This window comes from Chiloscyllium punctatum, chromosome 8 (assembly GCF_047496795.1).
Source record: "Chiloscyllium punctatum isolate Juve2018m chromosome 8, sChiPun1.3, whole genome shotgun sequence".
NCBI lineage: Eukaryota > Metazoa > Chordata > Chondrichthyes > Orectolobiformes > Hemiscylliidae > Chiloscyllium > Chiloscyllium punctatum.
The window spans coordinates 131,710,408-131,782,286 of NC_092746.1; the positions used below are offsets into that span (position 1 = coordinate 131,710,408).

The 71,879-nt window shown below is 50.4% G+C and overlaps 2 protein-coding genes across 2 annotated transcripts; both read left to right on the forward strand.

The window, feature by feature from the left end:
- Window positions 1–7,236: 7,236 nt before the first annotated feature.
- LOC140480304 (pentraxin fusion protein-like) lies at window positions 7,237–10,687 on the forward strand. Its single transcript, XM_072575008.1, has 3 exons — window positions 7,237–7,266; window positions 10,229–10,437; window positions 10,519–10,687. Exons 1-3 carry the CDS (start codon window positions 7,237–7,239, stop codon window positions 10,685–10,687), a joined length of 408 nt encoding a protein of 135 aa, XP_072431109.1.
- Window positions 10,688–19,425: 8,738 nt separating this feature from the next.
- On the forward strand, window positions 19,426–49,651 carry LOC140480278 (fucolectin-1-like). Its single transcript, XM_072574986.1, has 5 exons — window positions 19,426–19,504; window positions 22,700–22,772; window positions 28,911–29,194; window positions 41,863–42,062; window positions 49,615–49,651. The coding sequence occupies exons 2-4, from the start codon at window positions 22,701–22,703 to the stop codon at window positions 42,026–42,028; spliced, it is 522 nt and encodes a 173-aa protein (XP_072431087.1). The 5' UTR covers window positions 19,426–19,504; window position 22,700; the 3' UTR covers window positions 42,029–42,062; window positions 49,615–49,651.
- Window positions 49,652–71,879: the final 22,228 nt, after the last annotated feature.

Sequence of the window (71,879 nt, forward strand, 5' to 3'; positions counted from 1 at the left end):
TCTTTCCTGAAATCAGGACACCAAAGCTGCCTTTTGAAACAAGGTTGGACAGGCTGGGTTTATATCTGCCGGCGTTTTGAACAGTATGAGGTGATGTGGTTGAACTATGAACAATCCTGAGAGATTTTGACTGGGTGGATGTGGAGTGGACATCTGTATTCCAGGGAGAATCAGATTTACAGTTTAACAATCAGGCACCCAGTTAAACAAAGATGAGGCAAAATCCTTGCTCTCAGAGAGTTGTGAGGTTTTGGAACTCTTGCTGAAAAGATAATGGAAACAGATTCTATAAATATGTTTAAGGCAGATGTGGAGAGATAGTTCCTTTGAGGAATTTGTTTTCACATCATCATCTTCAGTCACTTCATAGTAGGGTCTGTGAGACACATGATGTTGCAGAAAACACCAATGACTAAGAGATTCTCCATCTTCACTTGACGCCCTCCGATTGTAGTCACCATTCTAACAGTCCGAAACCTTTTATAACTTATTCACCTATGGCATCAACTTGTTGTCTGATGTAGAGTGAATTTTCAGGATCATAGAACATAGATCTGAACAGCACAGGAACAGATCTCTCAGCTCACGATGTTGTGCCGAACATGATGTCAAATTAAGCTGATCCCTTCTGCCTGGAAACACCACTGTAATAAACCCGAGACTGAGAACTAAAGCCAAAATGCCCAAAGAGAAACACCCCACCCTAGTCTGTGAGAAAAAGTGTGAAAAGTGAGGTAACCAGCTCTACAGCAACTTCTTGTGGTTCAATCAAAATCAACAAGTAACAATTTATTTAACTAACTCAAACAGTAAATAAATTAACTCAACTATGAACTAACCAGATAAATCCCTTCCAACTACAAACTATTCTGAAAAAAAAACAAGATTCTAAAAGGAGGCTGTTCCAATAATACAAGTTCCACCCATGTACAAAGAAAAAGTTGAGTTCAGTCTCTTGAAATTACATCCCAGTTATGTGCCTTCCGGAATATTCTGTGCCTTCTGTCAGGAATGTCTTCTCCTCTGATTCTTTTGTCAGAAATGCCTTTTTCCTTCATTGGTACCATTATTAAGATGATGTTTTCTATAATCTATACATGACTATCAGAGCCAATTTCTCTCTGGAGAGCTGAGAGCTGTTAGGATGGGAGGTAGGCAGGTGGCTCTGCTGAGTTTTCAACTGCCTCTTTAGTTCATACCCTTGATGACTTATCAATATTTATATTTTTATAATCGGATTGGTTACCAAGACCATTAGATTTGCGTGTGGAGTCTGAGCAGATGGGGGAAGCCCGAAATGAGGTTTTTGCTTTGGGTTTTCACTCAGGAAAGGGACCTTGTTGTGAATGAAAACTTTGAGGAGCTGGGATACAGACTTGACCAGATCAAGATTGATGAAGGTGATGTGCTGGAAATTTTGGAAAACATTAAGATTGATAAGTCCCCAGGGCCAGACCAGATTTATCCCAGGCTGCTCCGGGAAGTGAGAAAGGAGGCTGTTAAGCTGCTGGCGAAGATCTTTGCCTCCTCACTCTCCACGGGAGTCGTACCGGAGGATTGGAAGGAGGAAAATGTTGTTCCTCTTTTCAAGAAGGGGAATAGGGAAATCCCTGACAATTACAGACCAGTCAGTCTTACGTCTGAGTTCAGCAAGGTTTTGGAAAGAATTCTGAGGGACAGGATTTATGACTATTTGGAAAAGCACAGCGTGATTAAAGGCAGTCAGCATGGCTTTGTGAGGGGCAGGTCATGCCTCACAAATCTTATTGAGTTCTTTGAGAAGGTGACAAGGCAGGTCGACGATGGTAGAGCAGTGGATGTGGTGTATATGGACTTCAGCAAGGCATTTGATAGGGTTCCCCATGGTAGGCTCATTCATAAAGTCAGGAAGTATGGGATACAGGGCGACTCTGCTATCTGGATTCAGAATTGGCTGGCCGACAGAAGGCAGAGAGTGGTTGTAGATGGAAAGTATTCTGCCTGGAGGTCAGTGTTGAGTGGGGTCCCGCAGGGCTCTGTTCTTGGGCCTCTGCTCTTTGTAGTTTTTATAAATGACTTGGATGAGGAGGTTGAGGGGTGGGTTAGTAAATTTGCAGATGACACAAAGGTTGGAGGTGCCGTAGATAGGATCAAGGGCTACTGCAGGCTGCAGCGGGACATTGACAGGATGCAGAGCTGGGCTGAGAAATGGCAGATGGAGTTCAACCTGGATAAATGTGAAGTGATGCATTTTGGAAGGTCGAACTCGAACGCTGAATATAGGATTAAAGACAGGATTCTTGGCAGTGTGGAGGAACAGAGGGATCTGGGTGTTCAAGTACATAGATCCCTCAAAGTTGCCACCCAAGTGGATAGGGTTGTTAAGAAAGCATATAGTGTTTTGGCTTTCATTAACAAGGGGATCAAGTTTAAGAGCAGCGAGGTTTTGCTACAGCTCTACAAGTCCCTTGTCAGACCACACTTGGAATATTGTGTCCAGTTCTGGTTGCCCTACTATAGGAAAGATACAGAGGCTTTGGAGAGGGTACAAAGAAGGTTTACCAGGATGCTGCCTGGACTGGAGGGCTTGCCTTAGGAAGAAAGGTTGAATAAGCTCAGACTTTTCTCTCTGGAGAGAAGGAGGAAGAGAGGAGACCTGATCAAGGTATACAAGGTAATGACAGGAATAGATAGAGTCAATAGCCAGAGACCTTTCCCCAGGGCAGGATTGACTGGCAGGAGGGGACATAGTTTGAAGATATTAAGAGGAAGGTATAAAGGAGACGTCAGAGGTAGGCTCTTTATGCAGAGAGTTGTGAATGTATAGAATGCGTTGCCAGCGGTGGTGGTGGAAGCAGAGTCATTGGGGACATTTAAGCGACTGCTGGACATGTACATGGATAGCAGGGAGTTGAGGGGTGTGTAGGTTAGGTTATTATATTTTAGATTAGGAAAAATCCTCAGCACAACATCATGGGCTGAAGGGCTTGTTCTGTGTTGGACTTCTCTATGTCCTATGTTCTATTTAAATTTGTTAGATTTTTTGATACCTAAGGGTCTGATCAAATTGATTTTTTTAAATCAGAACTTGTCTAAGTAAAACTGCTGCTTGACCTGCTAATTGTATGGCCTTTTAACGGAAATGTTCCAGTTCAGGTGCTGTCAGTGCACCTATGAGCTGCCAAGCTGTTGCCCACAAACATCCATTTGACATCTCAAAGCACTGAAAAAACACCATCTTTTAAAGAGATCAGGCAATACTTTCTCCATTTCACACTTTGACAATTTCACAAACATTAACTACACAAACACTACAGTAATGGAATGTTAGGGACTTACCATTCGTTGGAACCAGATTCTTTCTCACTCTGCTGATTGGTCATGTTGAGTGTTCTGGCTTCTCCCAGAATGCCCCTCAGTGGTTTCTCAGAATAGTCAACATTTCAAACGTAAGGTCTTCATCAGGAAGCTCATTCCTGATGAAGAGCTTATGCTGAAAATGTCAACCCTCCTGCTGCTCAGATACTGTCTGACCCCAAAACATTAACTCTGATTTCTTTTCACAGACCTTGATCAGATGGGCCAATGGGCTGAGGGGTGGCAGATGGAGTTTAATTTACAGAGTCATAGAGTCATTGAGATGTACAGCACACAAACAGACCCTTCGGTCCAATCCGTCCATGCTGACCAGGTTTCCCAACCCAATCTCGTCCCACCTGCCAGCACCCGGCCCATATCCCTCCAAACCCTTCCTATTCATATACCCATCCAAATGCCTCTTAAATATTACAATTGTACCAGCCTCCACCACTTACTCTGGCAGCTCATTCCATACACGTACCACCCTCTGCATGAAAACATTGCCCTTAGATCTCTTTTATATCTTTACCCTCTCACCCTAAACCTATGCCCTCTAGTTCTGGACTCCCCCAGCCCAGAGAAAAGACTTTGTGTATTTATCCTATCCATGCCCCTCATGATTTTATAAACCTCTATAAGGTCACCCCTCAGCCTCCGACACTCCAGGGAAAACAGTCCCAGCCTGTTCAACCTCTCCCTATCTGCTTGTAAACAAAGCTTTCTTTGGTACACATGACAATAAATCAATCAAATCAATCAAAAGTGATGGAGGCTGGTACAATTGCAATATTTACAAGTCACTTGGATGGGTACATGAATATGAAGAGTTCAGAGGGATATAGACCAAATGCAGGAAAAGGAGACTGGATTAATGTAGGATATCTGGTCAGTATAGACCAGTTGGACTGAACAATTTGTTTCCATGGGCGAAGGTCAGGACTGTAGATGCTGCAGATCAGAGTCGAGAGTGTGTTGCTGGAAAAACACAGCAGGTCAGGCAGTATCCGAGGATCAGGAGAATCGACTTTTCAGGCTAAAGCCCTTCATCAGGATTTGTTTCCATACTGAGTCTATGACTTTCAGTCTATGATTCTAGATCCTGCCAGACCTGCTGAGATTTTCGAGCAATTTCTGTTTTTGTGATTAAGAAAGTTACAAGTCCGACAGACTGAATAAGCAGTACACATGAATTCTGGAAACCTGGGAGCATGTATAATCCAGGGGCTCTCAATACAACGTTGAATAAATCTCATTACCGGCGGCAACTATTGAAGACATTTACCCACAATTTGTCAAGGTAAAAGTCATTATTGTTCTTGGTGTCAAGGATGGTTACTGGCAGGTGGAACTGGCTGAAAGCAATAGGTTTCTAACTGCATTCTGCAAAGCTCCTCAGGAAATAATTTGATGGAACACGCCATTTCACTTCTCTCTACTCCAGTGGTATATCAGAGCAGACAGCATTCAGTGGAGTGGAAGCTTTTGTGGAATACCTGCTCATCTGTGGAGGTGGAGGCATCATGGAAGAAATCATTGTAGGCCACAATTAGAATCTAGTCCAACCTGGAAACTATAGACTGTGGTGGGTAAGTTACTTGAGAGGATGCTGAGGGATAAGACATACAAGCATTTGGAAAGACAGGGTTTAGTTAGAAGGAGTCAGTATGGTTTTACGTGTGGGAGGTCATGCTTCACAAATTTGTTAGAGTTCTTTGATGAAGTGACCAGGAAGGTTGATGAGGGCAGGGAGATACATAGTCTTTTATGGATTTCAGTAAGGCCTTTTGATAAGGTTCCACGTGGTAGCCTGCTCTGGAAGGTTAGATCGCATGGAGCCCAGAGGGAACTGGCAAACTGGACACACAATTGGCTTGATGGTAGGAAGCTGAGGGTAATAGTGGAAGGATGCTTGTCAGAATGGAGGCCTGTGACTAGATTAGATTAGATTCCCTACAGTACGGTAACAGGCCCTTCAGCCCAACAAGTCCACACTGACCCTCCAAACAGTAACCCACCCAGATCCATTCCTCTACCCTATATTTACCCCTGACACTTGCACCTAACACTATGGGCAATTTATCATGGCTGATCCGCCTAACCTGCACATCTTTAGGTTGTGGGAGGAAACCGGAGCACCCGGAGGAAACCCACGCAGACACGGGGAGAATGTGAAAACTCCACACAGAGAGTCACCCGAGGCTGGAATTGAACCTGGGTCCCTGGCGCTGTGAGGCAGCAGTGCTAACCACTGAGCCACCGTGGCGCCCCTTGTGGAGTGCCTCAGAGGTCAGTGTAGGGCTCATTGCTCTTTATTATCTGTGTCAATGATCTGGATGAGAATGTACAAGGCATGATGAGTAAGTTTACTGATGACACTAAAATAGATGGTATCGTGGACAGTGAGGAAGGTTGTCAGAAATTGCAGCAGGACCTTGATCAGCTGGGGAATTGGGCTGAGAAATGGCAAATGGAGCTTAATATAGATAAGTGTGAGGTCTTGTGTTTTGGAAAGTCAAATCAAGGTAGGAGTTTCATGTTGAATGTTTGGGCCTTAAGGAGTGTAATGGAACAGAGGGACCTTGGAGTTCAGGTGCACGGTTCACTGAAAGTGGAGTCCCAGGTAGACAGGGCAGTGAAGAAGGCTTTTGGCACACTGGCCTTCATCAGTCAGGGCACAGAGTATAGAAGTTGGGAAGTTATGTTGCAGTTGTACAGGACGTTGGTGAGGCCGCACTTGGAGTATTGTGTTCAGTTTTGGTCACCTTGCTATAGGAAGGATGTTATTAAACTGGAAAGAGTCCAGAAGATATGTACAAGGACATTTCCAGGACTCAATGGTTAGAGCTATAGGGCGAGGTTGGACAAGCCAGGACTTTTCTCTTTAGAGCGTAGGAGACTGAGGGTTGGGGGTTGGGAAACTTATAGAGGTGTATAAGATCATGAGAGGCATGGATAGGGTGAATGTACTCAGTCTTTTTCTCAGCTTTGGGGAATTGAGGACTAGAGGGCATCAGTTTAAGGTTAGAGGGGAAAGAATAAAAGGGAACCTGAGGGGCAACTTTTTTTACACAGAGGGTGGTACACATGTGGAATGAGCTGCCAGTGGAAGTGGTTGAGGCGGGTCCATTAACAACATTTAAAAGGCATTTGAACAAATACATGGATAGGAAAGGATTAGAAGGATGTGGGCCAAGTGTTGGGAAATGGGGTTAGTGTGGGTGGTCATTTTGGTCGGTATGGAGCAGTTTGGGCTGAAGGGCCTGTCTCTGTGCTGTAGGACTCTATGACTCTGTGACTGCTTAAGACAGTTCATCAGATAAACCTGAAGCTGAACTAGTAAAAGGTGTGATTGATCGTAGACTGAAATGCAAATTGAAACAGGAGTTTAAATCAGACAAAGACTCAGGCATTTGTAGACAATCATCGAGAGAGACTGTAGGCAGATAGAGACAGACAAAGGAAGAGACTGCAGACTGCAGTTAGGCACACAGTCAGAGTTGCAATTAGTGACAGACTTCAGAAGATACAGAGAAAAGGGCTGCAGACAGACAGACAGAGATTGTAGACAAACACAGACACAGAAACTGCAGAGAATCACAGAAAAGAGCTGAAGATATACACAGAGACAGAGACTTCAGAAAGAGACAGCACAATACATAGAAACAGGCAGCCATTGTGAACCACCAGAGATTGCAGGTTAGAACTGAGATAGGCAGACTGGGACAGATAGAGAGTGCAGACAGATAAAGATAGAGGCAGACAGAGAGTGCAGACAGAGACAGATAGAGAGTGCACTTCGAGATTGTGAGTACAGACAGATGCAGCAAGTGGAAACTGGAGATAGATTGTAGAGGCTGAAGAAATAGAGAAAAGAGCTGAAAGACAGACACAAGGAACATGGGTGTTCCTTCCCGAAATATGTTTAAGGTAAGTTTGAAACGAGTTTGTTGTCAGAGGGATCAAGGATATAGGGAGGATGTGGGAATTGGAGCTGAAGCCCAAAGTCAGCCCTGATTGGATAGTATGGAGGAGCTGAGTCGACGGGCTGAATGGCCTACTCCTTTCCCCATGAGTTTATGTGCACAGGTTGGCTGCGAAGGAAGAGTTCGGTTTGCTTGACTGACTATTCCATCTTAGATTCATTCCAGGGAGTGAACCCAAACAATTGTCAGAATTGTGTCCCAGTGACAAAGCTGCTGGACATGCCCAATGTCGTAAGCAAGTGAACCCTGGACTACACCAACCAAAGGAATGTTCAATCAAAAGTTGAACTGTGGCTGTTGGAGATCTCAAACACACAGAGAGCACTGGAGTGACTCAGCAGGTCTGGCAGCATCTGTGGAGAGAGAAACTGAGTCAACATTCCCGATCCAGTTCTGAAAAAGAGTCACTTGACCCGAAATGTCAACGAAAGTGGAGGTGTTGTCACTGAATGTGTTCACAGACTACAATGTGTTATAAAAACAGCAGTAGCGTGCAGTCAGGTCTCACCCAGGACCCAAAGAGAGAGAGAGAGAGAGAGAGAGCAGTGGAACGTGATAATTCTCACACCCACTAACTGGGGAGGGAGAACCATTCAGAGGCTTCCAGTTGCTGAGTTGACGCCTAACTGCAGCACCCTGGGATAAACTCACTGCTGAAAAAACAAGTAGGTACAGGGATCTCTCGCTCAGATTGAGCCTTCAACCATTTCAAAACTCCTTTCACACATTGTCTCTTTCACATGGAGCAACTTCAGGTCTGCACACTCGCCTGTCTCTGGGTGATCGTTCATGGGGGATCGGCTCTGGGTGAGCACCGTAATTCAACTCCATTTCTGTGTGTGTCTGTGTGTGTGTACGTGTATGTGCGTGTCTGTGTGTGTGTACATGTATATGTGTGTGTCTGTGTGTGTGTCTGTCTGTGTGTGTATGTGTGTATGTGTATATGTGTGTATGTGTGTGTATGTGTATATGTGTGTGTCTGTGTGTGTGTCTGTGTGTGTGTCTGTATGTGTATGTCTCTGTGTGTGTGCCTGTGGGTGTGTGTGTGTCTGTGTGTGTGTGTCTGTGTGTGTGTGTACGTGTATATGCGTGTGTGTGTATGTGTGCGTGTATATGTGTGTGTGTCTGTGTGTGTATGTGGATATGTGTGTGTCTGTGTGTGTGTACGTGTATATGTGCTGTCTGTGTGTGTGTGTCTGTGTGTGTGTACCTGTATATGTGTGTGTCTATGTGTGTATACGTGTGTGTATGTGTATATGTGTGTGTCTGTGTGTGTATGTGTATATGTGTTTCTGTGTGTGTGTCTGTCTGTGTGTGTGTACATGTATATGTGTGTGTCTGTGTGTGTGTATGTCTGTGTGTGTACGTGTGTGTATGTGTATATGTGTGTGTCTGTGTGTATGCATGCGTGTGTGTGTCTGTGTATGTATACGTGTGTGTCTGTGTGTATATGTATGTGTGTGTTTGTTTATGTGTGTGTGTCTGTGTGTGTCTGTGTCTTTGTGTGTCTGTATGTGTGTCTGTATGTGTGTGTCTGTGCATGTGTCTGTGCATGTGTCTGTGTGTGTATGTTTGTGTGTGTGTATGCGTGTGTGTCTGTGTGTGTGTATGTGTGTGTCTGTGTCTTTGTGTGTCTGTGTGTGTCTGTGTCTGTGTGTGTCTGTGTGTCTGTGTGTGTGTCTGTGTGTGTATGTTTGTGTGTGTGTATGCGTGTGTGTCTGTGTGTGTATGTGTGTGTGTCTGCGTGTGTGTGTTTGTATGTGTATGTGTGTCTGTGTGTGTGTGTCTGTGTGTCTGTGTGTCTGTTTGTGTGTGTGTGTGCGTGTACCTCTGACTATTCCTTTCCCTAGCACAGACCTGAAGGGCCAAAGGGTCTGTTTCTGGGCTGTAAATTTTCTTTGTTCTTTGTTCAAATCATCAGAAGCTGAACCTGAGCATTTGTAAATTTGGTGTCCTAATGAGCTCTGAGTTGAGATGGTGATTTACTTGTCCTCCATTCCTCGACCTATCACTGACTCGCCTCTGCCATTCAATTCTTCACTTTCTCTCCAGACTCCACCATTCCAACCCACTCCCTGCCAAACTATACCCCTCTTTCTGCCCACTGTTGAATCGAGGCCTACTAAAACTGTCACTCTGTCAGTTAGCTCAGTTGACTGGACAGCTGGATGACAATGCAGAGTGATGCTAACAGTGTGGGTTCAATTCCTGCACTAGCTGAGGTGACCATGAGAGGATTCTGATTCTCATCCTCTGCCCTTGCCTGAGGCGTACTGACCCTCAGGTTAAACCTCCCCCCCTCTCAGACTAAGGTGACTTTAATTCTCCCTAAGTCCTGTTCACTGCAAACCCCTGTGCTCACTGACCAACAGGTTCTGTATCGGTCAGTACCTCCCTATCTCTGTAGCCATTTCTGGGCTAAATGAGAGATCTGCTCTCCTCACCTCTTATCATCAGTATTACCTTAAACTTCGCAGCTTTGAAATCCCTGGCAACCTGTGTCTCTGTTTCTGTAACATCCTCCTGAAAAACCAGCTTTCTGCTCTAAGCTGTTCATCAACTCTCTGCCAATCTGCTCCTTTGAAAATGGTCAGAATTCCCACAACACCAGGTTGATGTCCAACAGTTTTATTTGAAATCACAAGCTTTCAGAGCGCTGCCCCTTGGTCATGTGAAGTGATAGAGAAGCACACAGACACAGAATGTATGGGCCTAGAGATCAGAAATTGGAGAGGTGGTGTGAGTGGAGTGCAGACAAGCTGAATCTTGGGTCTGTGCGGGGGATCAGGAATGTTAAGGCTTTACACCTTGGGGTGTGCAGAAAGTATTGACGTTACTGAATATCATTGACAGCCTCCAATATAGCAGTGTATGGTAATGCTACTCAATCGAGCACTCACCAACAGGCAAACAAAGCTATCGATGGGAAGACTGGTGATTCCTGCTCCATTACGAAGCAGGAGGATGATCCTTGGTGGAGACTGGACCTCCACCAAAAGTACCAGATATGGTCCATCAAAATAACCAACCACATGAAGGAGAGAGAGGCAGCGATCGCAGGAGCAGAAATCCGGATTGGTGACTCGGGCCGGAAAGGTGGCATCAATAGCCCAAAGTGAGTGGGTGAATATGTCCTCATACCGTGACTGGTGGGTGTGCTCTCTGCTCACTCACACCATTCTGTCTGTTATTTCAGGTGTGCCACAGTGGAATCCATGGCTCTCGGAGCCACAGACATCTTTAACTGTACAGGAATGCAAGGTCGATATGTGAACATTATTCGCCCTGGATACAAAAAGCTGACTCTGTGTGAGGTGCAGGTCTTTGGTCAACCTCTCTTCATAATAAAGCCCTGCCAATGGTAACTGTGCAGTCATTAATAGGTCCAGCAATCTCTTCCAGCTTTCCCTAACCCATGTCTTTGTCTCGTCCTGCTTCCTTCTATATTCATTGATGGGATGTGAGCATCGCTGAGCAGATCAGAATTCATTACTCACCCCCCAAACCATCCTTCCTTGGCAATTCCAGAGGGAAGGACAGAGTCACCCACATTGCTGTGGGTCTGGAGTCACGTGTAGGCCAGACCAGGTAAGGATGGCTGTTTCCTTCCTTAAAGGACATTGGTGACCCAGATGGGGTTTTATGACAATTGATGATAGTTTGCTAGTCACTGTTAACTCCGACAGTTTCTACATCCTCAACTGACCAGCTGAATTTAAATTTAACTCCAGTGAGCTGTGAACCTGCACCCACAGGATGTTCAGTTGAATGCCTGGATTTCTGGTTCCACCTCCGTGCCAACACCCCTGGAGTCAGCAAAGTCAGTCTGTTCACAATCTGTTTGTCAGCTGTCTTCATCAATGGCCTTTTTGTCTCCGAGATTATCATGTCACAGAATGATACACCATGGAAAGGAGCCATTCAGGCCATCCAACTTGAGATGCTAGCTCATTGAGAAAATGGTTGAATTAGTCCCATGGCCCTGTCTGATCAAGAGAATAAAATAGATTCCCTACAGTGTGGAAACAGGCCATTCAGCCCAACAGGTCCACACTGACCCTCCAAAGAGTAGCCCACCCATTCCTGATGAAGGGCTTTTATCTGAAACATTGACTCTCCTGCTCCTCGGATGTTGCCTGACCTGCTGTGCTTTTCCAGCACCACACTCTCGATTCTGAGTTCCAGAATCTGCAGTCCTCACTTTCGCCCTGACTAATGCACCAAAGCTACTCATCCCTGAACACAATGGACAATTTAGCATGACCAATTCACCCAAACATCTTCAGACTGTGGGAGAAACTCCAAACAGAATCTGCAGACTCCACACAGACAGTCGCCCGAGGCTGGGATCCACCCCAGGTCCCCGGTGCTGTGAGGCTGCTGAGCTAACCACTCAGGCACCGTGCCGCCATCTCTTCAAGAGCTCTCCAAGGGAAAGTCTAGAAGCTGCATCTCCATAGTAACGGCTCCACTTGCAGGAATTCCAATCATTCTGGAAAAATTCAGTTGGAGGACGTGGAAACAACTCCCCAGATCATCTTTCAACAGGACATTCACTTCACTGAGCAGCGGCAACTTAGCTTCAAGTTTCATCGAAAGACAGTTCTGGAAGTGCAGCACTCCCTCAGCACTGACCCTCCGACAGTGCAGCACTCCCTCAGCACTGACCCTCCGGCAGTGCAGCACTCCCTCAGCACTGACCCTCCGAGAGTGCGGCACTCCCTCAACACTGACCCTCCGGCAGTGCGGCATTCCCTCAACACTGACCCTGTGACAGTGCGGCACTCCCTCAGCACTGACCCTCCGACAATGCGGCACTCCCTCAACACCGACCCTCCGACAGTGTGGCGCTCCCTCAGCACTGACCCTCCAACAGTGCGGCACTCCCTCAGCACTGACCCTCCGACAGTGCGGCACTCCCTCAGCACTGACCCTCCGACAGTGCGGCACTCCCTCAGCACTGACCCTCCGACAGTGCCTACTCCCTCAGCACTGACCCTCCGACAGTGCGGCATTCCCTCAGCACTGACCCTCCGACAGTGCGGCATTCCCTCAGCACTGACCCTCCGACAGTGCGGCGCTCCCTTAGCACTGACCCCCCGACAGTGCCCACTCCCTCAGCACTGACCCTCCGACAGTGCGGCACTCACTCAGCACTGAACCTCTGACAGTGCGGCGCTCCCTTAGCACTGACCCCCCGACTGTGCGGCACTCCCTCAGCACTGACCCTCCGACAGTGTGGCACTCCCTCAGCACTGAACCTCTGACAGTGCGGCGCTCCCTTAGCACTGACCCCCCGACAGTGCCCACTCCCTCAGCACTGACCCTCCGACAGTGCGGCACTCCCTCAGCACTGACCCTCCGACAGTGCGACATTCCCTCAGCACTGACCCTCCGACAGTGCGGCACTCCCTCAGCACTGACCCTCCAACTGTGCGGCACTCCCTCAGCACTGACCCTCCGTCTGCCACTCGTGTCTTTGTGTTCCTTGGGTGTACCTTAGAGCTTACTGAGCAGCACTTTATTTGGATGTTGGACTCTGTGACATCCTGAGATTGTGAATGTTGCTGTAGAAATACCAATCATTTTTTTCATGTTTGCTTGTTGGTTTCTTCCTTTGAATGAATAAATGGATTACATTCTCACTGAATGATAACTTGTGTGTCGTCTGTTTAATCAAGACATTCACTGGACAGAATCCAAATCAGTTCAGACTGAAGGTGAAGTTGAGAGCTTTCAGATTGAGTGAGAGTTCCCTTTCTGTCTTTGGTTACAAAACAAATACAACTGTTTGAAAATACAGACTCAGTCGTCAGTATTTAAGGGGATATTTTGCAATCCACAAAACAGATGAATTCCAAGAAAATAAATATTCTAAGGACAGGACACCCTGTCCATCACGGATCAAAATAGTTCAAGTCAATTACTAATTGAATTTAAAAAACATAATTCTGTGACCAGGACTGAGGGACCTGAAGGCTGTGTTGCCTGGCTGGTGCCTGGGTTTGGGATATTCCATCTGGGCTGCAGAGGAACCTGGAGTGGGAGAAGAAAGAGCCAGTGATCATGATCCATGTAGGTACCAATGGCATTGATAAAACTAGGGCAGAGGTTCTGCTCAGGGAGTGTGAACAGCTCAGAGCTAAATTAAAAAGCAGAGCCAAAAAGGTAATAACCTCTGGATTTCTACCTGAGCCACGAGCTGATTGGCACAGGGTCAATAAGATTAAGCAGGTAAATGTGTGGCTCAAAGATGGGTTTGGGAGAAATGGGTTCGAATTCATGGGATATTGGCACCAGGACTGGGGAAGGAGGGAGCTGCTCCAATGGGCGCTGGGATCAGAGTCCGAACGAATCAGATAACTAGGGCTGTAGACAGGGTTTTATACTGAATGGGGGAGGGGGGGAGAGTGTGGGGGTGGGGTCACTTATAGGAGAGATTAGAAAACCTGCATTAAAGGAGGAGGTAAGAGTGCAGAGCTCAGGAGAGGTTATTAAAGTCTCCAGCACAGACACAAAAAGGACAGAGTGTATGGGATGGGTTAGAGATCAAACTTCAAACACATTGGACAAACGAGTGACAGGACTGAAGGTGTTATATCGGAATGTACACAGTGTCAGGAATAAGGTAAATCAGCGTGTGGTGCAGATTGAAATTGGCAGGTATGACTTGGTGGGCATCACAGAGATGCAAGGGGCTGCAAGGGGATGAGGATTGGGAACTGGATATTCACAGATATCCCATTCCATCGAAAAGACAGGCAAATGGGCAGAGGGGGAGGGATTGCCTTATTAGTGCAACATGAAATTAAATCAATAGTAAGAAATGCAGTAGGGTCAGGTGATGTCGAATCTGTGTGGGTAGGATTGAGGAACTGCAAAGGTGAAAAAACCCATAGTTGGAGTTATCTACCTCCAAACAGCAGTCAGGAGCTGGGGCGCAAGATACTCCAGGAGATCGAAAAGATGGGGAGGAAAGGCAAACTTACAGCGATCATGGGGGATTTCAGTGTGCAGGTGGACTGAGAAATCAGGTTGGCAGTGGATTGCAAGAAAAGGAATTTGTGGAGTTTCTACAGGATGGCTTTTTGGAGCAGCTTGTGGTGGAGCTCACTAGGAAACAGGCAATACTGGATTTAGTGTTGTGCAATGAGGCAGGCTTGGTAGGGGAGCTTAAGGTAAAGGAACCCGTAGGAGGCAGTGAGAGTAATATGATAGAATTTACTCTGCAATTGCAGAGGGAGAAGGTAGAATCAGTGGTAATGGTACGCTATCTGAATAAATACAACTCCAGAGGCATGAGGGAGGAGCTGGGTAGAATTGACTGGGAGAGGAGCCCAGCAGGAAAGACCCGTGGAACAGCAATGGCAGGAGTTTCTGGGAGTAATTCAGGAGACACAGCAGGGATTCATCCCAAGGAAAAGGAATCAAGGTACAGGGAGGATGAGGCAACCTGAACCCACTGTGTGATGTTGTACATCCTGAACCCACTGTGCGATGTTGTACAATTACTCAATTTCCTGCTGCATTATTTCACATCATTCTCCTCCAGCAGCCATACAGGAGTCAAACCCATGTCCCATAGCTTTGCCTGGGTCCCAGCACATGACGCTCCTGCACTGCTAACGTCTTGCAATCACTGACTGTACTCAGCGTAAGTGGGATCCGTTTTGTCAGACAGAAAGTGAGGACTGGAGATCAGAGATTAGAGTGTGGTGCTGGAAAAGCACAGCAGGTCAGGCAGCAGCTGATGAAGGGCATATGCCTGAAACTTCGATTCTTCTGCTCCTCGGATGCTGCCTGACCTGCTGTGCTTTTCCAGCACCACATTCTTGGGTCTGTTTAGACTGTCTGTGCTGAGTCCTGATTCGGAGATGCCGGTGTTGGACTGGGGTGTACAAAGTTAAAAATCACACAACACCAGGTTATAGTCCAACAGGTTTAATTGGAAGCACTAGCTTTCCACCCGATGAAGGAGCGTCGCTCCGAAAGCCAGTGCTTCCAATTAAACCTGTTGGACTATAACCTGGTGTTGTGTGATTTTTAACTTTGCACTGAGTCCAGTATTGTCTCAGTTCAGGAAACTGGTCGTTAATGTTCATCGCTCAGTTGTTAACCTTTGAATTCCTTCAGAAGAAAAACATTGTCACAGTTTCCCAATAATTGACCTTTTCCAAACATTATACATTTCCTGATGATAGTCACTCCTATGATTTAACTCTGGTGTCTGCATTGACACAGAGGGATCCACCATGGGTTGATGCTATGAAGATGTGGGTGTACTGTACCTTTAAGAGAGCAAAAGCAGGCACTGACAGCACCAAGTGTTCTCAATAAAGCACAATGTCACAGGTGCTCTAGCTAGTTGCCTAGAAGCAACAAAATAGATTTGAGTTAGGCCAATCGGTTTAAATTATACTAAAAAAAAACCAAACTCCAATCAAGTTTGAGTTTAGTATATTGACCATCTTAAAAGCCAATGACACAATCAAATGCTTTGGGGTAAAAGACTGGGAAAAATTGAACAGTTGGGAGGAGAACTGACAGAAACCTCAACACTGACTTGGAGAGCAACTCTACAGAGGAAGGTAAAGAGAAGATTCAACCACACAGAGAAAACCTGAACACTGTCCTGGGGGGAGCCAAGGTACCGACAGAGAGAAAGAAAAGATTTGGCTGCTGGTTGTTTTTAAAATTTGAATTTTCCTGTAAATCTTAATTGGGAGTTTTATCAGACTAGTATTAATGAAGGGAAGGTAACAGATAGGTTAGAGGAAGGAGTTGTAAATAGTTGTGAGTTCATTATTCTCCGTTATACTTTAAGAAATAAAGTTGTTAATTTTTACTTTAAGTAGTTCTTGGCCTCTTGAATTTTCACAGATTATTTCATGGGATAAATCTGTGTTGCTGGTTTAAATTAAGCAGGAGGGTTTGCCCTATATCATAACAGTGAGCAATATAAAACCACCAGTAACTCACCCAGGCAGGGATTTACCAGAAACCATTTCCCCCAGAGAGTGCTGAGAATGGAGACCTCTGCCACAGGGAGTGATTGAGGTGGATAATCCTGGGATATTTCCTGGGAGGCTGGAGAAGCAGATGATCGAGTAATAGATGGAAATAGTGAGCAAGTTGAAACGTGGTGCTGGACAAGCAGAGCCGGTCAGGCAGCTTCCGATGAGCAGGAGAGTCAATGTTTCCAACATCAGCTCTTCAGAAATGAGAGGTTGGCCCAAGGGGACTGAGAGGTAAATGGGAGGGGGGGGGGGGGGGGATGTGGAGCTGGGGGAAGGTAGCTGGGAATGCGATAGGTAGATGAAGGTGGGGGTTGACGGTGATAAGTCAGAAAGGAGGGTGGAGTGGATAGGTGGGAAGGAAGATGGACAAGTCAAGGGGGTGATGCTGAGTTGGAAGGTTGGAACTGGGATAAGGTGGGGGGAGGGGAGATAAGGAAACTGGTGCAATCTACATTGATGCCGTGTGGTTGGGGAATCGCAAGGTGGAAGATTAGGTTAGGGAGTGGTGATGGAGGAGGCCCAGGACCTGCATGTCCTTGGTAGAGTGGGAGGGGGAGTTACAATGTTCAGCCACGGGGTGGTGAGATTGGTCGGTGCGGGTGTCCCAGAGATATTGTCTGAACCATTTCACAAATTGGTGTCCTGCCTCCCTGATGTAGAGGAGACCACATCAAGAGCAACGGACACAGTCGATGAGGTGTGTGGAACTGCAGGTAAATCTCTGGGGCCTTAGACAGAGGTGAGGGAGGAGATGTGGGCACAGAGTTTGCACTTCCTTCGGTGGCCAAGGGAAGATGCTGGAAATGGAGACTGATTTGGTGGGGGCTTGGATCTGACGAGAGAGTTGCTGAGGGAATGGTCTCTCCAGAATGCTGGTAGGAGTGGGGAGGGAAATATATCCCTGGCGGTGGGGTCTGCTGGTTGGTGGTGGAAATGGAGGAGAATGATGCAATGTTTATGTGAAGGTTGGTGGGGTGGAAGGTGAGGACAGAGGCGTGGGTGCGGTTCTGTCCTTATTACGGTTGGGGGGGAGGTGGGTTTGAGGACAGAGGTGCAGGACGTGGATGAGATACATTGGAGGGCATCTTCAACCATGTGGGAGGGGACATTTCGGTCTTTAAAGGAGGAGGCCATCAGGTGTGTTCTGTCATGGAACTGGTCCTCCTGGGAGCAGATATGGCAGAAGAATTCGGAATAAGGGATGGCATTTTAGCAGGAGGTAGGGTGGGAGGAGGTGTAATCCAGGTAGCTGCGGGAGTTTGTAAAAAATGTCGGTAAAAACACAGACTGCAGATGTTGGAAACCAGATTCTGGATTAGAGTGGTGCTGGAAGAGCACAGCAGGTCAGGCAGCATCTGATGAAGGGCTTTTGCCCGAAACGTCCTTTTACTGCTCCTTGGATGCTGCCTGAACTGCTGTGCTCTTCCAACACCACTAATCCAGAATAAAATGTCAGTGTCAAGTTGGTCGTCACTAATGGAGATGGAGAGGACCAGGAAGGGGAGAGAGGTGTCAGAGATGGTCCAGGTAAATTTAAGGTCAGGGTGGAATGTGTTGGTGAAGTTGGTGAATTGCTCAACCTCCTCGCGGGAGCACGAGGTGGCGCCAATGCAGTCATCAATGTAGCGGAGGAAGAGGTGGGGAGTGGTGCCAGTGTAATTACAGAAGATCGACTGCTCTACGTAGCCAACAAAGAGGAAATAGTGAATGGACAAGATGAACAGGGGACTCTCCACTCACTGGAGCAGAAATTCCTCCATGGGCCAGATGGGCTGACTGGCCTGTTCCTGTGCAGGAACTCTGTGCCTGACATTGTGAGTGAGTTTGTACATGGCCTGAGGGAGACCTCCTGCACTCTTTAATTGTTAATGTATCAGAGGGAACTGAGTATATTAGTTCACCCATGAACTCATAGAAACATAGAAGATAGGAGGAGGCCATTCGGCCCTTTGAGCCTGCTCTGCCATTCATCACGATCATGGCTGATCATCCAACTCAATAGTCTAATCCTGCTTTCTCCCCATAATCTGTGATCCCATTCGCCCAAGTGCTATATTTAACTGCTTCTTGAATACATTCAATGCTTTGGCATCAACTACTTCCTGTGGTAATCAGTCCCACCGTCCCCTGTCATCAGCCTGGCAAACCTTCACTGCTCTCCCTTGAGAGCAAGAGCATTCTTGGTGGATGTTCTTGTGTGGCCTCACCAAGGCCCCGTGTAACTGCAACCACACATCCCCCCTCCTGTCCTTGAAACCTCTCACATGAAGGCCAACATCCCATTTGCCTTCTTTACCACCTGCTGCACCTGCACGCTGACCTTCAGCAAGTGGTGCACAAGGACACCCAGGTCCCACTGCACACTCCCCTCTCCCAATGTATACCCATTCAGGTTGGAATCTGCCTTCTTGTTTTTACTTCCAAAGTGAATAACCTCACACTTATCCAAATTATACTGTCATTGATTTGTGCACTTACCCAACCTGTCCAGATCATGCTGAAGGATCTCTACATCCTCATCACAGTTCACCCTCCCACCCAACTTGGTATCATATACAAACTCAGGCAGTAACTAATCTTCAGGATGTGGGCTCTGGGAAATGCAGCTGCTATCTGGAGTAAGAAGGCCATAGGATCAGGACAAGCTGTTCAGCCCCAGTGGGGTCTGCTCCACCTTTCCACAAGGTTCTCACTGACCTGATCAGCCTCAAAAAAACCCAAAAGAACTGCAGCTGCTGGAAATCAGAAAGAAAGACAGAAGTAGCTAGAGAAACTCAGCAGGATGGGCAGCATCTGTGGAGAGGGAAACTGAGTTAACCTTTCAGGTCAGTTCAGAATTCCAGAAAGAATTCCACAAATTCTCTCCCCTGTGAGAGAAGAAATCCCTCCTCACCTCTCCTCATGCTGAAATTATAGCAGCTGGCCCGAGACCCTCCCACAAGAGGAAACAACCTCGTGATGTCTCCCCTGGCTGTGCAGTGGTTTTTCAACCTTTGACGAAATGAGTATTTACTCAGTGAGTAATGAAATAAGGAAGAGGGCAGTATGTTTAATAGCCCTTTGCTCTGCACATCGACAGCAGAACTGGCTTACAATCTCCAAGCCCAGCGAGTTAAAAACCAATCGTGATTGAATTTCGGAACACCTGTGTGAGGCTGGTGAAAGGTAAGACATTTTCTGACCATTTATTCCCTTTGGTGTCCATGGAACAGTTGCAAGATTTTGCAAATAGCTTCAATAATGGGATAATTCAACAAATAATTGCTGCAAGGTTTGTGACTAGGGGACAGGGTCTGAGACCAGGAGAGACAGGAACAGAAGTTGGAAATGACTGTCCACAAATAGTCAGTGAGGAGTTAAATGGTGAAGTACAGACATTTCAAATAAAGTATTTAAAATCAGGGAGGTTTCTGATAAAGAAGGAGAAATGTTCTACTGGCAGGAGGGTTGGTAATCAAAGGGGCACAGGGTGAAGGGATTATCTTCCAAACAAAGGTTAAACAGACTGGGGCGTGAGGCTCTGCAGTTTGGAAGAATGAGAGGTGATCTCTCTGAATCCTATCGGGGCCTAACGGGGTCAATGCTGAGAGAATGTTGCTCCTCTTTGGAGAGTGTCAGAGAAATTTGCCCAATAAGTTAGACATCACAAAACACAGCTCAAAGTGAAATTGACATGACGTTTATTACAAGCGACATGGCAGAAGAGAAACCGACAAAGGCTGACGGTCTGAGCAGGGAGATCAGAATCCCTCTCCCCAGAGCTGAGGGGATGGGACCAGCATTAATAATAATGCTGTACAATACAGCTGATTAAGAAATGGGGAAAATACAATGTATCTGGAAATGGAGTAACCCGATTGTTAATGTCTCCTCTAAAGGGGTGAGGTGCTTCTATTGTCTTGTCCTGGGAGCAATGTCCTTGCTGATGCCTCTGTCTCACCTGCTCTTTGGGTGGCTTTCGTGATGTGGAGGAGCCGGTGTTGGACTGGGGTGAACAAAGTTAAAAATCTAACATCACCAGGTTAGAGTCCAGCAGGTTTAACTGGAACCACTTAAACCTGTTGCACTATAACCTGGTGTTGTGTGATTTTTACCTCTGTGTGGCGGTGGTACTGCTGGGTTGTGAAACTGCCCTCGGGGTTCGGGACCGCTGTGGTGCTCTGTCATTGTTAGTGGGTGCTGGGAAGTGTATTCCCTTGTCTGGGTGTGCTGTCTGGTTTGGCTTGTCAGCCTGCTGAGGTATTCTGGGTGTTTTTGGTGCAGTTTGGCCAATTTTGTTTTTGTGGGCCTATCTTGGGTTGGCAGGGTGGCAGATCTTTTCCCACAGAGAGTCTAGGGGGACAGTCTCAGAGTAAAGGGGCACCAATTTAACACTGAGATGGGGAGGAATTTCTTCCCAGTGGGCTGAGAATTTTTGGAACTCCTTACCACAGAGTCTGGATCAGTCAGGGAATCAAGGAATACAAGGAAAGCTCTGGAAGGTGGATGTGATAAATGTCGGATCAGCTACGATCCTATTGAATGGTGGGGCAGGCTCAAGGGGCTGAATGGCCTCCTCCTGTTCCTGTTTCTGATGGTCTGACCAGTTTATGGAACTGGAAAAGATCTAGAGTGGGCGTTGAGGAGTGTTTTTTTAACACAGTGAGATGTGATCTGGAACATACTGCCTGAAAGGGCAATGGAAGCAGATTCAGTCGAAATGTAAATGGACTCAAACAGGAACAAACGCAGGGCGTGGCAGAAAGAGCAAAAACAACGAGGATTCGCTCTATCCCCAGAGATAGATCCACAGAATTGTTACAGCACCTAAGGCAGCCATTCAGCCTATCTTGCTTGTACCAGCTTGTTAAATGAGTGTAATTCCCAACACCAACCTCCTGCCTTTTTCCTCATTACCTTGTACACACTATTTCCTTCCAAATATCCATCCAATGTCCCTCCTGAATCCATCGATTGAACCTGCCTGCCCACATTTCCAGGCCATAGATTCCATTCCCTGATGACTCGCTGAGTGAGAACATTCTTCCCTCACACCTCCCCCCTCCCCCACCTTGCTTCGTTCACACTTCACTTTTAATCAATGCCCCTCATGTTCTTCCTGGTACGAGCAGGAACTGTTTCTCCCTGTCTGCTCTGTCCAGCTCTGCTCCTGGTTTTGAAAACCTCTATCAGACCTCTCTCCCAGCTGCCCTCTCTCTGGGAAGAACAGTCCCAACATCTTCAATCTTCCCCCCTCATCCCTGAAGTTTCTTATTCCGGAAAACATTCCTGTAAATCACTTCCTGCACTCTCTCCAATGCATTCCCATCTTTCCTATAATGTGGGGCCCACACCCTGTACACAATACTCCAGCTGAGGACCAACAAGGATCCTGGACAAGTTCAACATCACCTCCCTGCTATTGTACTCTCTGCCTCAGTAATAAAGCCGAGGGTCCTGTCTTTATTAACTACTCTCTCCCCTGGTCCTGCCACCTTCAATGATCTGTGACATATACCACCCAGCTCCCTGTGCTCCCGTATCCCCGTGAGAATTATATCCCCTATTTTATATTGTCTTCCAATGTTTTTCTGATCATCGCCTCACACTCCTCTTTAGAAAGCATATGGTGTTTTGACTTTCATTAACAGGGGGATTGAGTTTAAGAGTCGTGAGATCTTGTTGCAGCTCTATAAAACTTTGGTTAGACCGCACTTGGAATACTGCGTCCAGTTCTGGTCGCCCTATTATAGGAAAGATGTGGATGCTTTGGAGCGGGTTCAGAGGAGGTTTTCCAGGATGCTGCCTGGACTGGAGGGCTTATCTTATGAAGAGAGGTTGACTGAGCTCGGACTTTTTTCATTGGAGAAAAGGAGGAGGAGAGGGGACCTAATTGAGGTCTACAAGATAATGAGAGGCATAGATAGAGTCGATAGCCAGAGACTATTTCCCAGGGCAGAAATGACTAACACGAGGGGTCAGAGTTTTAAGCTGGTTGGAGGAAAGTATCGAGGGATGTCAGAGGCGGGTTCTTTACACAGAGAGTTGTGAGAGCATGGAATGTATTGCCAGCAGCAGTTGTGGAAGCAAGGTCATTGGGGATATTTAAGAGACTGCTGGACATGCATATGGTCACAGAAATTTGAGGGTGCATACATGAGGATCAGTGGTCAGCACAACATCGTGGGCTGAAGGGCCTGTTCTGTGCTGTACTGTTCTATGTTCAGCATTAAACCCCAGCTGCCTCCTCTCTACCCCCTTCATCAATGTATCAGTCTCCTTTTGCAGCCCCACACTGTCCACCTCACAATTTCCAATTCTTCCCAGTTTAGTGTCATCTGCAAAGTCAAAACCAGCGATGTTGTGTTTGATTTCCCACAGGATGAAGCTGGTTTACCTGCTCGCGTTTGCCTGTTTTTTTGGAATATTGCACCTGGCAGTGAACAGAGAGCAGGTGAGGATCTGACCTCAGTTACACAATATCAAATTAACATAAACAATACGGTTAAAATACAGCACCAGGGTCCCAGGTTCGATTTCAGCTTCGGCGACTCTCTGTGTGGAGTTTACACATTCTCCCCGTGTCTGCGTGGGTTCCCTCCGGATGCTCCAGTTTCCTCCCACAATCCAAAGATGTGCAGGTCAGGTGAATTGGCCATGCTAAATTGCCCGTGGTGTTAGGTGAAGGGGTAAATGTAGGAGAATGGGTCTGGGTGGGTTGCTCTTCGGTGGGTTGGTATGGACTTGTTGGGCCAAAGGGCCTGTTTCCACACTTTAAGTAATCTAAATCTAAAAAAACACAAACATATGGAACATCATAGTGGCTCAGTGGTTAACACAACTGCCTCACAGCACCAGGGACTCGGGTTCGATTCTCCCCGTGTCTGTACAAATTTCCTCCGGGTGCTCCGGTTTCCTCCCACAGTCCGAAAATGTGCAGGTAAGGTGAATTGGCCATGCTAAATTGCCCGTAGTGTTAGGTGAAGGGGTAAATGTAGGGGAATGGGTCTGGGTGTGAAGCAGGTCGGGGTGGGCTTGTTGGGCCGAAGGGTCTGTTTCCACACTGTAGGGAATCTAAAAATATCGAAACTGACAATGTTGATTCTGGTCCCATTCATCATGTCCTCAGGAATCCTCAAAGTATTTCAGAAACAATGGAGTGCTTTGGAAATGTAAGTATTATTAAAAAGAGTCTCATAAAGTCAAAGCTTTTGATCTTGAACTTGTCAGAACACAGAGGCCAGAACTCAACTTAGGAAGGGAATATTGCTTTATTTAGCATGAGAAGTGGATGTTGATTGGTTGGATCATTAGAACATAGAACAATACAGCACAGAACAGGCCCTTCGGCCCACGATGTTGTGCCGAACTTCTATCCTAGATTAAGCACCCATCCATGTACCTATCCAAATGCCGCTTAAAGGTCGCCAATGAATCTGACTCTACCACTCCCACGGGCAGCGCATTCCATGCCCCCACCACTCTCTGGGTGAAGAACCCACCCCTGACATCTCCCCTATACCTTCCACCCTTCACCTTAAATTTATGTCCCCTTGTAACACTCTGTTGTACCTGGGGAAAAAGTTTCTGACTGTCTACTCTATCTATTCCTCTGATCATCTTATAAACCTCTATCAAGTCACCCCTCATCCTTCGCCGTTCCAACGAGAAAAGGCCGAGAACTCTCAGCCTATCCTCGTATGACCTACTCTCCATTCCAGGCAACATCCTGGTAAATCTTCTCTGCACCCTCTCCAAAGCTTCCACATCTTTCCTAAAGTGAGGCGACCAGAACTGCACACAGTACTCCAAATGTGGCCTAACCAAAGTCCTGTACAGCTGCAACATCACCTCACGACTCTTGAATTCAATCCCTCTGCTAATGAACGATAATACTCCATAGGCCTTCTTACAAACTCTATCCACCTGAGTGGCAACCTTCAAAGATCTATGTACATAGACCCCAAGATCCCTCTGTTCCTCCACCTGACCAAGAACCCTACCATTAACCCTGTATTCCGCATTCTTATTTGTTCTTCCAAAATGGACAACTTCACACTTGGCAGGGTTGAACTCCATCTGCCACTCCTCAGCCCAGCTCTGCATCATATCTAAGTCCCTCTGCAGCCGACAACAGCCCTCCTCACTGTCCACAACTCCACCTATCTTTGTATCATCTGCAAATTTACTGACCCACCCTTCGACTCCCTCATCTAAGTCATTAATAAAAATTACAAACAGCAGAGGACCCAGAACTGATCCCTGCGGAACTCCACTTGTAACTGGGCTCCAGGCTGAATATTTACCATCTACCACCACTCTCTGACTTCGACCGGTTAGCCAGTTTTCTATCCAATTGGCCAAATTTCCCTCTATCCCATGCCTCCTGACTTTCCGCATAAGCCTACCATGGGGAACCTTATCAAATGCCTTACTAAAATCCATGTACACTACATCCACTGCTCTACCCTCATCCACATGCTTGGTCACCTCCTCGAAGAATTCAATAAGACTTGTAAGGCAAGACCTACCCTTCACAAATCCGTGCTGGCTGTCCCTAATCAAGCAGTGCCGTTCCAGATACTCGTAAATCCTATCCCTCAGTACCCTTTCCATTACTTTGCCTACCACAGAAGTAAGACTAACTGGCCTGTAATTCCCGGGGTTATTCCTATTCCCTTTTTTGAACAGGGGCACAACATTCGCTACTCTCCAGTCCCCTGGTACCACCCCCGTTGCCAGTGAAGACGAGAAGATCATTGCCAACGGTACTGCAATTTCCTCTCTTGCTTCCCACATAATCCTAGGATATATCCCGTCAGGCCCGGGGGACTTGTCTATCCTCAAGTTGTTCAAAATGTCCAACACATCTTCCTTCCTAACAGATATCTCTTCTAGCTTATCAGTCCGTTTCACACTCTCCTCTTCAACAATACAGTCCCTCTCGTTCGTAAATACTGAAGAGAAGTACTTGTTCAAGACCTCTCCTATCTCTTCCGACTCAATACACAGTCTCCCACCACTGTCCTTGATCGGACCTACCCTCGTTCTCGTCATTCTCAGGTTTCTCACATACGCATAGAATGCCTTGGGGTTATCCTTGATCCTATCCGCCAGGGATTTTTCATGCCCTCTCTTAGCTCTCCTAATCCCTTTCTTCAGGTCCCTTCTGGCTATCCTGTATCCCTCCACTGCTCTGTCTGAACCTTGTTTCCTCAACCTTATGTAAGCCTCCTTCTTCCTCTTTACTAGACATTCAACCTCCCTCGTCAACCAAGGCTCCCTCACACGACCATTTCTTTCCTGCCTGATCGGTACATACATATCAAGGACACGTCGTATCTGCTCCTTGAAAAAGTCCCACATTTCCACCACATCCTTCCCTGACAGCCTATGCCCCCAACGTATGCTCCTCAAATCCTGTCTTACAGCATCGTAATTTCCCTTCCCCCAATTGTAGAAACTTCCTTGTTGTGTGCACCTATCCCTCTCCATAACCAAGGTGAAAGTGACAGAATTGTGGTCGCCATCACCAAAATGTTCACCCACTAACAAGCCCACCACTTGTCCCGGTTCGTTACCGAGTACCAAATCCAATATGGCCTCCCCTCTGGTTGGACAATCTACATACTGCGTTAGAAAAGCTTCCTGGACACACTGCACAAACACCGCCCCATCCAATCTACTTGATCTAAAGAGCTTCCAATCAATATTTGGGAAGTTGAAGTCGCCCATGACTACGACCCTGTGGCTTCTGCACCTTTCCAAAATCTGTTTCCCAATCTGTTTCTCCACATCTTTGCTGCTATTGGGGGGCCTATAATAAACACCCAACAAGGTGACTGCACCTTTCCTATTTCTGACTTCAGCCCATACTACCTCCAGAGGCAGATCTCCCTCAAACTTCCTTTCTGCAGCCGTTATACCATTTCTAATTAGCAATGCCACCCCCCCTCCTTTTTTACCACCCTCCCTAATCTTACTGAACCATCTGTAACCAGGAACCTCCAACAGCCATTCCTGTCCCTCATCTATCCATGTTTCCGTGATGGCCACAACATCGTAGTCCCAGGTACCGATCATTGTTATGCTGGAGATCCAGCAGGAGCTCAGCCTTGAACATATTTAACAACCCAACCTCAACAGGAAAGAGTTGCACAGACTCAGTCCCTCAGAGGTAAGCCAAACACCCCCACCCCCCAACGCCTCATCTGTCTCTTACATGGATAGCCTGTTACTCTAGTCCTAGAATCTCCCACACTGGGAAACAGCCTGCCCACCTGCCCACATTGACCTGACACGTCCCCAAAGAAGCTTGTATGTTTCAGTAAGTCTTCTGTCATCCTTCTAAGCTCCACTCAGTATAGGCTCAATCATGAATCAGAGAATTGTACAGGTCAGAAGGAAGCCATTTCACCAACCGTCTCTCAAAATATCTCCCCAGCTCGTCCCACTCTCCAGCCCTACCTCTGTAGCCCTTTAACTTCATCCCTTTCCAATATTTACCCAACTCTCTTTCAAACCCCCTCCATCACTCTCCCAGGCAGCACATTCCGAATCCTAACCACTCCCTGAGTAAAGAAACTTCTCCACATCTCATTCCTAGCTCTCCTGCTGACAGTCTTAAAACTGGGGCCCATAGCTGCTGTCATACCAATTAGTGGATAAATGTCAAATTATTCATCATTTTGAAAACCTCAATAAGATCACCTCCTAATTTTAACACCACAAAATGGCAGTTGTTGTAAATCAGAAGCAAAATCAGAAATTGCTGGAAAAGCTCAGCAGGTCTGGCAGCATCTCTGGAGAGAAATCAGAATGTTTCGGATCGAGTTTTGAGGAAGGGTCACTGGATCTAAAACATTAACTCTAGTCTCACTCTCCAGCCCCACGCCCAGAGTCCTCTACTTTCATTCCTTTCAAATATTCCTGAAACGTTCCTTGGAATCCCCCTCCACCACTCACTCAGGCAGCAGACTCCAAATACTAACAACTCTCAAAGTAAAGAGGTTTCTCCACATCTCACTCCCCTTGTTCCTGACATACCAAATAGTGCAAAACAGAACATTCCTTCTGTAGCGTGTCAAAATTGCTCATTGTTTTGAACACACCTCTTAATCTTCGCTGCTCCAAGGAAAGTCTCTCTAAACTTTCCCAGTATCTATAATCCTTCACTCTTGGTATCACTCTAGTAAATCTCCTTTGAACGTTCTCACAGGCTTTAACATACACTTAAACAAGTTGCCCAGACCTGAACACCATACTCCAAATGTGGTCTATTGTTGAGGTGTAACATTCCCACCTCATGTTTACACTCTAAGCCCCGAATTATAAACCCAAGGATCCTATAAACCTTCTTGAAGATTGTTCCAACTTGTAAGGCCACCTTCAGAGAACCATGCCCCTGAACCCCGAGGTGTCTCTGCTCCTGTCCTCCCCTCAAAGTTGTCCCATTGAGTCGGTATTGTCTCTCTATGTTCCTTCTCCCAAAATGCATCACCTCACATTTCCCTGCTTTGAAATGCATTTGCCAGGTGTCTGCCAACTCAACCCCTCCTCAAATGAAAATCCCTCCAGGTCCTTAATCTTTCCCAAACGGTGATTGATCGTGTTACAATGTCTGAAAGCGAAAAAAAAATTAGTCAACTACTGGAATGTTCGATTTTGGCCGATTTGAACAAAGTGATGTGGCGTTGCTGGTGTTGGACTGGGGTAGACAAGCTCGGCAGTCTCCCCCACACCAGGTTAGAATCCAACAGGTTCATTTGAGGTTTTGGAGGGTTGTTCCTCTTGCCTGGTCACCTCACAGATTAAGGAGCAGTGCTCCAAAAGGTTCTGATTTTAAAGAAAGCTGTTGGACTCTAACCTGGTGTTGTGTGACTGCTGAGCTTAACACAATGAGACAGAGGCTGTGCACGGTAAACTAGTACAATCTGCTGATGTGTAAACTACCTGAAGAACATTGGGGAATGTTTAAAGAAACATTGAACACCGTATAAAGCCAGTTTATATTCCTGAGGGGGAAAAGATCCACTTCACAGGAGAGAACAGCCATGGCCAATGAAAGAGATAAGGGGCTGTGTAAAATTAAAAGTGTAAAAATACAAACTACAGCCATCGATCCTGCTGAGTGGGAAAGACAGAGACCAGCACAGGGCTACAAAGCAGCTCAGAGCTGCTATTAAGCTGGACAATGGAAGGAAACTTACCAGGGACTTCAAAAATCACTTTTTAAAATTCACGGTTGCAAAAAGGATAGTCAGGAGTAGGATTGACCCATTAGAGACCGCAAGTGGGGATATCATCACTGACTAGGAATTCTGCTGGTCCAATCCTGCCCTTACATCTTGGTGCCTGGGTGGAACTCTGGAGTACAGAAGGTTATAGAGAAAAGGTCACTGTGTATATTCAAGAAGATCAGGTTTTAGGTTTGAAAGGCATCGAGGAGCATGAGGAGAGAGTGTGAACGTGGCATTGGGATAAGGGAATGATCATGTTGAATGACAGAACAGGTTAGAAAGGCTGAATGGCCAACTCATGCTGAGTTGTATGTTTCAATGTTTAATGTGAAGTCTTGACACTTTTCCATCAGGAGAATGTGGCTCTGAAAGGGCAAGCAACTCAATCCACAACCGCATTTGGGGGAGAAGCTGAGCAGGCGATTGATGGTAACACAGCGTCTGAGTGGACTGGTCACTCCTGCACCCATACCACACTGATGGCCAATCCCTGGTGGAGAATCAACTTACAACAACCTTACCACATCGCCACGGTGAAGATTACAAACCGAGCTGACCTGTGTTGCTATGGCCGCCTGTCAGGGGCAGAAATCCGCATCGGAAACTCACTGGAGAACGAAGGGAATTCCAACCCACTGTAACTATCCAACATGACACCTCCGTGTGGGATTGTGGGGAATGTTGGTTCAACAACTTCCATTGGGGCTCATCAGCCTGAGGTTGAGCAAGCCTGAGGCCTCAGAGCACAGAGTGGGCGGAGAGACAGAGAGAAGGGGATGAGCGAGGGAGGGGGATGAGTGAGATGTAGGGAGTGAGGGAGGAGGATGAGTGAGATGGAGCGAGGGAGGGGGATGAGGGAGAGGGAAGCGGAGGGAGAGGACTGAGTGGGTAAGGTTGAGGGAGAGATCAAGGTGAAGGAGATGATGTGGGAAAGACTGTATAATGTCTGACTGGGAGGAAGGGGAGACAAGGCTGGAATGATGGTGTTCTGAGCTCAGTGCGGTGGGGACAGAGCAATATTTCGGAGTGAGCTTCAAGGGCACTGTGGCTCAGAAGGGGGCAAAAAGAAATGTTCGATTTACACATTTTCACCAAAAATGTCCAGAATGTCTGAGTTTCAGAAACCATACTGACTGACAATCACGGGAGGAGAGGCATCTCATGTGTCATCAAAGCATGAGGAGGCCATTCAGCCCTTTGAACCTGTTCTACTATTCCATATGGTCACAGCGGATCCTCCAACTCAGGCCGCTGTTCCCACTCTCTCCCCAGACACTTCCATCCCTTTAGCCTGACGACCTGCATGTTACTCCACCTCAGACACATTCACAGGTTGGGTGTCATCATTCCCCGTGACAGAATTCCACACACTCCCCATTCTCCAGTGAGAACATTTCTCCTCATCTGAGTCTGAAATGACCCAACTTGAATCCACGGAATGTAACCCCCTGGAGCCCCTAGTCATTAAGAAATCCTTCTGGTGTTCCTGTTGTCCAGGCCTGTTGGAACTTTACTGGTTTCTACGAGATTTGCTCATTTTCTAACGACCTGTGAATATATTCCTACTTGATCCAGTCTCTCTTTGGATATCCTGCCATCCCAGGAATGGGCCTGGAGACCCTCCGCTGCCCTCCCTCCATCATTCCACAGATACTGAGACCAGACCTACACACTATCCTCCAGGTGTGGTCTCCCCAAGGCCCTGTATAACTGCAGCAAGACACCCCTGCTCCTGAGCCCCAATCCTCTCGCTACAAAGGTCAACATCCCATTTACCTTCTTCACCACCTACCGCACCCTCACACTCACCGTCACCACCTGCCGCACCCACACACTCACCGTCACCACCTGCCGCACCCACACACTCACCGTCACCACCTGCTGTTCTGACACACTGTTACCTGCAACGATTGGTACACAAGAGTCCCCAGTTCTTGTTGCACCTCCCCTTTTACCCAATATGTCCACGTTCAGAGAATAATCCTCTTCCTGTTTTTGATCCTGGACTAAGCAGCTTCCTGTTTCTCCACATGATCCTCAGTCTGCCCTGAATTTTCCCACTCCCTCAGCCTGTCCAAATCTCACTGCACCATCTCCGTATCCTGCCCACAGCTTTGCCTCCAACCCAGCTCTGTGCTGCCCTAGAAAGGGCTATGTAAACTGGTCATACCAAACCAGCAGGTACCTCAAGGTAGAGAGGAGATTCAATTTCAGCAAAGAATACCAAGTAAGATGGGGAGAAACAGAGCTCCAGGGTAGGGAACATAGCAGCTGATTGTTGAAGCCTCTGTCTGTATGTAAAGGCAAATAGATCAGGGAGGTCAAATATCATTCCCTGGCAGCCAGTACCAGGGGACTGGGGAATGGGGAATGGGGAACAACATGTCTGCTCGGTTCAATGTGTATTTTGGTTTTGACTCCTCCAAGCAAAACGCTAATAACATCTAAAACAATGTTGGGGAATCCAGGGTCTAGTGAGAGAGTGAGATTGAAGGAAATCAGCTCTCACTAAGGAAACAGTGCTGGGGTAGTGAACAGGCTGACTTGCTGACAAACCAGCCAAGGATTGCAGTGTCTGGGCCAAGGTAACGGAACCACGTGCAACAGTTCCACGTTGGCTGACAACTCAAAGCAGGGCTGGAGTATCGGTTGTGAGAGGGAGACACTAAGCCTTCAAGCTGATTGAGACGGGGGCGGGGAGGTGGGGGTGGGGGTGGGGGCAGGAACATAGTTCCTTGAAAGTGGTGTCAAAGGGAGACGGGGAGAAGGAGGTGTTTGGTACACGTGGCTTCATCGGTCAGAGCAGAGTCCATGGGTTGGGATGTCATGTTATAGCAGTACCAGACATCGGTGAGACCACATTTGGAGTTTGGCATACAATTCTAGATGCGCTGCTATAGGAGGGACATTATTACGGTGGGAAGTAACGATGCACAGGGATATTATCAAAACTGGAAGGTTCGACATAAGGAGAGGCTGAATAGACTGGGACTTTTCACCGTGGAATCTCAGAGGCTGAGGGGTGACCTTATAGAGATTTATACAATCATGAGGGGCATGGATTGGGTAAATAGGCAAAGTCTTTTCCCTGGGATCAGGGAGACCAGAACTAGAGGGCAAAGGTTTCAGGAGAGAGGGGCAATATTTTAAAGCTGAGCTTTGGGAGTACCTTTTCCACACAGAGGGTGGTGCTTGTTTGCAACAAACCGCCAGAGGAAATGGAAGAGATGCATTTGGACAGGTGCCCAGGTAGGAAAGGTTAAGGGTTATAGGTCAAACATGGACAAATGGAACTGGCTTAATCCTGGGTTGCTGCTTGTGCCTGTGCTCATGAGGGCGAGACTGGGAAAATATGACAGACAAGTGTGTGGGCTGAAGAGCTGGTGCAGGAGGCTGGGTTCCAGATGTGTGGATCTTTGGGGTTCTCTTCTGGGGAAGGTGTGACCTGTACAAATGGAATGGGTTACACCTGAACTCAAGGGGAACCAATATCCTTGTGGGCGGGTTCGCTCGCGCTGTTGGGAAAGCGTTAAACTGGGTTGGCAGGGAGGAGGGTGGGAAGCAGAGCGTCAGGTCAGAAGGTGCAGCGGTTAGTGTAAAGGTCAAGGGACTGTGAGGAAGGGCAGGTAGAAATGGCCAGAGGATGGGAGTCCAGGCAGAAAGGAAGCAATACAGAGACCAGAACTAACATTCGAAAGAGAAAAGTGAAATTGGGTGACAGGATCATATGTAAAAGATATGGTGATTGCTGGAGTCTAAAGGGACAATGGGTATCAGCACACTTTATCCGAACACCTGTAGTATTCAAAACAAAGTCGATAAACGCGTGCAATCAGTACAAAGGGATGTGAGTTCGTTGCCATGACAGACAGGTGGGTGTAGGATGGTGATGACTGGGAATTAAATATCCAAGGGGTATCGGGTCATCAGGAAGGTAAGGGATGTGGGCTCGCACTCTTAATCAAGGATGAGATTAGGGCGATAGGATTAAGGAGTAAAATGCTGAATCCATTTGAGTGGAGATCAGGAATAGAAAGGGGAAGAAGTCAGAGGTGGGAGTCCTCTGAGGGCCACCCAATAATAGTGTTACACGGGAAGATCAGGAAATATCAAACACATGTCAGATTGGAAGGGTGAGAGACATGGGGGACTTTCACATGAACATCGATCGACCAAATCAAGTCGGTAGAGGCACTCTTGAAGAGGCGTTCATAGAACTCATCCATGATAACTTTCTTGAACAGCGTGTTCCTGAACCTGCAAGGGAGCATGCAGTCTTAGATCTGGTCCTATGTATTAGAACATAGAACATAGAACAGTACAGCACAGCACAGACCCTTCAGCCCTCAGTGTTGTGCTGGCCTTTTATCCTACTCTAAGATCAGACTAACCTCCATAACCCTCATTCTACTATCGTCCATGGGCCTAGCCAAGAGTCACTTAAATGACCCGAATGAGACAGATAAAGTTAATGATCTTGTGGTTATGGATCCTCTTGGAAAGAGTGATCACAGTATGATCACATTTCAGACACAAACAGAGGGTGAAATAGTATCATGTAAAACCAGGACTCAAAGCCCTCCGCTTCTTCCTTTCCCACCGTACCAACCAGTACCCTTCCACTGACACCCTCCTTCGACTGACTGAACTGGTCCTCACCCTGAACAACTTCTCTTTCCAATCCTCCCATTTCCTCCAAACCAAAGGAGTAGCCATGGGCACCCACATGGGCCCCAGCTATGCCTGCCTCTTCGTCGGATATGTGGAACAGTCCATCTTCTGCAGCTACACTGGCACCACCCCTCACCTTTTCCTCCGTTACATCGATGACTGTATCGGCGCTGCCTCGTGCTCCCACGAGGAGGTTGAACAGTTTATCCACTTTACCAACACCTTCCACCCCAACCTCAAATTTATCTGGACCGTCTCAGACTCCTCCCTCCCCTTCCTAGGCCTCTCCATTTCTATCTCGGGCGACCGAATCAACACGGACATTTACTATAAACCAACCGACTCCCACAACTACCTAGACTACACCTCCTCCCACCCTGCCCCCTGTAAAAACGCCATCCCATATTCTCAATTCCTTCGTCTCCGCCGCATCTGCTCCCAGGAGGACCAGTTCCAAAACAGTACAACCCAGATGGCCTCCTTCTTCAAAGACCACAATTTCCCCTCAGACGTGGTCAACGATGCTCTCCACCGCATCTCCTCCACTTCCCACTCCTCCGCCCTGGGAGCCCCGCCCCTCCAATCGCCACCAGGACAGAACCCCACTGGCCCTCACCTACCACCCCACCAACCTCCAGATACATCGTATCATCCGCCGTCATTTCCGCCATCTCCAAACAGACCCCACCACCAAGAATATATTCCCCTTCCCTCCCCTATCAGCGTTCCGGAGAGACCACTCCCTCCGCGACTCTCCCATCAGGTCCACACCCCCCACCAACCCAACCTCCACTCCCAGCACCTTCCCCTGCAACCACAAGAAATGCAAAACTTGCGCCCACACCTCCCCCCTTACCTCCCTCCAAGGCCCCAAGGGATACTTCCATATCCACCACAAATTCACCTGCACCTCCACACACATCATTTACTGCATCTGCTGTACCCGATGTGGCCTCCTCTATATTGGGGACACAGGCCGCTTACTTGCGGAACGTTTCAGAGAACACCTCTGGGACACCCGGACCAACCAACCCAACCACCCCGTAGCTCAACACTTTAACTCCCCCTCCCACTCCACCAAGGACATGCAGGTCCTTGGACTCCTCCATCGCCAGACCATGGCAACACGATGGTTGGAGGAAGAGCGCCTCATCTTCCACCTAGGAACCCTCCAACCACAAGGGATGAACTCAGATTTCTCCAGTTTCCTCAATTCCCCTCCCCCCACCCTGTCTCAGTCCCAACCCTTGGACTCAGCACTGCCTTCCAAACCTGCAATCTTCTTCCTGACCTCTCCACCCCCACCCCCACTCCGGCCTATCACCCTCACCTTGACCTCCTTCCACCTCTCGCATTTCCAATGCCCCTCCCCCAAGTCCCTCCTCCCTACCTTTTATCTTAGCCTGCTGGACACACTTACCTCATTCCTGAAGAAGGGCTTATGCCCAAAACGTCAATTCTCCTGCTCCTTGGATGCTGCCTGACCTGCTGCGCTTTTCCAGCAACACATTTTTCAGCTCTGTATATTCTGGTCAAAAACAAGGATAGCTAGGGGAGGAAGAACCAGCCTTGGATAACCAGAAAAATAAACGAAGGGACACAAATATAAGGTCAGGCTTACAAAGTAACCAAGACTGGCGGGAAACAGGAAGATTGGGAAAAGTTTAAATAGCAACGAAGAACCAGGAAGCAAGCAGTAAGGAAAGGGAGGACCGACTCTGAATGCAAACTAGCGCAGAATATGAAACAGGAAGAAAAAGTTTTGAAAGATGTTTATAAAACGGGAAAGGGTGGCTGAAGTAGACGTAGGTTCCTTGCAGGATGAGAAAGGGGAATGAATATGAGGTCATGCTGAAACAGCTGAGACCTTTAATAACTATTTTGTGTCAGTCTTCACAGTGCAAGATGTGTCTGATCTGCCAAAGAATGATGTTAGGGATACAATGGAGGGTGAGGACCTCAATTCAATTGTTATCACCAAAAGGGTAGTGTTGAACAAACTTGAAGGGCTAAATATAGCTACGTCCCCTGGTTCAGATGGAATGCATCCCAGACAGCTCAAAGAAATGGCGCAAGTTACAGCAGCTGTGTTATTGGTAACTTACCAAAACTCGCTGGAATGTGGGCAGGTCCTGGCAGACTGCAAGACAGTGAAGGTCACGCTGCCATTTAAAAGAGGGTGTAGGCAAAATGCAGGTAACTACAGGCCCGTTAGCTTAATGTCAGTAGTCGGGAAAAAGCAGGAGGTTATCATTAAAGGCGAAATAGTGAGACATCTGAATGGAAAGAGTTCCATCAGGCAAATACAGCATGGATTCAGGAAGGGAGGGTCATGTTTGACAAACATCCTGAGTTCTTTGAGGATGTAACAAGTGCGGTGGGTGGAGGGGAACAGGTGGATGTTGGACACTGGGTTTTACAGAAGGTGTTTGATAAGGTGCTGCATGAAAGACTCTTCTGTTAAGAATGGGTGGAGTTGCAGGGAATGTACTAGTATGGATAGAGGATAGGTTAACCAATAGAAGGCAGAGTGTTAGGATAAACGGGTGTTTCTCTAGTTGGAGATCAGTGGTGAGTGGGGTACTGCAGGGGGAGGTGTTGGGCCTGTGACTGTCCATGATATATATAAATGATTTGGAACAGGAGACAGAGTGTAACATATCCACATTTGCTGATGACAATAAACTGAGTGGAAAGACAAACTGTGCAGAGGTTGTGGAGGGTCTGCAGAGAGATTTCGATAGGTTAGTGAGTGGGCAAGGGTCTGGCAGATGGAGTGCAATGTTGGTAAACGTGAGGTTTTTTTGTCTGAGAATTTGCAAGTAAAACTACTGGGTCAGAGTGTTATTGAAATGGTGAAAGGTTGCTGCATGCTGCTGTGCAGTGGGACTGAGGAGAGCTCATACATGGATCGCTAAAGTCGATTTGCAGGTACAACAGGGAATCAGGAAGGCAAACAGAATATTGGCTTACATGGCTGGGGGATTGAATTGAAGAGTAAGGAGGTTCTGCTGCAATTGTCCAAGGTGCTGGTGAGGCCACACCTGGACTGTTTCGGGCAGTTCTGGTCTCCTTACTCAAGGAAGCCATGATGAGAGGGAGCTGGTGTTAGACTGGGGTGGACAAAGTTAAAAATCACACAACGCTAGCTTATAGTCCAACAGGTTTATTTAGAAGCACTAGCTTTCAGAGCATTGCTCCTTCATCAGATAGCAAGTGGAGCAGGATCAGAAGACACAGAACTTGGAGCAAAGAATTACAGTGGCATACATGCATTCAAACCTCACACGTTTAACACATTGTCTGAACCGAGATATCACTTTCTTTTATAAAACCTTGACATGAAAATGTTATGGGATTTACGCATTAATGAAGTCAAACCTGCAACACTTTCGAAAAGATGAAAGACTTTACAACAATCTCGGTTATTTCAATATATTGTTTCAGTTACATCACACTGTGATCTTTTACAGAATATTCTGGGTCTTATGATCCTGCTCCACAACCACCTGATGAAGGAGCAGTGCTCTGAAAGCTAGTGCTTCCAATTAACCCTGTTAAACTATAACCTGGTGTTGGGTTATACTTGAGGAAGGATACACTGGCTTCAGAGGTGGTGCAGAGAAAGCCCACTGGAATGATTCCTGAGATGAAAGGGTTACCCTGTGAGGAGAGGTGGAGCTGCCTGGGACTGTACTCACTCCAATCAAGAAGAAGGAGAGGGGATTTTATAGAATTGAACATTAAATTATGAGCTGGATACATAAGATAAATGGAAATAAACTGCAGCTGCTGGAATCCAAAGGAGGAGGGTGAGGGACACAGCAAGGCAGGCAGTATCAGGAGGGAGAGGGACACAGCAAGGCAGGCAGTATCAGGAGGGAGAGGGACACAGCAAGGCAGGCAGTATCAGGAGGGAGGGGAACACAGCAAGGCAGGCAGTATCAGGAGGGAGGGGAACACAGCAAGGCAGGCAGTATCAGGAGGGAGGGGAACACAGCAAGGCAGGCAGTATCAGGAGGGAGGGGAACACAGCAAGGCAGGCAGCATCAGGAGGGAGAGGGACACAGCAAGGCAGGCAGTATCAGGAGGGAGAGGGACACAGCAAGGCAGGCAGCATCAGGAGGGAGAGGGAACACAGCAAGGCAGGCAGCATCAGGAGGGAGAGGGACACAGCAAGGCAGGCAGTATCAGGAGGGAGAGGGACACAGCAAGGCAGGCAGCGTCAGGAGGGAGAGGGAACACAGCAAGGCAGGCAGTATCAGGAGGGAGAGGGACACAGCAAGGCAGGCAGCGTCAGGAGGGAGAGGGAACACAGCAAGGCAGGCAGCATCAGGAGGGAGAGGGACACAGCAAGGCAGGCAGTATCAGGAGGGAGGGGGACACAGCAAGGCAGGCAGCATCAGGAGGGAGGGGGACACAGCAAGGCAGGCAGTATCAGGAGGGAGAGAAGTCAAGTTTCAGGTGTAACCTTTTTCAAGACTGGAGTGGGTTTGTGGGAGCTGCAGACAAAGGGGATGGCGGGGGCAGGATGGTGAAGTTGCGGTAGGTGATGACAGACAGAGTGTATGACCTGGTTGGTCAGTGAGAGGAATGTATCCGGTTGGTGACTGGGAGGAGTGAACGGGAGGGGGAAGGGACTCTGAAAGGGAGTCGGGAGATGGGGAGGGCGGTGATATTCAATTGGACATCTAAATGTTGAGTCGTTCGGATTGTAGTCTACCCGGGCGGAGGATGAGGTGTTGTTCTCCCAATGTGCAGTTTGGTTCATTGTGGCAATGGAGAAGGACAAGGATGGCCATGTCAGAAAGGGAGTGGGAAGGGGGATTATAGTGGGTGGTGACTGGGAGGTCAGGTCAGCCCCTGTAGGCCTGGCTGAGATAGAACATCGAACAGAGAAAAGTACAGCACAGATGATGTTGTGCTGAGGTTTAATCCTAATGTAAAATAACCTAACCTACACACCCCTCAACTCACTGCTCTCCATGTACATGTCCCGCAGTCGTTTAAATGTCCCCAATGACTCTGATTCCACCACCACCGCTGGTAACACATTCCATACATTCACAACTCTCTGCATAAAGAACCTCCCTCTGACGTCTCCTCGATACCTTCCCCCTAATATCTTCAAACTATGACCCCTCGTACCAGTCAATCCTGCCCTGGGGAAGAGTCTCTTTCTATTGACTCTATCCATGCCTCTCATTATCTTGTACACCTCGATCAGGTCACCTCTCTTCCTCCTTCTCTCCAGAGAGAAAAGTCTGAGCTGAGTCAACCTCTCTTTATAAGGCAAGCCCTCCAGTCCAGGCAGCATCCTGGTAAACCTGCTTTGCACCCTCTCCAAAGCCTCTGTATCTTTCCTATAGTATCTTTCCTTAACAACCCTATCCACTTGGATGGCAACTTTGAGGGATCTATGTACTTGCCCACCCAGATTCCTCTGTTCCTCCACACTGCCAATAATCCTGTCTTTAATCCTATATTCAGCATTCGAGTTTGACCTTCCAAAATGCATCACTTCGCATTTATCCAGGTTGAACTCCATCTGCCATTTCTCAGCCCAGCTCTGCATCCTGTCTATGTCGCGCTGCAGCCTGCAGTCACTCTCGATACTATCGACGACACCTCCAACCTTTGTGTCATCTGCAAATTTACTCACCCACCCCCCAACCTCCTCATACAAGTCATTTATAAAAACTACAAAGAGCAGAGGTCCAAGAACAGAGCCCTGCGGGACCTCACTCAACACTGATCTCCAGGCAGAATGCTTTCCATCTACAACCACTCACTGCCTTCTGTCAGCCAGCCAATTCTGAATCCAGATCGCCAAATCTCCCTGTATCCCATACCTCCTAACTTTATGAATGAGCCAACCACGGGGAACCTTATCAAATGCCTTGCTGAAGTCCACATACACCACATCCACTGCTCCACCTTTGTCGATCTGTCTTGTCACCTCCTCAAAGAACTCAATAAGATTTGTGAGGCATGACCTGCCCCTCACAAAACCAGGCTGACTGCCTTTAATCACACTATGCTTTGTCAAATAGTCATCAATCCTATCCCTCAGAATTCTTTCCAAAACCTTGCTGACCACCGACGTAAGACTGACTGGTCTGTAATTGTCAGGGATTTCCCTATTCCCCTTCTTGAAAAGAGGAACAACATTTGCCTCCCTCCAATCCTCCGGTATGTCTCCCGTGGAGAGTGAGGAGACAAAGATCTTCGCCAGCAGCTTAGCAACCTCCTTTCTCACTTCCCGGAGCAGCCTGGGATAAATCTGGTCTGGCCCTGGGGACTTATCAATCTTAATGTTTTCCTAAATTTCCAGCACATCACCTTCATCAATCTTGATCTGGTCAAGCCTGTTTCCCAGCTCCTCAAAGTTCTCATTCACAACAAGGTCCCTTTCCTGAGTGAAAACCGAAGTAAAAACCTCATTTAGAGCTACCCCTATCTGCTCAGACTCCACGCACAAGTTTCCTACGCTACATCTCTGTTATGGCCATAACATCATAGTCCCAAGTACTGATCCATGCTCTAAGTTTGTTTTTGAAGAAGGAGGCCATCTGGGTTGTACGGTATTGGAACTGTTCCTCCTGGGAGCAGATGCGGCGGAGACGAAGGAATTGGGAATATGGGATGGCGTTTTTACAGGGGGCAGGGTGGGAGGAGGTGTAGTCTAGGTAGCTGTGGGAGTCTGTCGGTTTATAGTAAATGTCCGTGTTGGGTCTGTCGCCCGAAATAGAAATAGAGAGGTCTAGATACTAAATGAGCATACTAAATGAGTATTTTGCATCGGTTTTTACTGTGGAAAAGGATATGGAAGATATAGACTGTAGGGAAATAGATGGTGACATCTTGAAAAATGTCCATATTACAGAAGAGGAAGTGCTGGATGTCTTGAAATGCGTAAACGTGGATAAATCCCCAGGACCTGATCAGGTGTACCCGGGAACTCTGTGGGAAGCTAGAGAAGTGATTGCTGGGCCCCTTGCTGAGATATTTGTATCATCAATAGCCACAGGTGAGGTGCTGGAAGACTGGAGGTTGGCAATCGTGGTGCCACTGTTTAAGAAGGGTGGTAAAGACAAGATATGGAATTATAGACCAGTGAGCCTGACCTCGGTGGTGGGCAAGTTGTTGGAGGGAATCCTGAGGGACAGGATGTGCATGTATTTGGAAACGCAAGGACTGATTCGAGATAGTCAACATGGCTTTGGGCGTGGGAAATCATGTCTCACAAACTTGATAATTTTTTTGAAGACGTAACAAAGAGGATTGATGAGGGCAGAGCAGTAGATGTGATCTATATGGACTTCAGTAAGGTGTTCGACAAGATTTCCCATGGGAGACTGATTAGCAAGGTTAGATCTCATGGAATACAGGGAGAACTAGCCATTTGGATACAGAACTGGCTCAAAGGTAGAAGACAGAGGGTGGTGGTGGAGGGTTGTTTTTCAGACTGGAGGCCTGTGACCAGTGGAGTGCCACAAGGATCGGTGCTGGACCCTCTACTTTTTGTCGTTTATGTAAATGATTTGGATGTGAGTATAAGAGGTACAGTTAGTAAGTTTGCAGATGACACCAAAATTGGAGGTGTAGTGGACAGCGAAGAGGGTTACCTCAGATTACAACAGGATCTGGACCAGATGGGCCAATGGGCTGAGAAGAGGCAGATGGAGTTTAATTCAGATAAATGTGAGGTGCTGCATTTTGGGAAAGCAAATCTTAGCAGGACTTATACACTTAATGGTAAGGTCCTAGGGAGTGTTGCTGAACAAAGAGACCTTGGAGTGCAGGTTCATAGCTCCTTGAAAGTGGAGTTGCAGGTAGATAGGAGAGTGAAGAAGGCGTTTGGTATGCTTTCCTTTATTGGTCAGAGTATTGAGTACAGGAGTTGGGAGGTCATGTTGTGGCTGTACAGGACATTGGTTAGGCCACTGTTGGAATATTGCGTGCAATTCTGGTCTCCTTCCTATCGGAAAGATGTTGTGAAACTTGAAAGGGTTCAGAAAAGATTTACAAGGATGTTGCCAGGGTTGGAGGATTTGAGCTACAGGGAGAGGCTGAACAGGCTGGGGCTGTTTTCCCTGGAGCGTCAGAGGCTGTGGGGTGACCTTATAAAGATTTACAAAATCATGTGGGGCATGGATAGGATAAATAGGCAAAGTCAGAGAGTCATAGAGATGTACAGCAAGGAAACAGACCCTTCAGTCCAACCCGTCCATGCTGACCAGATATCCCAACCCAATCTAGTCCCACCTGCCAGCATCCGGCCCATATCCCTCCAAACCCTTCCTATTCATATACCCATCCAAAGGACTTTTAAATGTTGTAATTGTACCAGCCTCCACCACATCCTCTGGCAGCTCATTCCATACATGTACCACCCTCTGTGTGAAAAAGTTGCCCCTTAGGTCTCTTTATATCCTTCCCCTCTCACCCTAAACCTATGCCCTCTCGTTCTGGACTCCCCAACCCCAGGGAAAAGACTTTGTTAAAATGTAGGTGAATTATGTCAGATTGGAAACTTAGTCTTATCAGAGGCAGGCTTGAACAATGGATTTTCTTCAATGTTCGACATTCTAGGTGTATTTGGTGACTAACATGATGAATTAAACCTTTCAGATGTGGGATAGTCAACATCACTCAGCACCAGATAACTTATACTTTCGAATGCAATGGAATGGAGGGCCAATATGTCAACATCTACATCAGAGGGAATAACAAAATCCTGACTCTCTGTGAGGTTGAGATCTACGAAATGGTAACTCCATCCCTTGAAGATTGTTAAAGGGAATCTCATGTCTTCATGAGCAGTGCTTGAGGTATTTCAATGATCTTCTATTTTCAATTCACACCCTTTGCACTTCAACAGAGAGAAAGCTTCCACGCAGACACAGAAATAAAAAGACCAATTATCAAAGCAGAAGGGGCTAGCAGTTATAATGGACTTACAGGTTGAACTTAGAAGGACCGAAAGAGAGACAGAGTTCCCACCCAGCTCACTGTTGAACACCCAACTAGCCCTGGACTGAACTAAACTGCTCAGCTAGAGAGCTGACCACTCCCCTTTCATTATACAGGTCACTTCAAAAACATGGCCACTTTGGGCTGAAGTCTCATCTGTTTACATATAAACACAAAGGCCTCTCAATACCCTTTAATCTTGGTACCAAACCAGACTAAACAGCATTCGGATTGGTTTATGACTGCTGTGAAAAAAAACAAGGAGACATTATCCTTGAGAAAAGGAACAGCTTTCAGAAAAAAGGGACCAGTTTTGTGACACAGTGGAACTGTAAAGCTGGCTAAAGATGAAGGTGTCATGTTAGCCTTTTACAAATGATCTCATCCCAGTCAAAATGTGTCAATACAAATTCAGCCCACAGCAGGACATCGAGGACTGACACCACAGTCAAGCACTGAGTGAGGGTCAGTGCTGAGGGAGTGGGCACTGTCGGAGGGTCAGTGCTGAGGGAGTGGGCACTGTCGGAGGGTCAGTGCTGAGGGAGTGGGTACTGTCAGAAGGTCAGTGCTGAGGGAGTGGGTACTGTCGGAAGGTCAGTGCTGAGGGAGTGGGTACTGTCGGAGGGTCAGTGCTGAGGAAGTGGGCACTGTCGGAGGGTCAGTGCTGAGGGAGTGCTGCACTGTCTGAGGGTCAGTGCTGAGGGAGTGGGCACTGTCTGAGGGTCAGTGCTGAGTGAGTGGGCACTGTCAGAGGGTCAGTCCTGAGGGAGTGGGTACTGTCTGAGGGTCAGTGCTGAGGGAGTGGGCACTGTCTGAGGGTCAGTGCTGAGGGAGTGGTCACTGTCGGAGGGTCAGTGCTGAGGGAGTGGGCACTGTCTGAGGGTCAGTGCTTAGGGAGTGGACACTGTTGGAGGGTCAGTGCTGAGGGAATGGGCACTGTCTGAGGGTCAGTGCTGAGGGAGTGGCACTGTCGGAGGGTCAGTGCTGAGGGAGTGGGCACGGTCTGAGGGTCAGTGCTGAGGGAGTGGGCACTGTCAGAGGGTCAGTGCTGAGGGAGTGCCGCACTGTCTGAGGGTCAGTGCTGAGGGAGTGGGCACTGTCTGAGGGTCAGTGCTGAGGGAGTGGGCACTGTCGGAGGGTCAGTGCTGAGGGAGTGGGCACTGTCAGAGGGTCAGTGCTGAGGGAGTGCCGCACTGTCGGAGGGTCAGTGCTGAGGGAGTGGGCACTGATGGAGGGTCAGTGCTGAGGGAGTATCACACTGTCGGAGGGTCAGTGCTGAGGGAGTGGGCACTGTTGGAGGGTCAGAGCTGAGGGAGTGGGCACTGTCGGAGGGTCAGTGCTGAGGGAGTATCACACTGTCGGAGGGTCAGTGCTGACGGAGTGGGCACTGTCGGAGGGTCAGAGCTGAGGGAGTGGGCACTGTCAGTGGGTCAGTGCTGAGGGAGTGGGCACTGTCAGATGGTCAGTGCTGAGGGATTGGGCACTGTCGGAGGGACAGTACTGAGGGAGTGCTGCACTGTCAGAGGGTCAGTGCTGAGGGAGTGGGCACTGTCGGAGGGTCAGAGCTGAGGGAGTGGGCACTGTCGGAGGGTCAGTGCTGAGGGAGTGGTCACTGTCGGAGGTCAGTGCTGAGGGAGTGGCACTGTCGGAGGGTCAGTGCTGAGAGAGTGGGCACTGTCAGAGGGTCAGTACTGAGGGAGTGGGCACTGTCGGAGGGTCAGTGCTGAGGGAGTGCCTGCCGCACTGTCGGAGGGTCTGGAACTAGAAGAGAACGTTTATAGGCAGATTCTGCAAATCTGCAGGACAGGTAGGGTTGTGATAGTTGGTGATTTGAATTACCCTTGGGTGGACTGGAAAAAGATAGTGTGTGGGGCTATCCAAAACGAGAGTACCCAAGATGGCCAAGGGTATTGATGAGACAATAAAGTAGAAAAACACACCGGAATAATAATGGCAGTAAATCAGGAAGAGTGTCTCAAATGCAGGAGAGAGGTGAAGGCTAAGGGGAAGCAGAAGGAAAGGATGGCAGGCTGTGCTAAAACAAAGTCAAATGTTCATCAAACATATCAACAATAAAAGATTAGTGAAGGATAGTGTGCGGCCCATAAGGACCAAACAGGGCAAGCTGCTCACTGAAGCAAAGGATAAGACAGGGGGCTATGAAATAAATATTTGGCGTCTGTTTTTACCAAATTAGAAAATGGTGAGATGTTGGTGCTCAGCATCTGAACCGTATAGTGATAAATAAAGAAGAGGTGCTAAAAAGACTGGCAAATCTCCAGCGAGAGAAGTTGCCAGGCCCAGATGGGATGCATACGAGATTGCTGAGAGAGGTAAGGGAACAAATTGCAGAGCCATTGACAGACATTTTCCTGGCCCCTCTGAATATAGAATTAGTCCTGAGGGATTGGAAATGTCATGCTATTGTTTAAGAAAGAGGCAAATGATAACCCAGGAAACCATAGTCCTGTCAGTGTGACATCAATAGTGGGGAAACTGATGGAAGCCCTGATCTGGTTTATGGTAAATATACACTCAGAGAAATAGAACTTGTAACTAGACAGTCAACCTGGCTTTGTCAATGGCAGGTCATGTCTGACAAATTGAGTTGAGCTCTTTGATTCGGGTTCTGCTGTGAATGTTGTCTATTTGAATTTTCAGATAGGACTTGACACAGTGTCACATGGTAGGTTGGTTAACAAATGAGAAATGTTTGGGATTAATGGGACCTCTGCAACGTGGATTAGAAGGTGCCTAACAGATAAGAAACAGAGGGTGGGTATAGATGGGCATTTCTCAGGTTGGAGGCCAGTTGAAAATGGTGTTCCCCAGAGTTCTGTGTTGGGAACCTTGGTTTTTCTGATTTATATAAATAATTTTAGGGATGAGTGTTGAGGGTAAAATCTCTATGTTTGGAGAGGGTACGAAGCCAGGGAGAATAGGGAATTGTGAGGCTGGTGCAGAGAGACTCCAGAGGGACATTGAACAGTTGGCCAAATGGACAGACACCTGGCAAATGCATTTCAAAGCAGGGAAACGTGAGGTGATGCATTTTGGGAGAAGGAACATAGAGAGACAATACCGACTCAATGGGACAACTTTGAGGGGAGGACAGGAGCAGAGACACCTCGGGGTTCAGGGGCATGGTTCTCTGAAGGTGGCCTTACAAGTTGGAACAATCTTCAAGAAGGTTTATAGGATCCTTGGGTTTATAATTCGGGGCTTAGAGTGTAAACATGAGGTGGGGATGTTACACCTCAACAATATCATTGGTCAGACTACATTTGGAGTATGGTGTTCAGGTCTGGGAACATTATTTAGGTCAAAGTCCATGATCGTCCCAAAGGCTGAGATTATTTTATATTCACTCACGGGTGAGGGCATCTTTGGACAGGCAACCATTTATCACGCATCCCTAATTGCCATGTGACCAGGCCAACCACTCAAAACATTCTTAAGCAGGCAGCCCTAGATCTAACTTTGCAATTTGTTTCGGTAAGTGAATAGTGAAAATTACTCAGAGTGAGGTAGCTAGGTTGACTACTAGATTTTAAAACAGACAAAAATTTATTCACAAAATTACACAGTGAAGCACAAAGAACAGAATAAAGAACCCTTATAGAACTCAACCTCGCCAGCTGTTCCAAATATACACAACATCCCAAAAAGTAAACCCCCTTTAAAACTCAGGACAAATGGAACACATACTTACAGGTTGGAGTTGAAGGGCAGAAAAGTGAGAGAGAGTTTCCACACAGCTCCCTGTTGAAGTTGCCAGTTCAGGACTGAACTAAAACAGCTCAGCTCGGCTAGAGAGCTGACCACTCCCCTGTCTTTATACAAATCACTTCTAAAGCATGGTCACTTTGGTCTGAAGTTTCATCTATTTACAAAAGGCCTCTCAAAACCCTTTTCATCTCTGTACCAAACCAGACTGATCAGAGCCCCGCCCGGTTTATTACCCCTCTGGAAAATATCAAGGAACAGCTTTTAGGAAAAAAGGTCTAGCTTTGTGACACCAGAGAGCAATTAAGAGACAGCTACATTGCTGTGGGTCTGGAGTCACATGTACGTCAGACCAGGTAAAGATGGCAGTTTCCTTCCCTAAAGGACATTAGTGACCCAGATGAGTTTCTCTGACAATGGCTTCATGGCCATCATCAGACACTTTACATTAGATTCTTTATTGAATTGAAATTCCATCATCTGCTGTTGTGGGATGTGAACCTTGGTCCCATTAGCTGAATTTCTGGATGGATCGTCTTGTTATAATACCACTAGGCAATTGCCTCCCAATTCAGAATCCAACAAGGAGACTAAAAAGATAAAGAGAAAAAATAAATACAACATCAAATTAGCAAGGAATATGAAAATAAACAATAAGAGTTTCTTTAAATACATCAAAACCAGAAAGGACAATGTGAACATGGCCCCTTAGAAAATGAGTCTGGAGTCACGGTTTTGGTGAACACAGAAATTAAACAGATATTTTGCATCAGTCCTTATGGAGAAGGGTACTTTGAACATCCCATTCATACTAAAGAATACAGGGGGAAGAATCACCATCTCTGGAGAAGTATATTATATTATATTAGATAAACTCATGGGGCTAAAGGGAGCAAAATCCCCTGGTCCTGGGGTCTGTCTCTAGGGATTCTAAAAGAGGGAGCTACAGAGATAGTGATGCACTGGCTGTAACTTTCCAAAAATCTTTGGATTCTGGAGAAGTGCCAAAGGATTGGAAAAATGTTGATGTGATACCCTGACTCAAAAAGGGAGGGATCCAAAGCGTGGGCAACTGTCGGCTGATTAGCCAAACATGTATCGTTAGCACTGTATTGGAATTCATAAACTCATAATCTAATCAAGTCAGCATGGCTTCAGGAAAGGGACATCATGTCTAACTGACTTATTAGAGTTTCTCAAGAAGTCTGAAGCAGAGTGGATAGAGGGGAACCAGTCGATGTGCTGTATTTGACTTCTAGAAGGTGTTCGATAAGCTACCTCACACAAGGTTAACTTATAAGATAACAGCCCACAGTGTTGGAGGCAGTACATTGGCATGGATAAAGAATTAGCTGATGGGCAGAAAACAGTGAGTGGGGATGAAGGGTTCTTTATCTGGTTGGTAACCTGTGACTGGTGGAGTTCCACAGGGATCAGCGCTGGGACCAGAACTGGACAGATATCATTTCATTGGAAGCAGCTCAGAGAAGGTTTGCTTGGATAATCCCTAGGATGGAGAAATTGTCTTATGAGCAGAAGTTAAACAGGTTGGGCAGCTCAGTTGCTCAGTGGTTAGCACTGCTTCCTCACAGCGTCAGGGACCCAGGTTTGATTCCAGCCTCGGGTGACTGTCTGTGTGGAGTTTGCACATTCTCCCCGTGTCTGCGTGGGTTTCCTCCGGGTGCTCTGGTTTCCTCCAACAATCCAAAGATGTGCAGGTTAGGTGAATTGGCCATGCTAAACTGCCCAGAGTGTTCAGGGATGTGTAGGTTAGATGCATTAGTCAGGGGTAAATGTAGTGCAACAGGGTTGGGGGAATGGGTCTGGGTGGGTTACTCTTCGGATGGTTGGTGTGGACCTGTTGGGCCAAATGACCTGTTTTCACACTGTAGGGATTATATGATACTCCTTGAAGGTTAAAAGAATGAGAGGTAATCTCATCGAAATGTATCAGATTCTTAAGGGGCTTGACAGGGTCAATGCTGGGAGGATGTTCCCCCTCATGGGAGAGTCTGGGACCAAAGGGCACAGTCTCAGAATAAAGGGGCACCAACTGACGACGGAGATGTGGAGTAGTTTCTTCTCGCAGAGAGCTGTGGGGGCAGCGTCCTTGTGTATATTTAAGGCTGACATCAATAGATTCTTGATCATTCAGGGAATCAAAGGTTATAGGGAAAGGGCAGGAAATCTGAGACATGTCAAATCAGCCATAATCCTCTTGAATGGTGTCCTCCTGTTCCTGTTTCTGATGGTCTGATGGTATTTATCTTATTAATTTGTTTCAGTAAGGTCGCCTCTTATTCTTTCTACATTATAGATTTTATTGTCACATGTTCTCAAGTATAGGGGGGCAGGAGGATATTGAAAACTATATAATGTCACTGCAGACAGGGTTATATCAGGTACAAAGTGCCCAGGTATGAAGGAAGCTTAGGTACAAAGTAGCAAGATCATAAGAGTTAAAAAGTTAAACATTATTTCATATAATTATAAAGAAATAAGTCTCCAGTTGAAGCTTCCTTGGAAATTCTAATTTAAATAATATTCAGCTCCTCTGTTGTTCCTGCCAAATTGCAACATCTTAAGTTTTCACAAATTATATTCCATCTGCCATATTTTTGCCCACTCACTTAACCTGTGCAGACTCTGCGTCATCTGCAACACTCACCTTCCTACCTATTCTTGTGTCGTTAACCAATTTGATGATAATACTTTCATTTCCCTTGTTCAAATCTCTAATGCAGTTTGTAAATAATGACTAATACAGATTATAAATGACTGTGGCCCCAGCACTGATCCCTGGGGCACTCCACCAATTACAGTTCCCATAAGACCATCAGATATAGGAGCAGAATTAGGCCATTTGGCCCATTGAGTCTGTTCTGCCATTCAATCATGGCTGACCTATTTCTCAATCACATTCTCCTTCCTTCTCCCCATAACCATTGATCCCTTTATGAATCAAGACTCTGTCTATCTCTGTCTTAAATACTCTCGGCCTCCACAGCCCTCTGTGCCAATGAGTTCCACAGACACACCTACACCCCGGCTGAAGAAATTCCTCCTCATCTCTGTTCTAAAGGGTTGTCCCTCACTCCTTGTCTCTCCTACTAGTGGAAGCATCTCAGTGTGCCCTCTATCCAGGCCATTGAGGAACCTGTCAGTTTCAGTCAGATTCCCCCCTTGTCCTTCTTAACTCTAGTGAGTAAAGACCCAGAGTTAGATCATGGCAGTGCCCCCTTATCCTAACACTTTGTTTTCTATTAGTTAGCCAATCCTCTCTCCAAGCTAATTTACAACCTCCAACACCATGGACTCTTAAATTAAATAGCCCCATGGCCAATCCTACACTGAATGTCTTTTGAAATCCAGATATGTGACATCTACTAGTTCCCCTTTATCAGTTTCCCCTTCATGAAACCACACTGACTCTGCCTGATCATATTATATATTTCTAATTGCTCTGTTATTACATCCTTTATAAAAGACGACCATTTTCCTGGTCAGGAACATTAATCTAACTGGTAGAGAGTTCCCTGTTTGATTGTCTCTGTTTCTTTTTGATGTTAGGGACTGGGTTGAGCTGCAGAGCTAGTGGTGTTGTTTCAAAATAAGTATGTATTTGTTTCCAGACCTGGTGAAAAAAATATCTAACTCTCTTCTGTTTTTCTGTGTTTTATTCAGGTGTCCTGTTTGATTTCTCACGTGCAACAAGGTTTGCTAAAGTGGATCAGCAGTAGCTGCTCTTAATAACACTTCTTCATGACTTAATCTATGATTCACTCTAACTCTGATCACAAATAAATGGCTTACACCATCTGTCAGGCTGGATTTTAATTGTGTTTAATCATTATGACTGGAAAGGTTCAAGATACAGGAAAGCAATGGTGGGGTGAGGGCATATTGGCTCAGTGGTTAGTCCCACTGCCTCAGGGACCCAGGTTCGATTCCACCCTCAGGTGATATTCGAGATGATGCCCATGTTCCATGTCTATATAAAAGGAAATTTCCCCTTTGAATAGGTTACTCCCATGACTGGCTTGGGGCTTATTTAAGACACAACCTGGCCTGTCTTATTGGTCACAGGTACAGCCTCAAAAGCTATTTGTTTAACAGACTTGAACCAGAGAACAGATTCACCCAGAAAGTGACCTTTGAATGGACTGAGAATGAGTCAGGCTAGAATGATGCCTTCACATGTGGATTAATGACTTGGGCTGAAATGTCAGGGCTATGATCTAGAATTCTGCAGATGACAGCAACATAGTTAGGGGTGAGCGGTCGTGCTGTTTAGCACCAGCCTGGGCCAGTCAGGCAGAGCAATCACACGGGGAATTCATGCTGGAAACAGGGAGGGCTAACAAGGCAAGGGGTTACACCAGGAATGATCAGACCCCAGAAAGTACTGAAGATCAGAGGGGCCTCAGTCGGCTTACCCACAGATATCCCTGAACAAAGAAAGAACAAAGACAATGTACAGCCCAGGAGCTGGCCCTTCGGCCCTCCAAGCCTGAGCTGATCCAAATCCACTGTCTAAACCTGTCGCCCAATCCCTAAGCATCTGTATCCCTCTGCTCCCCACCTACTCAGGCATCTGTCCAGACACATCTTAAATGAATCTACCGTGCCTGCCTCTACCACCTCGACTGGCAACGTGTTCCAGACACCCACCACCCTCTGTGTGAAGTACTCACCGCGTGTATCGCCCTTAAACTTTCCACCTCTCGCCTTAAAGGCATGACCCCTCGTTATTGAATCCTTCACCCTGGGAAAAAGCTTGTCTCTATCCACCCTGTCTATACCCTTCATGATTTTGTAAACCTCAATCAGGTCCCCTCCAATAGTGCCCACTCCCTCAGCACTGACCCTCCAATAGTGCCAACTCCCTCAGCACTGAGCCTCCGACAGTGCCCACACCCTCAGCACTGACCCTCCGACAGTGCCCACTCCCTTAGCACTGACCCTCTGAAGTGCCCACTCCCTCAGCACTGACCCTCTGACAGTGCAGCACTCCCTCAGCGCTGACCCTACGACAGTGCCCACTCCCTCAGCACTGACCCTCCGACAGTGCCCACTCCCTCAGCACTGAGCCTCCAACAGTGCCCACTCCCTCAGCACTGACCCTCCGACAGTGCCCACACCCTCAGCACTGAGCCTCCAACAGTGCCCATTCCCTCAGCACTGAGCCTTCGACAGTGCACACTCCCTCAGCACTGACCCTGCGACAGTGCGGCACTCCCTCAGCACTGACCCTCCGACAGTACGGCAATCCCTCAAAACTGACCCTCCAACAGTGCTGCACTCCCTCAGCACTGACCCTCCAACAGTATGGCATTCCCTCAGTACTGATCCGCTAACAGTGCAGCACTTCCTCAGCACTGACCCTCTGACAGTGCCCACTCCCTCAGCACTGTCCCTCTGACTGTGCGGCGCTCCCTCAGCACTGACCCTCTGACAGTACCCACTCCCTCAGCACTGACCCTCCGACAGTGCCCACTTCCTCAGCACTGACCTTCTGACAGGGCCCACTCCCTCAGCACTGACCCTCCGACAGTGCCCACTCACTCAGCACTGACCCTCCGACAGTGCCCTCTCCCTCAGCACTGAGCCTCCAACAGTGCCCACTCCCTCAGCACTGACCCTCAGACAGTGCAGCACTCCCTCAGCACTGACCCTCAGACAGTGCCCACTCCCTCATCACTGACCCTCCGACAGTACAGCAATCCCTCAAATCTAACCCTCCAACAGTGCGGCACTCCCTCAGCACTGGCACTCCGACAGTTTGGCACTCCCTCAAAACTGACCCTCCAATAGCACGGCGCTCCCTTAGCACTGATCCTCCCACAGTGCCAACTCCTTCAGCACTGACCCTCTGACAGTGAGGCCCACACTCAGCACTGACCCTCCAACAGTACCCACTCCCTCAGCACTGACCCCCTGACAGTGCCCACTCCCTCAGCACTGAGCCTCCAACAGTGCCCATTCCCTCAGCACTGAGCCTTCGATAGTGCCCACTCCCTCAGCACTGACTATCTGACAGTACTGCACTCCCTCAAAGCTGACCTTCCAACAGTGTGGCGCTCCCTCGGCACTGACCCTCCGACAGTGCGGCAATCCCTTAAAACTGACCCTCCAACAGTATGGCACTCCCTCAGTACTGATCCTCTGACAGTGCGTCGCTCCCTCAGCACTGACCCTCCAACAGTGCTGCACTCCCTCAGCACTGACCCTCCAGCAGTATGGCACTCCCTCAGTACTGATCCTCTGACAGTGCAGCACTTCCTCAGCACTGACCCTCTGCCAGTGCGGCACTCCATCAGCACTCACCCTCCAACAGGGCCCACTCCCTCAGCACTGATCCCCCACAGTGCGGCATTCTCTCAGCACGGACCCTCCGACAGTGCAGCACTTCCTCAGCACTGACCCTCCGACAGTGCAGCACTTCCTCAGCACTGACCCTCTGACAGTGCAGTGCTCCCTCAGCAGTGACTCTCCGACAGAGCACACTCCCTTAGCACTATCCCTCTAATAGTGCCATCTACCTCAGCACTGACCCTCCGACAGTGTGGCACTCCCTCAGCACTGACCCTCCGACAGTATGGCACTCCCTCAAAACTGATCCTCCAACAGTTCGGCATTCCCTCGGCACTGATCCTCCGACAGTGCAGCACTGACCCTCCAACAGTACGGCACTCCCTCAGCACTGATCCTCCGACAGTGAAGCACTTCCTCAGCACTGACCCTCTGACAGTGCGGGACTCCCTCAGCACTGATCCTCTGACAGTGCAGCACTCCCTCAGCACTGACCCTCCGACAGTGCGGCACTCCATCAGCACTCACCCTCCAACAGGGCCCACTCCTTCAGCACTGATCCTCCAATAGTCCGGCATTCTCTCAGCACTGACCCTCCGACAGTACGTCACTCCCACAAAACTGACCCTCCAACAGTGCTGCACACCCTCAGCACTGACCCTCTGATAGCGCCCACTCCCTTAGTACTGACCCTCCAACAGTGCCCACTCCCTCAGCACTGTCCCTCTGACTGTGCGGCGCTACCTCAGCACTGACCCTCTGACAGTACGTCACTCCCACAAAACTGACCCTCCAACAGTGCTGCACACCCTCAGCACTGACCCTCTGATAGTGCCCACTCCCTTAGTACTGACCCTCCAACAGTGCCCACTCCCTCAGCACTGTCCCTCTGACTGTGCGGCGCTACCTCAGCACTGACCCTCTGACAGGGCCCACTCCCTCAGCACTGACCCTCCCACAGTGCCCACTTCCTCAGCACTGACCTTCTGACAGGGCCCACTCCCTCAGCACTGACCCTCCGACAGTGCCCACTCACTCAGCACTGACCCTCCAACAGTGCCCTCTCCCTCAGCACTGAGCCTCCAACAGTGCCCACTCCCTCAGCACTGACCCTAGACAGTGCAGCACTCCCTCAGCACTGACCCTCCAACAGTGCCCACTCCCTCATCACTGACCCTCCGACAGTACAGCAATCCCTCAAATCTAACCCTCCAACAATGCTGCACTCCCTCAGCACTGACCCTCCAGCAGTATGGCACTCCCTCAGTACTGATCCTCTGACAGTGCAGCACTTCCTCAGCACTGACCCTCTGACAGTGCGGCGCTCCCTCAGCACTGACCCTCTGACAGTGCGGCACTCCATCAGCACTCACCCTCCAACAGGGCCCACTCCCTCAGCACTGATCCCCCACAGTGCGGCATTCTCTCAGCACTGACCCTCTGACAGTGCAGCACTTCCTCAGCACTGACCCTCTGACAGTGCAGTGCTCCCTCAGCAGTGACTCTCCGACAGAGCACACTCCCTTAGCACTATCCCTCTAATAGTGCCATCTACCTCAGCACTGACCCTCCGACAGTGTGGCACTCCCTCAGCACTGACCCTCCGACAGTATGGCACTCCCTCAAAACTGATCCTGCAACAGTTCGGCATTCCCTCAGCACTGACCCTCCGACAGTACTGCACTCCCTCAAAACTGACCCGCCAACAGTGCGGCACTCCCTCAGCACTGATCCTCCGACAGTGAAGCACTTCCTCAGCACTGACCCTCTGACAGTGCGGGACTCCCTCAGCACTGATCCTCTGACAGTGCGGCACTCCCTCAGCACTGACCCTCCGACAGTGCGGCACTCCATCAGCACTCACCCTCCAACAGGGCCCACTCCTTCAGCACTGATCCTCCAATAGTCCGGCATTCTCTCAGCACTGACCCTCCAACAGTGTGGCACTCCCTCAGCACTGACCCTCCGACAGTACGTCACTCCCACAAAACTGACCCTCCAACAGTGCTGCACACCCTCAGCACTGACCCTCTGATAGTGCCCACTCCCTTAGTACTGACCCTCCAACAGTGCCCACTCCCTCAGCACTGTCCCTCTGACTGTGCGGCGCTACCTCAGCACTGACCCTCCGACAGTGCCCACTCACTCAGCACTGACCCTCTGACAGGGCCCACTCCCTCAGCACTGACCCTCCCACAGTGCCCACTTCCTCAGCACTGACCTTCTGACAGGGCCCACTCCCTCAGCACTGACCCTCCGACAGTGCCCACTCACTCAGCACTGACCCTCCGACAGTGCCCTCTCCCTCAGCACTGAGCCTCCAACAGTGCCCACTCCCTCAGCACTGACCCTCAGACAGTGCAGCACTCCCTCAGCACTGACCCTCCGACAGTGCGGCACTCCCTCAGTACTGACCCTCCGACAGTGCCCACTCCCTCAGCACTGACCCTCCAACAGTGCCCACTCCCTCATCACTGACCCTCCGACAGTACAGCAATCCCTCAAATCTAACCCTCCAACAGTGCGGCACTCCCTCAGCACTGGCACTCCGACAGTTTGGCACTCCCTCAAAACTGACCCTCCAATAGCACGGCGCTCCCTTAGCACTGATCCTCCCACAGTGCCAACTCCTTCAGCACTGACCCTCTGACAGTGAGGCCCACACTCAGCACTGACCCTCCAACAGTACCCACTCCCCCAGCACTGACCCCCTGACAGTGCCCACTCCCTCAGCACTGAGCCTCCAACAGTGCCCATTCCCTCAGCACTGAGACTTCGATAGTGCCCACTCCCTCAGCACTGACTATCTGACAGTACTGCACTCCCTCAAAGCTGACCTTCCAACAGTGTGGCGCTCCCTCGGCACTGACCCTCCGACAGTACGGCAATCCCTTAAAACTGACCCTCCAACAGTATGGCACTCCCTCAGTACTGACCCTCTGACAGTGCGGCATTCTCTCAGCACTGACCCTCCGACAGTGCAGCACTTCCTCAGCACTGACCCTCTGACAGTGCAGTGCTCCCTCCGCAGTGACTCTCCGACAGAGCACACTCCCTTAGCACTATCCCTCTAATAGTGCCATCTACCTCAGCACTGACCCTCCGACAGTGTGGCACTCCCTCAGCACTGACCCTCCGACAGTATGGCACTCCCTCAAAACTGACCCTCCAATAGCACGGCGCTCCCTTAGCACTGATCCTCCCACAGTGCCAACTCCTTCAGCACTGACCCTCTGACAGTGAGGCCCACACTCAGCACTGACCCTCCAACAGTACCCACTCCCTCAGCACTGATCCTCTGACAGTGCCCACTCCCTCAGCACTGAGCCTCCAACAGTGCCCATTCCCTCAGCACTGAGCCTTCGATAGTGCCCACTCCCTCAGCACTGACTATCTGACAGTACTGCACTCCCTCAAAACTGACCCTCCAACAGTGCTGCACTCCCTCAGCACTGACCCTCCAACAGTATGGCTCTCCCTCAGTACTGATCCTCTAACAGTGCAGCACTTCCTCAGCACTGACCCTCTGACAGTGCTGCACTCCCTCAGCACTGACCCTCCAACAGTATGGCACTCCCTCAGTACTGATCCTCTGACAGTGCGGCGCTCCCTCAGCACTGACCCTCTGACAGTGTGCACTCCATCAGCACTCACCCTCCAACAGGGCCCACTCTCTCAGCACTGAACCCCCACAGTGCAGCACTTCCTCAGCACTGACCTTCTGACAGTGCAGTGCTCCCTCAGCAGTGACTCTCCGACAGAGCACACTCCCTTAGCACTATCCCTCTAATAGTGCCATCTACCTCAGCACTGACCCTCCGACAGTGTGGCACTCCCTCAGCACTGACCCTCCGACAGTGTGGCACTCCCTCAGCACTGACCCTCCGACAGTTGGCACTCCCTCAAAACTGATCCTCCAACAGTTCGGCATTCCCTCAGCACTGACCCTCTGACAGTGCGGCACTCCCTCAGCACTGATCCTCCGACAGTGCAGCACTTCCTCAGCACTGACCCCCCGACAGTGTGGCACTCCCTCAAAACTGATCCTCCAAGAGTTCGGCATTCCCTCAGCACTGACCCTCCGACAGTGCAGCACTTCCTCAGCACTGACCCTCTGACAGTGCTGCACTCCCTCAGCACTGACCCTCCAACAGTATGGCACTCCCTCAGCACTGATCCTCCGACAGTGCAGCACTTCCTCAGCACTGACCCTCTGACAGTGTGGCACTCCCTCAGCACTGACCCTCCGACAGTACGTCACTCCCACAAAACTGACCCTCCAACAGTGCTGCACACCCTCAGCACTGACCCTCTGATAGTGCCCACTCCCTTAGTACTGACCCTCCAACAGTGCCCACTCCCTCAGCACTGTCCCTCTGACTGTGCGGCGCTACCTCAGCACTGACCCTCCGACAGTGCCCACTCACTCAGCACTGACCCTCTGACAGGGCCCACTCCCTCAGCACTGACCCTCCCACAGTGCCCACTTCCTCAGCACTGACCTTCTGACAGGGCCCACTCCCTCAGCACTGACCCTCCGACAGTGCCCACTCACTCAGCACTGACCCTCCGACAGTGCCCTCTCCCTCAGCACTGAGCCTCCAACAGTGCCCACTCCCTCAGCACTGACCCTCAGACAGTGCAGCACTCCCTCAGCACTGACCCTCCGACAGTGCGGCACTCCCTCAGTACTGACCCTCCGACAGTGCCCACTCCCTCAGCACTGACCCTCCAACAGTGCCCACTCCCTCATCACTGACCCTCCGACAGTACAGCAATCCCTCAAATCTAACCCTCCAACAGTGCGGCACTCCCTCAGCACTGGCACTCCGACAGTTTGGCACTCCCTCAAAACTGACCCTCCAATAGCACGGCGCTCCCTTAGCACTGATCCTCCCACAGTGCCAACTCCTTCAGCACTGACCCTCTGACAGTGAGGCCCACACTCAGCACTGACCCTCCAACAGTACCCACTCCCTCAGCACTGACCCCCTGACAGTGCCCACTCCCTCAGCACTGAGCCTCCAACAGTGCCCATTCCCTCAGCACTGAGACTTCGATAGTGCCCACTCCCTCAGCACTGACTATCTGACAGTACTGCACTCCCTCAAAGCTGACCTTCCAACAGTGTGGCGCTCCCTCGGCACTGACCCTCCGACAGTACGGCAATCCCTTAAAACTGACCCTCCAACAGTATGGCACTCCCTCAGTACTGACCCTCTGACAGTGCGGCATTCTCTCAGCACTGACCCTCCGACAGTGCAGCACTTCCTCAGCACTGACCCTCTGACAGTGCAGTGCTCCCTCCGCAGTGACTCTCCGACAGAGCACACTCCCTTAGCACTATCCCTCTAATAGTGCCATCTACCTCAGCACTGACCCTCCGACAGTGTGGCACTCCCTCAGCACTGACCCTCCGACAGTATGGCACTCCCTCAAAACTGACCCTCCAATAGCACGGCGCTCCCTTAGCACTGATCCTCCCACAGTGCCAACTCCTTCAGCACTGACCCTCTGACAGTGAGGCCCACACTCAGCACTGACCCTCCAACAGTACCCACTCCCTCAGCACTGATCCTCTGACAGTGCCCACTCCCTCAGCACTGAGCCTCCAACAGTGCCCATTCCCTCAGCACTGAGCCTTCGATAGTGCCCACTCCCTCAGCACTGACTATCTGACAGTACTGCACTCCCTCAAAACTGACCCTCCAACAGTGCTGCACTCCCTCAGCACTGACCCTCCAACAGTATGGCACTCCCTCAGTACTGATCCTCTGACAGTGCAGCACTTCCTCAGCACTGACCCTCTGACAGTGCTGCACTCCCTCAGCACTGACCCTCCAACAGTATGGCTCTCCCTCAGTACTGATCCTCTAACAGTGCAGCACTTCCTCAGCACTGACCCTCTGACAGTGCTGCACTCCCTCAGCACTGACCCTCCAACAGTATGGCACTCCCTCAGTACTGATCCTCTGACAGTGCGGCGCTCCCTCAGCACTGACCCTCTGACAGTGTGCACTCCATCAGCACTCACCCTCCAACAGGGCCCACTCTCTCAGCACTGAACCCCCACAGTGCAGCACTTCCTCAGCACTGACCTTCTGACAGTGCAGTGCTCCCTCAGCAGTGACTCTCCGACAGAGCACACTCCCTTAGCACTATCCCTCTAATAGTGCCATCTACCTCAGCACTGACCCTCCGACAGTGTGGCACTCCCTCAGCACTGACCCTCCGACAGTGTGGCACTCCCTCAGCACTGACCCTCCGACAGTTGGCACTCCCTCAAAACTGATCCTCCAACAGTTCGGCATTCCCTCAGCACTGACCCTCTGACAGTGCGGCACTCCCTCAGCACTGATCCTCCGACAGTGCAGCACTTCCTCAGCACTGACCCTCTGACAGTGCGGCACTCCCTCAGCACTGACCCCCCGACAGTACGGCACTCCCTCAGCATTGACCCTCCGACAGTACGGCACTCCCTCAGCACTGACCCTCCGACAGTACGGCAATCCCTCAAAACTGACCCTCCAACAGTGCTGCACTCCCTCAGCACTGACCCTCCAACAGTATGGCACTCCCTCAGTACTGATCCTCTGACAGTGCAGCACTTCTCAGCACTGACCCTCCGACAGTGCGGCGCTCCCTCAGCACTGACCCTCTGACAGTGCGGCACTCCATCAGCACTCACCCTCCAACAGGGCCCACTCTCTCAGCACTGAACCCCCACAGTGCAGCACTTCCTCAGCACTGACCCTCTGACAGTGCAGTGCTCCCTCAGCAGTGACTCTCCGACAGAGCACACTCCCTTAGCACTATCCCTCTAATAGTGCCATCTACCTCAGCACTGACCCCCCGACAGTGTGGCACTCCCTCAGCACTGACCCCCCGACAGTATGGCACTCCCTCAAAACTGATCCTGCAACAGTTCGGCATTCCCTCAGCACTGACCCTCCGACAGTACTGCACTCCCTCAGCACTGACCCTCCGACAGTGCAGCACTGACCCTCTGACAGTGCGGCACTCCCTCAGCACTGATCCTCCGACAGTGCAGCACTTCCTCAGCACTGACCCCCCGACAGTGTGGCACTCCCTCAAAACTGATCCTCCAAGAGTTCGGCATTCCCTCAGCACTGACCCTCCGACAGTGCAGCACTTCCTCAGCACTGACCCTCTGACAGTGCTGCACTCCCTCAGCACTGACCCTCCAACAGTATGGCACTCCCTCAGCACTGATCCTCCGACAGTGCAGCACTTCCTCAGCACTGACCCTCTGACAGTGTGGCACTCCCTCAGCACTGACCCTCCGACAGTGCGGCACTCCCTCAGCACTGACCCTCCGACAGTGTGGCACTCCCTCAAAACTGACCCTCCAACAGTGCTGCACTCCCTCAGCACTGACCCTCCAACAGTATGGCACTCCCTCAGTACTGACCCTCTGACAGTTCCCACTCCTCAGCACTGACTCTCCAACTGTGCTGCACTCCCTCAGCACTGACCCTCTGACAGTGCCCACTCACTCAGCACTGACCCTCCGACAGTACGGCACTCCCTCAAAACTGACCCTCCAACAGTGCTGCACACCCTCAGCACTGACCCTCTGATAGTGCCCACTCCCTCAGTACTGACCCTCCAACAGTGCCCAATCCCTCAGCACTGTCCCTCTGACTGTGCGGCGCTCCCTCAGCACTGACCCTCTGACAGGGCCCACTCACTCAGCACTGACCCTCCGACAGTGCCCACTCCCTCAGCACTGACCCTCCGACAGTGCAGCACTCCCTCAGCACTGACCCTCCAACAGTGCCCACTCCCTCATCACTGACCCTCCGACAGTGCCCACTCCCTCAAATCTAACCCTCCAACAGTGCGGCACTCCCTCAGCACTGACACTCCGACAGTTTGGCACTCCCTCAAAACTGACCCTCCAATAGCATGGTGCTCCCTTAGCACTGATCCTCCCACAGTGCCAACTCCTTCAGCACTGACCCTCTGACAGTGAGGCCCACATTCAGCACTGACCCTCCAACAGTACCCACTCCCTCAGCACTGACCCCCTGACAGTGCCCACTCCCTCAGCACTGAGCCTCCAACAGTGCCCATTCCCTCAGCACTGAGACTTCGATAGTGCCCACTCCCTCAGCACTGACTATCTGACAGTACTGCACTCCCTCAAAACTGACCCTCCAACAGTGCGGCGCTCCCTCGGCACTGACCCTCCGACATTGCGGCCGTCCCTCAGCGCTGACTCTCTGACAGTGCAGCACACCCTCAGCACTGTCCCTCCAAAAGTGCCCACTCCCTCAGCACTGACTGTCCGACATTGCCCATTCACTCAGCGCTGACCCTCTGACAGTGAGACACTCCCTCAGCCCTGACCCTCCGACAGTGAGCACTCACTCAGCACTGACCCTCCCATGATGCCCACTCCCTCAGTACTGACCCTCCAATAGTGCCCACTCCCTCAGCACTGACCGGCGACAATGCCCACTCCCTCAGCACTGACCCTCCAACAGTTAACACACTCTCAGCACTGCCCCTCAGACACTGTGGCGCTCCCTCAGCATTGACCCTCCAACAGTGTCCACTCCCTCAGCACTGACCCTCTGACAATGCACCACTGCCTCAGCACTGACCCTCTGACAGTGCCCACTCTCTCAGCGCTGAACCTCCGACACTGCCCACTCCCTCAGCACTGACCCTCTGACAGGGCCCACTCCCTCAGCACTGACCCTCCAATAGTGCCCACTCCCTCAGCACTGACCCTCTGACAGTGCCCACTCCCTCACCACTGACCCTCTGACATTGTGGCACTCCCTCAGCACTGACCCTCTGACAGTGCCCACTCCCTCACCACTGACCCTCCCACGCTGCCCACTCCCTCAGTACTGACCTTCTAACAGTGCCCACTCCCTCAGCACTGACCGTCGACAGTGCCCACTTCCTCAGCACTGACCATCTGACAGTGCCTGCTCCCTCAGCGCTGACCCTCTGACAGTGCGACACTCCCTCAGCACTGACCCTCTGACAGGGCCCACTCCCTCAGCACTGACCCTCCAACATTGCGGCACTCCCTCAGCACTGACCATCCGACAGTGCCCACTCCCTCAGCACTGACCCTCTGACAGTGCCCACTCACTCAGCACTGACCCTCCAACAGTGTGGCACTCCCTCAGCACTGACACTCTGACAGTGCCCACTCCCTCAGCACTGACCATCCGACAGTGCCCACTCCCTCAGCACTGACCCTCTGACAGTGCCCACTCACTCAGCACTGACCCTCCAACAGTGTGGCACTCCCTCAGCACTGACACTCTGACAGTGCCCACTCACTCAGCACTGACCCTCCGACACTGCCCACTCCCTCAGTACTGACCCTCCAACAGTGCCCACACCCTCAGCACTCACCCTCTGACAGTTCGGCACTCCATCAGCACTGACCCTCCAACTGTGCCCACTCCCTCAGCACTGACCCTCTGACAGGGCCTACTCCCTCTGCACTAACCCTCTGACAGGGCGGCATTCCCTCAGCAAAGACCCTCCAACAGTGCGGCACTCCCTCAGCAAAGACCCTCCAACAGTGTGACACTCCCTCAGCACTGTCCCTCCAGCAGAGCCCACTCCCTCAGCACTGACACTCCGACAGTGCAGCACTCCCTCAGTACTGACCCTACAACACTGCGGCACTCCCTCAGCGCTGACCATCCGCCAGAGCAGCACCCCCTCAGCACTGACCCTCTCACGGTGCCCACTACCTCAGTACTGACCCTCCAACAGTGCCCACTCCCTCAGCACTGACCCACCAACAGTGCCCACTCCTTCAGCACTGACCCTCTGACATTGCAGCAGTCCCAAAGCACTGACCCTCTGACAGGGCCCACTCCCTCAATACTGACCCTCCGACTGTGCGGCACTCCCTCAGCATTGACCCTCGAACAGTGCGCACTCACCCACCACTGACCATCCAACAGTGCCCACTCCTTCAGCACTGACCCTCTGACATTGCGGCGCTCCCTTAGCACTGACCCTCTGACAGGGCCTACTCCCTCAAAACTGACCGTCCAACTGTGCGGCACTCCCTCAGCATTGACCCTCCGACAGTGCGGTACTCCCTGAGCACAGAACCTCCGACTGGGCCCACACCTTCAGCACGGACTGTGACAGTGCCCACTCCCTCAGCACTGACCCTCTGACAGTGTCCACTACCTCAGTTCTGATCCTCTGACAGTGAGGCCCACCCTCAGCACTGACCCTCCAACAGTGCCCAATCCCTCAGCAATGACCCTCCAACAGTGCCCACTCCTTCAGCACTGACCCTCTGACAGTGAGGCCCACCCTCAGCACTGACCCTCCAATAGTGGCCACTCCCTCAGAACTGACCCTCTGACAGGGCCCACTCCCTCAGCACTGACCCTCTGACAGCACCCACTCCCTCAGCACTGACCCTCCGACAGTGCGGCAATCCCTCAGCGCTGACCCTCTGACAGTGCAGCACACCCTCAGCACTGTCCCTCCAACAGTGCCCAATCCCTCAGCAATGACCCTCCAACAGTGCCCACTCCTTCAGCACTGACCCTCTGACAGTGAGGCCCACCCTCAGCACTGACCCTCCAATAGTGGCCACTCCCTCAGAACTGACCCTCTGACAGGGCCCACTCCCTCAGCACTGACCCTCTGACAGCACCCACTCCCTCAGCACTGACCCTCCGACAGTGCGGCAATCCCTCAGCGCTGACCCTCTGACAGTGCAGCACACCCTCAGCACTGTCCCTCCAAAAGTGCCCACTCCCTCAGCAATGACTGTCCGACAGTGCCCATTCCCTCAGCGCTGTCCCTCTGAAAGTGCAACACTCCCTCAGCCCTGAACCTCCGACAGTGAGCACTCCCTCAGCACTGACCCTCAGACAATGCATCAGTCCCTCAGCACTGACCCTCTGACAGTGCATCAGTCCCTCAGCACTGACCCTCTGACAGTGCCCACTCCCTCACCACTGACCCTCCCACGCTGCCCACTCCCTCAGTACTGACCCTCTAACAGTGCCCACTCCCTCAGCACTGACCGTCGACAGTGCCCACTTCCTCAGCACTGACCATCTGACAGGGCCCACTCCCTCATCACTGACCCTCAGACAGTGCAGTACTCCCTCAGCACTGACCCTCCAACATTGCGGCACTCCCTCAGCACTGACCCTCCGACAGTGCCCAGTCCCTCAGCACTGACCCTCCGACAGTGCAGTACTCCCTCAGCACTGACCCTCCAACAGTGCGGCGCTCCCTCAGCATTGACCCTCGAACAGTGCGCACCCACCCTGCACTGACCCTCTGACAGGGCCCACTCCCATGGCACTGACCCTCCAACAGTGCCCACTCCCTCAGCACTGAGCCTCCAACAGTGCCCACTCCCTCAGCACTGACCCTCCAACAGTGCCCACTCCCTCAGCACTGACCCTCCAACAGTGCCCACTCCCTCAGCACTGACCCTCCAACAGTGCGGCACTCCCTCAGCACTGACACTCCGACAGTTTGGCACTCCCTCAAAACTGACCCTCCAATAGCACGGCGCTCCCTTAGCACTGATCCTCCCACAGTGCCAACTCCTTCAGCACTGACCCTCTGACAGTGAGGCCCACACTCAGCACTGACCCTCCAACAGTACCCACTCCCTCAGCACTGACCCCCTGACAGTGCCCACTCCCTCAGCACTGAGCCTCCAACAGTGCCCATTCCCTCAGCACTGAGACTTCGATAGTGCCCACTCCCTCAGCACTGACTATCTGACAGTACTGCACTCCCTCAAAACTGACCCTCCAACAGTGCGGCGCTCCCTCGGCACTGACCCTCCGACAGTACGGCAATCCCTCAAAACTGACCCTCCAACAGTGCTGCACTCCTTCAGCACTGACCCTCCAGCAGTATGGCACTCCCTCAGTACTGATCCTCTGACAGTGCAGCACTTCCTCAGCACTGACCCTCTGACAGTGTGCACTCCATCAGCACTCACCCTCCAACAGGGCCCACTCTCTCAGCACTGAACCCCCACAGTGCAGCACTTCCTCAGCACTGACCCTCTGACAGTGCAGTGCTCCCTCAGCAGTGACTCTCCGACAGAGCACACTCCCTTAGCACTATCCCTCTAATAGTGCCATCTACCTCAGCACTGACCCTCCGACAGTGTGGCACTCCCTCAGCACTGACCCTCCGACAGTATGGCACTCCCTCAAAACTGATCCTCCAACAGTTCGGCATTCCCTCAGCACTGACCCTCCGACAGTACTGCACTCCCTCAGCACTGACCCTCTGACAGTGCGGCACTCCCTCAGCACTGATCCTCCGACAGTGCAGCACTTCCTCAGCACTGACCCTCTGACAGTGTGGCACTCCCTCAGCACTGACCCTCCGACAGTGCGGCACTCCCTCAGCACTGACCCTCTGACAGTGCGGCACTCCCTCAGCACTGACCCTCCGACAGTGCCCACTCCCTCAGCACTGACCCTCCGACAGTGCCCACTCCCTCAGCACTGACCCTCCGACAGTGCCCACTCCCTCAGCACTGATCCTCCGACAGTGCCCACTCCTTCAGCACTGACCCTCCGACAGTACGGCACTCCCTCAGCACTGACCCTCCGACAGTACGGCAATCCCTCAAAACTGACCCTCCAACAGTGCCCACTCCTCAGCACTGACGCTCCAACTGTGCTGCACTCCCTCAGCACTGACCCTCTGACAGTGCCCACTCACTCAGCACTGACCCTCCGACAGTACGGCACTCCCTCAAAACTGACCCTCCAACAGTGCTGCACACCCTCAGCACTGACCCTCTGATAGTGCCCACTCCCTCAGTACTGACCCTCCAACAGTGCCCAATCCCTCAGCACTGTCCCTCTGACTGTGCGGCGCTCCATCAACACTGACCCTCTGACAGTACCCACTCCCTCAGCACTGACTCTCCGACAGTGCCAACTTCCTCAGCACTGACCCTCTGACAGTGTGGCACTCCCTCAGCACTGACCCTCCGACAGTGCCCACTCACTCAGCACTGACCCTCCGACAGTGCCCACTCACTCAGCACTGAGCCTCCAACAGTGCCCACTCCCTCAGCACTGACCCTCCAACAGGGCCCACTCCCTCAGCACTGACCCTCCGACAGTGCCCACTCCCTCAGCACTGACCCTCCGACAGTGCCCACTCCCTCAGCACTGACACTCCGACAGTTTGGCACTCCCTCAAAACTGACCCTCCAATAGCACGGTGCTCCCTTAGCACTGATCCTCCCACAGTGCCAACTCCTTCAGCATTGACCCTGTGACAGTGAGGCCCACATTCAGCACTGACCCCCTGACAGTGCCCACTCCCTCAGCACTGAGCCTCCAACAGTGCCCATTCCCTCAGCACTGAGCCTTCGATAGTGCCCACTCCCTCAGCACTGACTATCTGACAGTACTGCACTCCCTCAAAACTGACCCTCCAACAGTGCGGCGCTCCCTCGGCACTGACCCTCCGACATTGCGGCCGTCCCTCAGCGCTGACTCCCTGACAGTGCAGCACACCCTCAGCACTGTCCCTCCAAAAGTGCCCACTCCCTCAGCACTGACTGTCCGACATTGCCCATTCACTCAGCGCTGACCCTCTGACAGTGAGACACTCCCTCAGCCCTGACCCTCCGACAGTGAGCACTCACTCAGCACTGACCCTCCCATGATGCCCACTCCCTCAGTACTGACCCTCCAATAGTGCCCACTCCCTCAGCACTGACCGACGACAATGCCCACTCCCTCAGCACTGACCCTCCAACAGTTAACACTCTCTCAGCACTGACCCTCAGACACTGTGGCGCTCCCTCAGCATTGACCCTCCAACAGTGTCCACTCCCTCAGCACTGACCCTCTGACAATGCACCACTGCCTCAGCACTGACCCTCTGACAGTGCCCACTCTCTCAGCGCTGAACCTCCGACACTGCCCACTCCCTCAGCACTGACCCTCTGACAGGGCCCACTCCCTCAGCACTGACCCTCTGACAGCACCCACTCCCTCAGCACTGACCCTCCGACAGTGCAACACTCCCTCAGCACTGACCCTCTGACAGTGCCCACTCCCTCACCACTGACCCTCCCACGCTGCCCACTCCCTCAGTACTGACCCTCTAACAGTGCCCACTCCCTCAGCACTGACAGTCGACAGTGCCCACTTCCTCAGCACTGACCATCTGACAGGGCCCACTCCCTCATCACTGACCCTCAGACAGTGCAGTACTCCCTCAGCACTGACCCTCCAACATTGCGGCACTCCCTCAGCACTGACCCTCCGACAGTGCCCACTCCCTCAGCACTGACCCTCCGACAGTGCAGTACTCCCTCAGCACTGACCCTCCAACAGTGCGGCGCTCCCTCAGCATTGACCCTCGAACAGTGCGCACCCACCCTGCACTGACCCTCTGACAGGGCCCACTCCCATGGCACTGACCCTCCAACAGTGCCCACTCCCTCAGCACTGACACTCTGACAGTGCCCACTTACTCAGCACTGACCCTCTGACACTGCCCACTCCCTCAGTACTGACCCTCCAACAGTGCCCACACCCTCAGCACTCACCCTCTGACAGTACGGCACTCCATCAGCACTGACCCTCCAACTGTGCCCACTCCATCAGCACTGACCCTCCAACAGTGCCCGCTCCCTCAGCACTGACCCTCTGACAGGGCCCACTCCCTCAGCACTGACCCTCTGACAGTGCGGCAGTCCCTCAGCGCTGACCCTCTGACAGTGCAGTACATCCTCAGCACCGTCCCTCCAAAGTGCCCACTCCCTCAGCACTGACTGTCCGACAGTGCCCATTCCCTCAGCGCTGACCCTCTGACAGTGCAACACTCCCTCAGCCCTGAACCTCCGACAGTGAGCACTCACTCAGCACTGACCCTCCCATGTCTTGTACAATTTTAACATGACCTGCCAGCTCTTATACTCAATACCCCGTCCGATGAAGACAAGCATACCATATACCTTCTTGACCACTCTATCCACCTGTGCAGCAACCTTCAGGGTACAATGGCCCTGCACTCCCAGATCTCTCTGCTCATCAACATTTCCCAAGGCTCTTCCATTCATTGTATAATTCGCTCTAGAATTAGACTTCCCAAAATGCATCACCTCACATTTGCCTGGATTGAGCTCCATCTGCCACTTCTCCGCCCAACTCTCCAGTCTATCTATATCCTCCTGTATTCTCTGACAGTCCCAAATGCTTTCTGCTACTCCACCAATCTACATGTCACCTACAAACTTGCTGATCATACCAACAGTGCCCTCTCCCAGATCATTGATGTCTATCACAAACAACAGAGGCCCCAGCACTGACCCCTGTGGGACACCACTGGTCACCTTTCTCCATTTGGAGAAACTCCCTTCAACTACTGTTGATTTTTTTGACAGGGCTTAGCCCTTGGACTCTCGTTTTCTTCATTTTTTTGTTAAGTGTCTTTACTGTTTTTTGGTGTTTGGACTATGTCCTTGTGAGAAAATGCATTTTACCAGAGAAGCTGTTCCTGTGGGGAGGCTGAGCCCTGGGACTGGGCCTCTGAAGGTTGAACACCTGTGTGTGTGCTGGGAGGTGAGCACTTGCTGTATCCTGGAGTTTGGGAGAAGACCTTGCCTTCAGGAGTGGACCAAACCCCTGAGAGTTAACTGCACCTTTACAATGTACTGTGTTCCTGTGAGTGGGCCTGGTTCTCTCAGGATGGGCCAGGACTCCATGGAGACTGAACGCTTGTGTGCTTAGGGGTGTGCATTTGGTGACTCTGGGAGTGGACTCTGCCCATGGTTGTGGACCCTGTTCTGTAGTTTGGAATGGACTCCATTTCTGACAATGGGCACCTCGTAAACTGGAGTGGACTCTCCGTTCCTGGGAATGGACTCTATATTGTGAAGACTCTCTATATTTGGGATCTGTATCTGAAAGGACTCATTTTATTCCCATAATTAACTCTATCATGATGTTTGTTGGGTCTATCACCTGCATTGTCTTGTGTCCCCCTGGATCTGGGAGGCCTTCCTGTGTCCTGGGAGGCTCATGGGTGGCCCAGAGGCCAGTGGAGGCCCAGTCTCTGGATTCATTTAAGGAAGAGTTGGATAGAGCTCTCAAGGATCGTGGGATCAAGGGTTATGGAGATAAGGCAGAACAGGATACTGATTGGGAATGATCAGCCATGATCATATTGAATGGTGGTGCAGGCTCGAAGGGCAGAATGGCCTACTCCAGCACCTATTGTCTATTGTCTATTGAAAGCTGTCACCCCGAGAATCGGAGGATGGGTCGGCCATCCTGGTGCCAGTCACCCTGAGAACCAGAAGGCTTGTCGGCTGCCCTGTGCACTGTTGTCCCAGGGAAAGGGGATGGGCTGTCTTAGAGGTGGTCGGAAGGTGGGAGGGCTGGGTGGGCTGTTGGGGGGGTGTGGCTCTGTTTTCTAGGCACTGATCTTCATTTAATTGGAATGTCTTATATGTCATTCTGGGTTAGTGGTGCTGGAAGAGCACAGCAGTTCAGGCAGCATCCAAAGTGCAGCAAAATCGACGTTTCGGGCAAAAGCCCTTCATCAGTAATAAAGGCAGTGAGCCTGAAGCGTGGAGAGATAAGCTGGAGGAGGGTGGGGGTGGGGAGAGAGTAGCATAGAGTACAATGGGTGAGTGGGGGAGGGGATGAAGGTGATAGGTCAGGGAGGAGAGGGTGGAGTGGATAGGTGGAAAAGGAGATAGGCAGGTAGGACAAGTCCGGACAAGTCATGGGGACAGTGCTCTATGCTACTATCTCCCCACCCCCACCCTCCTCTAGCTTATCTCTCCACCCTTCAGGCTCTCTGCCTCTATTCCTGATGAAGGGCTTTTGCCCGAAACGTTAATTTTACTGCTCCTCGGATGCTGCCTGAACTGCTGTGCTCTTCCAGCACCTGCAGTCCCCAACAGTACCCTTCCACCGACACTCTCATTCGTTTGGCCGAACTGGTCCTCACCCTTAAGAATTTCTCCTTTGAATCCTCCCACTTCCTCCAGACCAAAGGCGTAGCCATGGGCACACGTATGGGCCCCAGCTATGCCTGTCTCTTTGTTGGCTATGTAGAACAGTTGATCTTCCGTAATTACACCGGCACCACTCCCCACCTCTTCCTCCGCTACATTGATGACTGCATTGGCGCCACCTCGTGCTCCCGCGAGGAGGTTGAGCAATTCATCAACTTCACCAACACATTCCACCCTGACCTTAAATTTACCTGGACCATCTCTGACACCTCCCTCCCCTTCCTGGACCTCTCCATCTCCATTAGTGATGACTGACTTGACACTGACATTTTTTACAAACCCACCGACTCCCATAGCTACCTGGATTACACCTCTTCCCACCCTACCTCTTGCAAAAATGCCATCCCGTATTCCCAATTCCTCCGCCTCTGCCATATCTGCTCCCTGGAGGACCAGTTCCACCACAGAACACACCAGATGGCCTCCTTCTTTAGAGACCACAATTTCCCTTCCCACGTGGTTAAAGATGCCCTCCAACGCATCTCGTCTACCTCCCGCACCTGCGCCCTCAGACCCCACCCCTCCAACCGTAACAAGGACAGAACGCCCCTGGTGTTCACCTTCCACCCTACCAACCTTCGCATAAACCAAATCATCTGTCGACATTTCCGCCACCTCCAAACAGACCCCACCACCAGGGATATATTTCCCTCCCCACCCCTTTCTGCCTTCCGCAAAGACCGTTCCCTCCATGACTACCTGGTCAGGTCCATGCCCCCCTACGACCCACCCTCCCATTCTGGCACTTTCCCCTGCCACCGCAGGAACTGTAAAACCTGTGCCCACACCTCCTCCCTCACCTCTATCCAAGGCCCTAAAGGAGCCTTCCACATCCATCAAAGTTTCACCTGCACATCCACTAATATCATTTATTGTATCCGTTACTCCCGATGTGGTCTCCTCTACATTGGGGAGACTGGACGCCTCCTAGCAGAGCGCTTTAGGGAACATCTCCGGGACACCCGCACCAATCAACCAAACCGCCCCGTGGCCCAACATTTCAACTCCCCCTCCCACTCTGCCGAGGACATGGAGGTCCTGGGCCTCCTTCACCGCCGCTCCCTCACCACCAGACGCCTGGAGGAAGAACGCCTCATCTTCCGCCTCGGAACACTTCAACCCCAGGGCATCAATGTGGACTTCAACAGTTTCCTCATTTCCCCTTCCCCCACCTCACCCTAGTTCCAAACTTCCAGCTCAGTAACTGTCCCCATGACTTGTCCGGACTTGTCCTACCTGCCTATCTCCTTTTCCACCTATCCACTCCACCCTCTCCTCCTTGACCTATCACCTTCATCCCCTCCCCCACTCACCCATTGTACTCTATGCTACTCTCTCCCCACCCCCACCCTCCTCTAGCTTATCTCTCCATGCTTCAGGCTCACTGCCTTTATTCCTGATGAAGGGCTTTTCCCCGAAACGTCGATTTTGCTGCTCGTTGGATGCTGCCTGAACTGCTGTGCTTTTCCAGCACCACTGATTCAGAAAGTCATTGTTACTGTTTTGTAATGATTGAAACTGGGATTTGAAGTTCCTCGTTTCCCTGAAAACTGGTCGTATGGTAGGGTTCGGGGCCTGGTTTTGCTGCTGCTCTCCCTTGGAAAATTGCTGTTTCTCTGTATACAGCTGTTACTGTGAACTGTTTTGTAAACTATCAATTGTTTAATTAAAATATAAACAGAAGATTTCGAGTCTCCTCAGTTCAGGGACTGACTCTGTGCTGACTGGGCCACAGTCAGTGTGTTACTGCTGATACTCTGTGTTTTGGAGGAGAAGAGTTTCTTTCTTTCTTCGCCCCCACACCCTCCGTTACCAGAGAGGATTTTGTTCTTGTTGGTTTATTGTTGTTTGTCTTTACTTTGGTTTAAACTGTGTTCAGCTGCACAAGCAGCTACCACCACCGCAGCTCCCACAGCTACAGCCTGGGCATTGCCCACAACAAAATACTGGGCCTAGCCCAAACCTGGGGTCACTGCTGCTGCCTGGGCCTAGACCAAACCTGGGGTCACTGCTGCTGCCTGGGCCTAGCCCAAACCTGGGGTCACTGCTGCTGCCTGGGCCTAGCCCAAACCTGGGGTCACTGCTGCTGCCTGGGCCTAGCCCAAACCTGGGGTCACTGCTGCTGCCTGGGCCTAGCCCAAACCTGGGGTCACTGCTGCTGCCTGGGCCTAGCCCAAACCTGGGGTCACTGCTGCTGCCTGGGCCTAGCCCAAACCTGGGGCCACTGCTGCTGCCTGGGCCTAGACCAAACCTGGGGCCGCTGCTGCTGCCTGGGCCTAGCCCAAACCTGGGGCCGCTGCTGCTGCCTGGGCCTAGCCCAAACCTGGGGCCACTGCTGCTGCCTGGGCCTAGCCCAAACCTGGGGCTGCTGCTGCCTGGGCCTAGCCCAAACCTGGGGCCACTGCTGCTGCCTGGGCCTAGCCCAAACCTGGGGCCACTGGTGCTGCCTGGGCCTAGACCAAACCTGGGGCCACTGCTGCTGCCTGGGCCTAGACCAAACCTGGGGCCACTGCTGCTGCCTGGGCCTAGCCCAAACCTGGGGTCACTGCTGCTGCCTGGGCCTAGCCCAAACCTG

Bases quoted from the DNA above. Each gene is read 5' to 3' on its own strand.
- LOC140480304 (XM_072575008.1), top strand. From the start codon at position 7,237: ATGGGTGTTCCTTCCCGAAATATGTTTAAG. The intron at 7,267-10,228 runs GTAAGTTTGAAA...ACTCACCAACAG, and splicing joins CTTCCCGAAATATGTTTAAG to GCAAACAAAGCTATCGATGG. The intron at 10,438-10,518 runs GTGAGTGGGTGA...CTGTTATTTCAG, and splicing joins GGTGGCATCAATAGCCCAAA to GTGTGCCACAGTGGAATCCA.
- LOC140480278 (XM_072574986.1), top strand. From the start codon at position 22,701: ATGAAGCTGGTTTACCTGCTCGCGTTTGCCTGTTTTTTTGGAATATTG. The intron at 22,773-28,910 runs GTGAGGATCTGA...CTTTTCCATCAG, and splicing joins TGGCAGTGAACAGAGAGCAG to GAGAATGTGGCTCTGAAAGG. The intron at 29,195-41,862 runs GTAACTATCCAA...TAAACCTTTCAG, and splicing joins GAAGGGAATTCCAACCCACT to ATGTGGGATAGTCAACATCA.